This window comes from Alligator mississippiensis, chromosome 5 (genome assembly GCF_030867095.1).
Source record: "Alligator mississippiensis isolate rAllMis1 chromosome 5, rAllMis1, whole genome shotgun sequence".
Taxonomy (NCBI): Eukaryota; Metazoa; Chordata; order Crocodylia; family Alligatoridae; genus Alligator; species Alligator mississippiensis.
This window is the reverse complement of record NC_081828.1, coordinates 134223995-134284942: the sequence shown is the minus strand read 5'-3', so window position 1 is coordinate 134284942 and position 60948 is coordinate 134223995. Positions and strand designations below refer to the sequence as shown.

The following is a 60948-nucleotide window of genomic DNA, read 5'->3' as shown; positions in this document are numbered from 1 at the left end:
TACGTGTGCAGTGGTGTTAGCTGTGGGCACAGCCAGCAGGTTCTGGAGCCCAGAAGCAGAATCTACTGGTGGTGTCCACAGCTGATGATGACGCTCACCCACTGCGACAGAAGTACCTGCCTGGTTCCACGGCTGATGGCAACAGCAGGTTCCAGGTCAGGTCTCTGGGTACGAGCTTCCATCACACCAGGAGGTCAGTGACGTCAGCTGTGGATGCTCCTGGCAGGTTCTGTGTCAGAGCTCTGAAACCTGCCAGTGGTGTCCAGAGCTGCTGCCTGCCTTCCTTGGTAGAAGCCCCCACTCAAGTCCACAGCTGATGCTGTCATATCAAGAGCTGATGCTGCTGGGTGGAAGCAGTCCCTCCCACATGCCCGGCATAATGGAAACAGTCCTACCTACCCACCTGGCATCACATGGTGGTCAGAGCTGGAGCCACTGGCTGCCTGCAAGCCAAATCCAGTGAGTTGGCAGGCACCTGCCCATAGGCCAGATCAAATCTGTTGGTGGGCCAGATTTGGCCCATAGGCCGTATTTTGATCACCTCTGGTTTAGAGACACCTATGTTATGCATTGCTATATCCTCAGAGCATCTCACAGTTATTAAGTGCATCTCCACAGCATTTTTTTGAGGCAGGGAAATCTTATTATTCTGTTTTTATAAAGAGAGATAGAAGACACTTTTTCTGCCACCCTTCTTCCCACCAAGGAATAAAGACTACTTGTAGGCTGTTGATTACAGAATCCAGCCCTCTGCAATGATGTCTTGAATCCTTGTGTTTCACTGCAATCTGGAAATAATACCATGTTCATTTTTACCTCAAATAAGCTGACCTGGATCTGACACTCCTTTGCTTGGAGGTAGCAAATGGTATTTCATAGCCTCTTCTTCTATCTGGCTGCACTTTTGACTGTCAGACTTCATGTTAAATCAGTTGTATGGTTCTCTTTCCAATTCACTGTGAAAAGAATATTCACTGCTTTGACCATGGGATATGCAATTTCATAAAGCTTGAGAGAGAAAACTATCTTGGTGTACCCTGCACTTCAGTAGAAACACAGTCCATTAGAAATCAAATGTTTTGAGGTACATTCTTCCTTTCAGCACAGCAGCCTTAAATGTGTGATGATTATTGAACATATCCACTACATCTTTTTGTCTTAGAAGAATCTCAGATAGCACTAGACCTTTATTTAGTATTTCAATTCACTGAATATTTCAAATCAGAGAGGGAACAGATTAAATATATGAAGGCAGGTGCGGGTTCTCTATACAGCAATTAAAATTCTGGGTAGAGGTGATATCCTTTTATTAAACCAACTAGATATTTGCAAAAAAATGTTGTTATTTGCAAGCTTTCGGGCACACACTCTTCTTCAGGCACAGGAGAATACAAAGATAGTAAAATTTCTATGAATTTTCATTTCCGCCAAGGAGAAATTTTACAATCTCAGTATTCCCCTATGCCTGAAGAAGGGTGTGTGCCCAAAAGCTTGCAAATAAAGAATGTTTTTAGCAAATATCTAGTTGGACCAATACAGCTATAACCTGTACCCCTGGTTCTCTCCACACACACACACACACACACACTTTTAAAAAAAATATTTCAGGGAACAATTTATTGCATGAGAAAGCACAAGATCTACTCCAGTTTCTGAGTGTTAGATACACAATGGATAAACTGGATTTTCCATTTTAACCTCATATATTCTTTTAAGTACCTGCCACATTTATACATGTGAGGAAACACAAGAAAAACACAAATAATAAACAGAAACATTGTTCAGTTTTTTTTTAATTTTAGTGTGCACACCACCACCTTAATGACTCGTTTATGGTTATTTAACATTTACATGGTTGCAAGTGCAAGAAGCTGAGCAGGCTGGATACCTGTTGAAAACCATTGATGGTCCCAACCCTCAAAAATCTGCAGAACGGCAAGCAGTTACAGGTGACGGAGGCAAACTAGTACAATGCATTGGAGATTGAGTGGACAGAAAAAGAAAATGTAAAATGTGAACAGTCCTGGAAAGTGACCACAGCTCTCCATCTGCTTAGTCATTATCAGACTGCACTTTGTTATATTTGATTTGGCCAAGGTGATGATCGTTGAAGACAAACTCAGAGGATGAAGTGATGGGTTTATGGAATTTTGGCTTAGAAATTTTTCCAAAGCATAAGGGCAGGAGCAAAATGAAGGAAAGCCTGAAAATGCATGCCAAAGCAGCCTGCGATTTGAGGCTTATAGGACTGTTGTAATGAATAGGAGTCATGGTTATAAGCAGGAGTCAACTTTGTGATAAGATAGTGAAGTCCAGTGAGGCTGACATGTCCTAAATTTCAAAGCCCTTGACAATAAGTTTGGGAGTTACGATCACTCAGCTGAAAGCAGACCAGAGACTGTCTCCTTGTTCCAAGCATCTTCTTCTTCAGTTGTACCTAGAAAGATATACATTTTTTAAAATCACTTTTTCATAGATTTCAGACATTAGGGCTGGAAGGGACCTCGGAAGATCATCGAGTCCAGACCCCCGCCCAAAGGGCAGGAAGTCAGCAGGGATCATAGGATCCCAGCAAGATAAACATCCAAATTTCTCTTGAAGGAGTTCAAAATAGGTGCTTGAACCACCTCCAATGGCAGGCTGTTCCAGACCTTGGTGGCTCAGACCTTAAAGAAATTCTTCCTTATGTCCAGCCTGAAACGGTCTTGCAGGAGTTTGTAACCATTCGACCTTGTCATCCCTTGCGGGGCTCTGGTGAACAAAGGTTCCTCCAGATCCTGGTGAACTCCCCTGATAAACCATTAGGTAGCCATCAGATCACCCCTGAGCCTGCGCTTTTTCAGGCTAAAGAGCCCCATAGCTCTCAGCCTGTCATCGTAAGGTCTGTTTTCCTGACCTCTGATCACGCATGTGGCTCTTCTCTGCACTCTCTCAAGCTCCTCCGCATCCTTTTTGAATTGTGGAGCTCAAAAGTGGACACAGTACTCCAGCTGCGGCCTCACCAAGGCTGAGTACAATGGGAGAATGATGTCCTGGGATTTGCTTGAGAAGCATCTATGGATGCAAGCCAGCGTTTTGCTCACTTTACTAGCCGCAGCATCACATTGAAGGCTCATGTTCATCTTGTGGTCAATCTTTCACTGCATTTCCTACTCATTCAAACACCATAGCCTGAGTCCTTTGAAACTGAGGCTAGATCCTCAGCAATTGTAAGTTGGCATCATCCCATCTTAGTCAGTCAACTGACATTAATTTATACTAGCTGAAGAGCTGGCCCAGAGCTGCAGAAAATGAACAATGCAAACAGATTTCCTTCACTGCTCAGCATTTGTTGAGAGATCTTTGACAGAACATGAGCAATGGTGTTCGTCTCGGAGCTGAGCTTACAGTTGAGAGAGACTGTTGGTAACTCATGTTCAAGGTTAAACCGGGTAAAGCAAGCAGTGCATATTTTGGAATATCATGTTGATCAAAGACTTAAAAAACATCCTCACGAAAGACAACAACAGTGAATTAACTTTAAACTTTTCATGTCAAAAAGTGGTATTTTCAAAGGAGAAAAATCAGAAGTTGTGCTGCTCACCTTACAGAACACATTGGGTACGTCTACACATCACCCTACATCACCATAGCAATGCCCTAGATTGCTATATGACATGCTACGGCAACACAGCGATCACGTGAGTCTACATGTGACCAGCAGCTACTTGGCCATAGTGGCATGCTCCCCCATTTCAGTGTGCTGCTATGGCAAAGTAGCAGCTAAAACTAACCATGTGCTGCGCATACAGCGCAGTATGGGCAGTTATTGCACCATGCTTTAATGCATGGCGCAGTAACAATGGTGCAGTAACAATGTCACCATAGGGCAACATGTGGATGTGCCCACTGTGTACTTTTCCTTAGTCATTCTCTATGCACTAGCAGTAAAACATGGGCTGCTTTGGGAGGGACGGGGCATTAGCTTTATTAAAGTCAGTCATTCAACTGCCAGTCTTGCAACTAGCACTGAGAGGAAAAAGTCCTTTACCAAAGTGATATAGCCACCAACTCATCTTATATAATTTTGTTTCCACTCTAAAATATGTGATTCAGAATTTTTCCAATGTGTATGTATGGTTATGGATCTGTGATGTCTCTGTGATGCCTTTAAAAAAACAAACAAACAAAACGCCATATGGTGACAGCTTGACAGCTCATGCTTAACTACTTTTCCAGTAGTAGAGCTGGAAGTAGTTTCTCTGGAGGATGGAAAAGGAGGAAAACTATTATCCATTTCCTTTGGTGACACAGTTCACCCTTGCATACTTTAGTATCATCCTGGGCCCGTAAGGTCAAATAGATGCTCCTTTGCACCACATGAACTAGGTGTGAAGTCCAACAAGAAACTCCATTGCTGATGTGTCCACATCTTTTCATTGTCAAAGTAAGTGAAATCTTAGATACACCTAAGTACTGGGGTTGTGTTTGAGAGTGACACATTCTAACCTAACCTGTATTTCCAAATGAAATGTTAGGAGACTTAACTCTCTCTGATAGGGCCTCATTATACCTTACATTGCGAGCTGCACAAATGTTGATGGGTGTTATTGCTAGCTTGAGTTTGGAGCAGTCACACTTCAGGCCAGCAGGGGCCTGGAGGACTGACAGGTAAGAATATCAGCCCTCTGCCCCATTTTGAACTCCCCTTCCGCCTGCCCCAGTCCCCTGGGGCTCCTCTGATTCCCCCCACCCTACCCCTGGGGCTTCCCTTCTGCTGCTCAGGTTTCCCCCCCAACCCCCTCCCTCCCTACTTGGACATGCCCACACCATCTGGCCCAGGGGAGCAGGCAGGGAAGGGTTAACTTGCTTGCTCAGCTGCTGCTGCTGGGCTGCTGCTCTTCTCCAGGCTGAGCCTGCCCAGAGTATAGAGCAATGGAGGTGGCAGTGGCCTGGCCCTTCCCTGTCCCTGGCTCCCCCAGGACAGACATGGGCAGCCACAAGTAAGTGGAGGTGGGCAGGGAGCCAGCAAGCAGCAACCTGCAGGGCTGGGGAGTGGGGATCAGCAGGGCCTGATCCAGGCCACTGTGAGGGGGGAAAGGAAGGGGAGGCAAGAGGGGTGTTTACACTAAGGTGTAACCTAGAGTGGCTACACCTTACTGTAACATGGATCAAAGATAATCCTGCCCTAGAGGGGTGTAACTTTTAGCCGCCTAACAAGTGCTTTAAACTAGTTTCAGGTGTTATTGAGAGAACAATCCATGTGTCAAGAGCTCCAGGAGCTGCCCAAAATTACCAAGTAACAAGGGCCATAGATAATTGAAACCCAGTTCTCAGATTGCTGCAAGCTAGAATGCAGGCCTACAAACAGTTGCACAATTACCGTCCAAATCTCTCAACAAATGCTACACAAGGAAGGAGAGCTTTGTGTATCACTCATTTTCTGCATCCAACAAGTGTGACCCTCCAGAAGAATTTAGTAGAAATAGAGAAGGTACACAGATGGATAAAAGGATGATTAAGGTATAGAGAGGCTTCTTTACAAGAAGGGACTAAATAAACTTGAACCTCAGCTTAGAAAAAAAGGTGACCTATAGGAGACTTAGTTGAAATCTATAAAATAATGAATGGTTCAGAGAAAGTAAACAGAGATTTACTAGTTATATCTGTTACTATACTAGAGCTATGGGACATGAAGTTACAGGTGAAGAATGTAAACTAGCACAATACATTGGAGGCTGAGCAGACAGGAAAAGAAAACACAAAATATGAGCGGTCCTGAAAAATGATAGCTGCTCTCCATCTGCTTAGCCATTATCAGACTGCAGTTAACTATATTTGATTTGGCCAAGGTGATGATTGTTGAGGATAAACTTGGAGGATGAGGAGGTGGTGGGTACAAGTTTAAAACAAACAAAAGGAAGTATTTTTTACAGAGCACATAATTTGCCTTGTGGAACTAATTATCACAAGATGTTAAGAGGGAGGGGATGACCTTTTTGGCAGATGTACCACTAAGCCCCCTGCCCTCCCTCAGTATTGCTCCCATCCCTTTCCCCTGCCTGATCCGCTGCTCTACTGCCCTGTGCTCCCTTCCCTAGCTGCCACTCTGCTTTTCTCCCTGCCCTGTTGCTGTGTTCCCTGATCCTTCCCCATTTAGCCACATGCCACAAAGAGCCTGGTTGCACCATTTATGGCATGCATGCCATAGCTCGGCCACCCTGCAATAAATTGTTCTGCCTCCCCGATATACCATGTGCCACACAGAGGCTACCTGAACTACTTGTGCAGGTTGGCTACCCCTGTTCTAGAGGGTAATGGTTTAACCAGGTTCAAAAGAGGATTGGACAGTTTCATGCAGGATAACTTCAGCAATGGGCATTAAACATGAGCTGATAACCAATTACACCAGGAGGGGTATATCCCATTATTAAGCACCTAAATCGTGTTGTCTCCCAGTAAGTATAAACATTTGGGGCCAAATTCAGATCACTTTTGTACTGCAGTAAGTCCATGGGAGCTCCCTCTTGCCCTTCCTTCTTACTGCTGGAGGCAAGCAGACTATTTTGATGCCTGCACGCAGAGGCATTGGGTGAAGTCCGTATCAGTGACAAGTTAAAGGAATACTGTTTTACTAAATAGACAGCAAATGTTTTTCTTTCCCCAATTCTTTCCTGCCATTTAGAACTTGAGCCAAAAGCTTGGGCATGAGATTGCAGAATTTCACCTAGCCACTAAAAACAAACCCTTTAACTTACAACCAAGTTGTAAATAGAGGCTGTGGGCTTTGAAATAAACTCCTAAATTAGTCCACTTACAAGACTGAAGTGTACACATTTAAAGAGGCCTGGCCTGCTGTGTTTAATTTTTAGGATGACAAAATATAGACTGGAAATGATTCTTCCATGATCTTCCTCTGCTTTCAAAAAGACAGCAGCAAATGTCATTAAACGTGGAGACTGGTTTGGAGTATGGTTAGATAGACAAATAAAATGTGTCTGGATTCTGTGCTATAGAAAGATGAATAAGGCCATGGACATCCTGAATAAAAGATGTGCCATCCCTGATATGGCCTTGTGCGAGCTGCCAAAAGTACTGTTTTAATTGCATCTGGCTTTTATTCATCAGAGAGGTTAAAAATAAAATTCTCTACAGCTTTTCTGCTGTAAACAATATAGTGATCATATTCCCAGACAGAAGAGGTATATTTATCCACACAGTCTGCATCAAATTTGCGACAGCATTCTAGTAAATGGATATCTATCTTGCACAGCTGTTTCCATGACACTAGCCAGCAGAAGGTTGTGTTCTGATGGAGATAATAAAGTAGCCTTTTTTCATGGAGTACCTTGCTATCTGAATGACTCCTAAAGAATTTCTTTCCAAGGCTAATTCTACAGCCTTTTGATGTTGATCCAGAGATGGATATTGAAAACGTATGTTGATCCAATCAAATTATTTTGATTTAAAGAGAAGTCAGAAACTATTTATAACAAAAGATATTTTTCCACTCTGGTCCTGTAAGGTGATATGTTGCCTTCAATTCCTACTGAAATTAATAGAAAGGAAGAGCTCCGTCAGCACCTGGTACAATTTGGCCATTATTTTGTGAGAGTTGAAGTAGAAAGTAGCAAGACACTGAAGTTTTCATATCTGCTGGAAAATAAGCTGTTTTGACATAAATCATCCATATGGGCTAAGCATGGTGTGTTATTTAAAAAAAATAAAGTGTGTCCTTGAGGTTTTATTTTTAATCATGATAATACAGCTTAGGAGAAGCATATGTTTAGAAAGAAAAATCAAGGCATAGGTGTCAAATCTGTTTCTACAATTTCTGCTTAAGCAGTGGCCAGACTTAACAATTTGATGCACTGTAAGTAATGTCTCACAGCAACCCCCAGTTCTGTTGCAGCAGGGCACAGTTCCAGAAACCCTTACTCACAATAATAGTCCCAGTAAAAACAGTGACTAAGGAGTTTGCATGAAGGAGGATTAGCAGAACTGTGCCCTAAAAGTATAGCAAAGCCCAAATAATGTGTGAGAATAGCAAAAATATGTACGCAGAATTTTCACATATTAGTCACTTAAGAAGTTTCAACATTGTCATAATGTCATCCTTTCAGTCAATCGCTCTTTCCTTTTCTGACTTCTAACAGGAGCAGCAACAAAACAGTGACATGATAAATGGAAATAGAAAGAGAGAGAGATGCACAGACACATCATATTTGGAAGAAGATATTGAGTGGCTGCTGCCCAATGAGGATATCTGTATGCTTATTCAACAGCCTTAGAGCTGAAAATGAACATGGCATTATTGACAAAAATATATTTCTGTTGGGGAAAAAAAAATCTCCTGGAGAACATCTTGGGTTCAATTTTAAACTTGGGTAGGAATAACTATTAAAAAGAAGTTGATCTATGTCTCAATTCTCATTAGCAGCTATACACTGCCAGATCTGTATGTTTCTAGCAAGTGGTCACACTTACATCTCTGCATCCCTCTCTTGATGTATATTTGCTTCTATCTCATCTGCTTGCCTATTTTAACATAGATTTCCTAGCAGTTTCTTTACTGAATATACGATGCCTTCATGGTAACTAGGATTTGTGTTCTGTGCTCATCTTTGGCTGAAACTAGGCTGCAAACATCAAAAGTAACATTTATGACTAGGAAATAGGAACCACCAGAAATGCATATCTAGCATCTATCTATCTCAGATACTTGCAGAGCACTTCTGTCAAACTTACCCTGTTTTGCAGGATGGATCCAGACCAAGGGGTTCCTCATTGACTGGATCTAGGTATAATGGGGTGAGCAGCGGTGGCAATGTGAAAGTTAACAAAACTGTCTCTTGTCTCCCTACTGCCAACACATATTCTCAATGGGGGCACTGGAGCCTGGCAGGTTCTATCCCCACTTGGACTGGGAATCTGGGGATCAGGGCATCAGGGAGCCCTGTGGGTGACATCCTGTCCACAGGCTGCATATCTGACACCCCTAATTTACAGCAACTGTTGGTGCATTAGCTGTTTTGCATGGTATTATGTTTCAGCTACCACCTCTGTGATGATTGCTCCTTTTACCCCCCGTTTCTTTTTCTGTGTCTGGTCTGGCATTGCCACCTTACTCTCTTATCTCCTACAAGATATTTTGTCCTGTTATATACGATATATTAAGACCTGTTGTCTTTCCTGCCTAGTGTAGGGGGGCTGGACCGGATGATGTTGCGAGGTCCCTTCCAGCCCCTTACGATCTATGAATCTATGAAACTCCACTCTCTCTCTGTCATGTCCCAGCTGTAGTTGCCATATTTAATTCTTCTCACTACTCCAACCCCATAACTAGGGTATTCAATCCTGCTGCTTCTTCCTGTTTAACGTTTCCAAAATGTATCATTTCTTTCCCATCCTCCCTGGTATGAAATCCTTGGCAATCTCTTGCCATGTCAGTTGATAACCTGGCCTCCTTGCTGCTTATCATTTTTGTCAAATTAAAATTCATCCACTTTTCCTCTTGCTCTAAACATTTCAGCCCTTTCCTCAAACTCCTTCACTCTCTTTCTGATTTTAACATACCTATTTCCTCAGGTTCAAGGTTGCGCTCGATGGTCTCATTCCCTCCTTCTTTACTCCCAACTGTTCTTTCATCTCCTTTTCTCCTAACTGGCCTCTTCTCCCTCATACCAGACCTTATATTTAGAACAGATCCCTACTACTCAATTGCAAAATACTCTCCTCCCTCGCTCCATCATTAATGATAACTAGTTCTGAAATTTTTTGTAGGCTCATCTCATCACTCTTCTTCCCAAACATAGAGGGCCAGCATTAGCCCCAGGAACAGGATGCCAGGAAGTATGTCATACTTTTACAACTCCTTTAAAACAGGGATTTGTCCTGAAAAAAATTAGATGAAAATCCACCCAGGGTTCCACACCCCTCCTGACAGTAAAGCTCTCAAGGAAATCCAAGAAAGTCCAATCCACAGTGTATGTGTGTGCATGCATGCATGCTCATTCTCTCTTTTGGTATTTAATAGTATTGTAGACTGTTTTGCCTATATTGAGCTCTAAGTTGATTTATACCTTTCTTTCTAATCCAACCCTGGCCAAAAATATGTCATCTTATTTTCTGAAAGAAATAACTCTTTGAAGTGAGATTTTTGCATTTTTAAAAATACAGTAAAAGCTCTGTTATCCGGCACCCCCTGGGAATGGACAATGCTGGTTAATCAAATATTCCAGTTAATCAAAAGTGCACCATCTGGTGCACTCCCCAGCGTCAGTATGCCGGGGGACAGGAAGGGGGGCCCTGCGCAGGCTGCTTTGCCCTGGGCCATGGGCTGAAGAAGTGGCAAGAACTCTGCTCGCGGTGGCACCTGAAACCTGGAAGTGGTACTTTCAGTTTTGCTTTTGCCACATCCCTCGGATGCTGGTTAATAGAGATTTCCAGCTAATAAAGTGCCGGTTAACACAGCTTTTGCTGTATATGTAATCTTTGACACAGGGATAAAGATTCTGCCAAGTTGGATTGGCTGCTTTCCAGTTACTGGAGTATGAAACTATAATAAACGTCCATACTATTTGCTCCTATGGGCTGCGTATGACTGTAGCTCAGTGATACGACTTATCTGTATATATTGTAACATTTTTCAGTTAGCCCTGAAGCCTTTTTTGGCATGTGGCAGGCCTCTTAGTGGAGATAGATATGCCACAGCCCATGTGGCAGGCAACAAGCCAGTTTGTTATATGACTAAGTAGGCAAACCAGAATGTGAAATGCCTTGGATCTCACTGTGAATTGTCCTGTGTCCCCCAATAAGCTGGCATACTTTCTTCCATTTTCATAAGCAGTTCTCTTTTATGGGCACTCTCTGAGACATGGGATTAGATAATTGGTATATGGCAGCATAGGTTCATTGAAGGAAAACATGGCATGGTGAGCTAAACCAGCTGAGGTACCATTTATTTGTTTTTTGGTAAAAGCATTTTTTAAAATAGTCTCAAGGGTAGTTTCTCCTCTCTCATTGTGACCAGATTTAGCATATGTTACAAAAAAAAAAGTACATTCTTTTAGCCTGGATCTCACTCAACAGTGCTACTCGACCCATCTACAGCCCCACACAAACATGTCAACACCCTTCAAGGCTACAAGCAGGTAGCATACAAGTGCATGTCATGGCAGTACAATGAAACTAGGAGCAATGGAGAGACCCTTTGCTCCTACCATTTGGGCAGTATGTGCATGTGTTTAAAATGGAATCATCAGCAGGTCGAATGAAGGGTCTTTCTATGCTGCTCCAGACCCTCGAGGCACATTCTCAGTATGTACCATGACATCCTGATAGTATCCTGTGGACTCCCACAGGCCATCACAGGCTTACTATCTCTTATGAGCCAACTACAGCTTTTCTTACATTGGGGAAGTAGTATAGAGAACCAATTGATTTTAACCCCCTATTGTTAAAATCAATTATTGTTAAAATCATAACCCCCATGTATTTTAACCCCCTATCAACAGGAAGCCTTCTTCTCCCCTGCTGTGCAGCATGGCTGGTCAATTAAAGTAATGTAAAGTAAGCTAAAAATGCATTCTGGAAGGCCACCAGTCTAGGAATGAATTTCTTTAAAAAGAGAGTTTACATATTAGAACCAATGATGCTATACATACCATGCTGGTTGCTATGGTAACTACTCTTTCTACTTGAATAGCAAAATCAATAATTGCCTAAATCCTCCTCTGTGTGTTGAGACTTTATGGCTTTTAACTGCACCAGAGACCCATCTTCTTCCTGTGTATCAGAGGGGGGAAAAAAAGTAACAAATCACAAAAATGGGTGATTTGTTAGTTCCACTCATAATACATCCTATCCCAAGATGATGCCTAAATCTCACACACAGTTTTGAATAGCAGTGTCGCTTACTCCGTTTTATTTTATGGAAGGAAATCCCATTCTCTTAGGACTAGCTGCATTGCAGTAAATCATGAACTGACTCTACACCAGTCAGAATTGCTGATATCAGTAAGCTGTTGTAGTCTCTAGTCCAGACCTGGGACTTCCTGATTCTCTTTCCAAGCACTTGAATTTGAAGAGAGTTAAAGCAATTTGAGTTATAGAATTTGGTTACCTAGATTTTTACTTGAAGATGCAACCATTTATCATTCCAGAACATTGTCTTCTGCAGGAAGGTTTTTCATTTCATTTAGGACAAGTTCTCTGCTGGTCTATATAATTCTTTAAATACTACCAAACACCTTGGGCTCAGCTCATCCTTTACTGGGGAAAATATGTAGGTAACTATATTTTAATGTCACCCATTGCTGATGTCACAAAAGACATCATTCAGAATAGGCTGTGAGATTTTTTTCTTGTTGCTTCTTACATGAGAAAGTGGTTGCAGCTAAAGTTTAACCATTTCCATTAGTGAAAGACATTCTGTGTCCCTTTGAACTAAATCCTACAGACTTCAATGAGATCAAACCCACTTTTTAGCATATTTTAAGGACTGAGACGTTGACTGAAAAGAAGAGCTGTAGTACCCATTTTAGGAAGAAACATGAAACACATTTCAGGCTACCCATTCAGGCTGTAAGACAAATCCCTCTTGGAGTGCCTTCAGTAATACTTCCCATCGATCTCACTGCTCTTTCCATTTGCTACCATTTGAAACATCTCCTTTCTCCTTTTGTGATAATATCCACCTACCAATCGCAACAAGATCCGAGTCATGAAACTCAAATGTGTTGAGACCATGATCCTGTTCTACAAAAATATACTATTCCATTTAATTATGCTACATAAGGTATAAAAATTAATAATGAATGGTAATAATCACATCATTTTTCAGAGCACTGGTGGCATTAGGGCATGTCTACATGTCTTTGTACAGTGATGTTGCTACAACGGTATGGGCAGTTACTGTGCCATGCGTGCAGCACATGGTTAGATTTTGCTGCTACATCACCATAGCAGTGAGCTATAATCAGGTAGCACACTGCTATGGCGACGTAGCTGGTGATCATGTGTAGACCCATGTGATCGCTATGTCACCATAGCACACTGAATGGAAATGTAGCTAGGATGGTCCAGGAATTATGTGAGAGGCAATTAGGGTGATTCTTTTTATTGGAACATCTGCATAATTGGGATGGAGTTAGCGAAGCTTTTGAATGCAAGACATTTTTCATCAGGTCAAAAGAGTGAATGTCTTGCATTTGACTGCTTGTCTACCTCCATCCCAACACTGTAGTCAATCCAGTAAAAGATATCAGTCTCAGAACACTGGCTCAAATGCTGCCCTTAGACCTGAAACAGGCAATTTTCTATGAACAGAAAGTATAGGTGGAGGAATCATATTTTCCATTTCTTTTGGACACTACAAAGGGTTTCTATTTGGGAGAAGGGGCAATGAGGGCAGACAGCTGGATGGCCAACTGGGTGGGTTATAAACTGTCTCCCTTCCAGCACTGTGGAGAATCTCCAGGAAATATAATCTGGGCCACGACTGCATTATCTTTCATCCATGGAACTTCAGGAGCCTATTATTTCAGCACACATGTGGAGGGAGGCTGAAGTATTCAGGACTGGGTTCTTCAGTATTCAGTAGGTCAAAACTTACAGGCCAGAAATCAACTCTGATGTCTTTTGTCACACAGGCCTTACTGATGTCTCACGCTATCCGTTAAAAAGAAACTAAGGGTCTCTCTTGTGAATTTAGCCACCACTGAAGCGTTGTTCCTGCTTTCTCTTCCTAATCATCAAGAATCTTGACAGGACTTTACAAACACATCTGGTGATCAGCATGGGGGAGAAGGGGGAGGGCAGATTGGGTTCACAAAGAACAAGATTGAGGGGATAACTTCCCTTCTTCAGTAATTGGATGATGGATCCAAAGATTTTGAAAAACTCCTGTCACTTATAATTTTGGGTTTCCAGGCTTTGAGGTACTATGCATCATAATTTCCTTATTAATCAACATCCTTTTGTTAAAAGCATCTCTCCCTGAAATAGTGGAACCCACAAAATTTAACCCCAGCTTCCTGAAAGACTCTCTCAAGGAACTCCCCTGACATGTTAGCATCAACTCTTGTTTTTCAGGGCTTGGTGGAAGTCCCCCAGCGTGCTTTGAGATTGTTTCTTTACTAAACTTGTCAGCTTCTGGAACAGCAGTGCAGTGAAAAACGCATACGAATGAAGCCCCTGACACAAAGTTTATAAGGTTGACATGAAGCAAGCAATGGCTGGAATGTAAGAATATATCTGCTCCTAGATACCTGGCAGTAATTGAGGCTTCGATGGAGAAATGTGTTACTTTAGCTGCTCACTGCAGAACCTGTTTGCCTGCTTGAAATTCATAGAAATTCCTATTATTGAGTCGGTTTATTGTAGCTGATGAAAATGGTACCATTTCTCTCTTTGACCTGCTTCTGCCATCTGCCTTTTATTTATCCAAAGACCTTCGCTCACTTTTACTTTGATTGTTGACAAACGTATGCTTTCCAAAGTAGGCATTTGTAGCATATGGATGACTCTGTTTTCCACTTGAACCCTAAATAATCAGGGGCAAACAGAGTTACTACAGAGTAATTTGGCTTTGATTTTACTCTCTAGTAATTTTGCTGTGTAGGAATAATTTGGACATGTGACCAGTTTTACACAGTTGGCTATCCTCAGTTTGCCACTTGGGGGTAGAAGAGCTGGTTTGCATTAAGGAAATATCCCTGCTGGGTTAAGACCTTGCAAAAGAAAGACACATGACTGATGGGCCAAATTACACCAATGTAACTTGCACAAGTATATAGCTAATTTTCCTTTCGAAGGGTCTCTTTATGCCAGAGCACAGTGACCTGTATCAATATAATGCTGTGCATTATTTTTCTGCTTCATTTTACTAAGAAGTTAAGTTCATTTGCTCCATAGCAAATGTGTGTTAGAACCCCTAGCTTTTCCCCAAATCTTGTATCTCAGCAAGCTGAGTTGTCTCCTCCAGTACCAAAGACAAGACGATTTTTTAACTTGTTCCACAGAGAATCGCTGTCAAGCTGCCAGCATATTGCTGAAACAGTTAGAAGCTGAAAAGCATATCCTCAAGGCATTTATACAATGGCCAGAAGGAAAGGACTTGAATTAAATACCCTTGCAGAAGTCTTATTTTTTGACTGGCCTATCCTGAATGGGGTTGGATGCTCTACAGTCAAGGAAAGCAGTGCATTGGTTTGGAAAATCAACATTTACCTTAAATACTTTTCACCATAAAATAAATGCTGTTCAGTACACCAGTTACTAGGGAAACAGTAGATATAAAACACTCAGCAACAATGGTAATAATGAACTGGCTAGGTTATAGCATTATACTGTTATAGAAATAAGAGCAAGGCACATATAGAATACTGGATATACTTGAATCCACTGGAATCCAATCCTCCTCTGAAGTACTCACTGGCTGCAATGACTTCATAAGCATATGGTTCATCGCTTACTTGAAAATGCTTTGAATATGTAAAGTAGTTAGAGATACTTGCATACCTGGTCTACTTTACTGTTTAAGATACAAAATGAGCTAGTCAAAGATGATGGAATCCTGTAGTGATGTCTGATAGTTCCCTCATAGCATAACTTGTTTTAGCCACCCCATTAGCCGGTTCCTACTTTATAATTTTTGTACTAATTCCTATCTTCTCCAGTTTTGGTAATTTTTTTCCATGGGGCACTGCATCAAATGTTTCAATGAAGTTTTCAAATAGGTTATACCTACTGCATTTTCCTTAGCTAGAAAATATGTTACCTTATCAAAGAAAGCCAGCTCATTACCTTGGACAAATCCATATTGAAATTTATTGCATATATATATATTTCATGGCTTTAAATTACTGTTTCCTTTAGGATGTATTCTAAAACTTTGTGTGCTGTTGAAGTCAGTCTGTAAATTACTTGAAATAATTTCCACCTGTTCCCACCCATCCCTTCTCTCCCTTAAAATATAGGTAATATATTAGCTATTCTCCAATTACATGATACCAGTCCTGATCTGATAAATTCATTAAACATCCTGTCTACCAGACATGTGATTTCATGTGTTACTTCTGTCTGGCATAGACATCACCTAACTCCCCCATTCTTCAGTCATCCTGACTTTGACAACCAAAGCCAAGTATGCATTTAGCTTTGCATCACACCTAGACTAATTTTAAATCTCTGCCTCCTTTTTACTGTATAGCAACCCCCTTTCTTTATTTCTTGTTCTGTTTAGAAGAAACAGAAAATGAAGAGCCTTGTGGGTTAGAGAAGACTTGCTCTTTGTTATAATTTCCTTTGCAATTCAGCCTGACTATTGGTAATTCTTACTTTATCCCTATACTACCTGACTGCTGTAGCTTCCTTTTAATAATCAACCCCTTTTTCCCATTTCTTGTAGGCACTCTACATACCCATAACCTCCTGTTTCATGAAGTTATTCATTTGGTTTGGTTTAAAGCCATTCCCCCCAAGCTTTTACCATTGCTTAATATGAATGTTGCTGGCACACTTTGCACATGTATCACTGCATTTAAGCAGAACTTACTCACCTGATCTAAGGTTACTTTCTATAACTTCTTCTATGGTCCCCTCAATGAAGTCTAAAATAGGATCACTTCTTGTTGGCTCTGTAACTTTTTTGTCTGCTGTCAGCTGCTGCATTCAGGAATAGGGATTTAAAGATGCAGAATGCATGGAACAATTATCTCCATGCACAGCCCTTCAAGTGCACATAATGATCTTTGCAGACATTCTGAAACAGATGACAGAGAGTTCCATTTCTATTTCCTGGCAATTATATCAGCAGAACATATTTTATAGAGTTGCAGAGATCTTTGTATTTGTTTGTATTCAGCAGTCTAAGCAAAGCATCTCAGGAAAAAAATACAATATTAGGCAGATTCAGCTGGTGCCAGAAACAAGGGGTAGGAAAAATGTCACAATTATTCAGCAAGTCGTGGAGTTATACAGAAAGAGCATAATTAGTTAGATAAATTGAGGTTACTGGAGTTGCGGGTATCCTTATCATGCTTAAACCTAGATTAAATTATGTGACTAGCCCATGTCCCTACCCCTTCCCAAATATAGTATTGAATCTGCCATACTGAGGCAATATGTGGATCAATTACTGATTTATATTCATTTCAATTAAATAATTTGATTGAATTACTCATCCTTCATGTGTTGTTTTACACTGTGGGGACTTTGAAAGTCTTGACCACAGTCCTTGCTCCAAAGCTGATGAAGAGATGTAGATGCACAGAGTTGGATTTTCAAAAATACCTCACTGGTTTTGGAGCACATGTCCTAAGAGAAAGATTTTTACTGGCACTTGTAGTCTTAAAGTCACTGAGATGCTTCCAAATCTCACCCACAACACCCATTAATTTTAGTCCCTGTTGGATTTCTAAATTCCTTTGTGAATTCTAAAGTCCTTAATTTCTTACTTTTTTAGTATGTAAACAATGCATTACACATAGTAAGTATTGTGCATAACGCATTGTGAGTGAGTCTAACAGTAATACAGGCAGTCCTTGGACTTACGACACAATTGGTTCCTGAAAACTGTGTCTTAAATCGAAACGTTGCAACTTAGAACCAATTTTCTCATAAGGAACAATGTTATAAATGGGGGATTGGTTCCTGAACCAAGGCCCGATACCTTATTTTCACTAAACATACCCCAGGATTTTGTACTTGATCAATTATAGATGAGTAATATAGCTACCTTAATGTATTTATATTGTAAATAGCAACCACATGGATTTGGAAGGACTTCTTTGAGGTGACTTTGCTGGACTTTTGAAAGGCTCTTGGTTGGACTTTTTGAAGAGTTCTTGGCTGGCGTCTTCTCAGGAGTCTTCGCTGCAGGTTTTTCTGGAGTCTTGTCTGCTTTCTTAAAGAAAGTGTCCAAGGAAGTTTGGACAGATGCTCTCCAGGGAGATGAGTGACGCAGTAAACTTGTTCACTGGTATGGCATCGCATCAGATCAAGCGTTGTAAAGTCAAAACTGACGTCAGAAAGCTGAAACAGGGTGTCAATTTATAAACATTGTAAGTGCGAAATGTTGCAACATGAAACATTGTAAGTTGAGGACTCCCTGTACTAGCACAGAAGACCAGGGAAAGTCTGAGGCTGTGTTCATGGCTAAGGCTGGAAGGGCTTATACAAGTTCTCATGTTGGGCATCTCAAAAATCATGCTCCAAGTCTCCTTGATCTTTCTCAACAAATAATCTTTTGGTGTACACCACAATTCATTTGTAAAAGGGATATATATGGGACATTTGAAATCATGTCTCGTTTCCTTCTGACATGAAAATTGGGGCTAAGGCCTTAGTTATACATTATTGTTTTCAAGCAATAACCTTCGTTACACACATTTTATATGCATCATCCATATAGGTTTTTACTAGATGTTAGAAACAAGTGACCAGTTCACAACACACCCACCTTTTAGAGAATGTCAGGTGTAGATCTGAAAAAAGGTTGCCTTTGCCCATCTGAAGTTCATACAATTATTTTGTTGCATGTCCCCAAAAAAGATTCAGGGGTGTTGTAAACTATCTACTTTCTAAACTAAGTGGAGTGAATTTTAGGGACTTGTGAAACACTTTTACAATCTCATCCTGAGGCAATAGGCAGGAATAATGTGGCACATAATGAACCTGCCCACTGATAGGGGTAACCTGAGGTTAAGTGTGCTGAGCAGGATGACTCATCCATATAAGAGTTCAGCACCTGATGTCTGCTGCAAGCTGGTGTTTAAACAACGTGCTCATTCACTTTGCCTCACAATGTTCCATCTCCTCCTGATTGTCTGCAGCCCTGTCTTTGCCATGTTCAGCTGGCTGGCAAATTACATCCTGATTAGGCTGACAGCCTCCTCTTTTGTTCTTCCTTGATCTGTTACAAGTTCAGTAAGGCATCAGAAATGTAAAGGAGCCCCCTAGAAAAAGGTTCTTATCTGGGCTATTCAAGGGTAGGGTGCCCATCACAGAGGACAGCCCAGTTGTCCTCTATTAATCCAAGAACTGGACATCTTTATGTCCTCTATTTTTCTCTTAAAGAAAAAAAATAGAGGACGCAAAGGCGTTGGGTTTTGTATCAATAGAGGACAGAGTAGCAGAAAACCGGAATGTCCTCTATGATGACCACCCTATTCAAGGGCCACTTGCAATAGAAATCCAACCTGGGTGAGTGTTATGAAAATAGTTATACCACTATTGTGGTTGTGGAATCTCCATCCTTGGAGGTTTTTAAGACCCAGCTGGAGAAAGCCTTGGCTGGGGTGATCTATTTGGAGATGATCCAGCTTTGAGCAGGGGGTTGGACTAGACAAACTCCTGATATCCCTTCCACCTCTAATTTTCTATGATTTTATGATCTACTATGGTTTATGAAATTAGGGTACACAAAACAGACAGTGTCCTGCTCTGTCCTGTATATGTACATATACATATAATATGCAGTATATATAGGTGGCATAAACAAAACACACACTGTTTTACTTTTCTGAAGATCAGTGGCAATGTAGAGTTTCAGGTGCATACTTCTCCTATCCAGCACCAGTCTGCATATAAGCCACTCCCAAGTTACTACTGTGCTGATTAACACCTTGCATTCTGTTAAATCAAGGCTCTTTTGAAATTACTTCAGAGTACCCATTGAAAAGTGAGGGTTAGAAAAAAAAACAAAAAAACAGTTCATCAGTTCATTACTATACTATGTAGTATTTTCTGAAATTCTCACTTTTGTTCTCCCCTAAAATTCTTCTCCGATTTAATAAGATGTCTCATGATTTCTTTTTTGTACTACAAGTTACATTTTTCTTTCAGAGGTAATTGTTAGTTGTACAATTTCCTAGATTACATATATCTTGTATATGAGGTTTCCAAATATCTTGAAGGATCTCTCTCTGGGTGTAATACATAATCTACATATACATTAGCATATGATTTATCATCCCAGCAGGTTTCAGTTATGCCAGTTGTAAGTACCCATCATTACCATTTCATCTACTTTTCTTAATTCCCTTGTTCCTTTTTATTGGTGTATTAATGTTTTCCCCATCTTTCATCTTCTCTTTCAAAATAACTTCTTTTCTGTAATGATCTGTAGGCTGGAAGCATGTGACAGTATACTGAATTAGGATAAAGACTCTTCCTTTCTCTCATGTCTTTCAAGATTTTCAGATGAGGATGTTGATAACAACTCTTTTCCTCTTTAACTAGTCATGAGTCTGATGTCATGAATGTTTCCACACTGAGACATTTGCTGGTTGTTTTGTAAATTATCTCCTTTTTCAGTAGTAGTTTCTGGCATCCTCGCAAGAATTACTCCCATGTGGAAAAGTGGATTCATTGCTCTTCCATTGTGTAGACCCACATTTGTCTACACAAGCAGAACTAGTAGACAGTTCATATACCTAAACCAGCCTTGATGTTCCTTACCTCTACACTGTTTTCTCCACATGCAACTGTAGCCCTGACATGTGTTTTGAAGGGGATCTGTCCATCTACCCCAGTAGTCCCTTGCCTGGTCTCACTCTTTACATTTTCCTGCCACGTCTTTGATGCTGGCAGGGGGAGGGGGAGTGTTTGTTTTTCTTATGGGAGGAGTCTCCATGGGTCAGTGAATGCTTGAAAAGACAAGCAAATCTATCCATCTGCTGCCCTGGGGTTTCCCTTCTTCAAGCTCCTGTTTCATCAAGGAGACACCATTGTCATATTTTGTAATTGTGTCAGGATTTTGCCCAACTACAGCCTGATCCCTTTTTTTACCCTCTGGCTCTGCCTTCTGACTGGGGCCACTAGGTGCACCCAGCCTTCAGGGCTCCATGGCTCTTTCCTAAAGGCTCTTACCCCTATTTGAGATGTGGTGCACGTTATACCGCCATAGTCCTTGTTGCCCTCATCTCTCAAGGGGTATCTGTAGCTACCTGATATGGGGGGGGGGGGGGATTCACTCAAATGACCCCATCTCTTCTCTGCTGAAGCACTGGACCCCCAGGCCCTAGCTCTGCCCTGCTCAGGTACTGCCGAGACCTCTGCCATCCCTTCAGTCCCAACCCAGACCTCAGATACCAACAAAATCACAAACATCAGCCTGCTGGCACAAAGGAAAAAACAAATTCTTCTAAATCGCTATTGCAGCTTCCCCTACTTTGTTGCTGGAGTCCCTTAATAACATCTCTAAAACTCTCCAGCCTGCCACAGGCACTGAGCAGTTCACCCTCCTGCCACTGCCGATCACTGAAGCTCTCTCTTTTGCAGCCTGCTGCATCTGACTGCTCCTGTTCCTGCCTCCCCTGCTGCCTGCATGCTCTCAGTTACTTGAATGGCTCTTACATCCTGGAACCCCATGCAGCTAATAGACTCATTATCTGCCTACCCCTCAACCCTGAAGTCATGGCAGAAGTCCTCCTAATAGGAGCAGGGCATCCCTGTTGCAGCATCCACCTTGCTTTGGATTTGTGCAAGAGGCACAATGTTGCCAATAACTTCTCAACCACAACTGGAACTCCCTTGTGTATTCCACAGATTTTAAATTTACCATTTCTGTCTAAAATAGTTTACTGGCTCTGTAATGGGTGGCACCCCTCACTTGGAAAGCCACCTTTTTCCAGAGCACATAGGCAGAGACCCCTTACACCCATCCTAGTTGGAATCGACAGCCTCATTTTGTGGAAGGTTAGGAGGGAATTTGGCATTTATGATTTACACAGAAAAGGATTTCTGAGATTATCTGACCAGCCTAGTTTTTGTTTTTCTTCCCAGAGCTCCAATTCAGACCATTTTGCAACTCAGGAGAGGAAAAACAACACTCCTTTGAGCATTTAAATTTACTCTCTCTCCAATCCCATAAAAAGTCTTTGCTGTGAATTCCTGCCTGTCATGAAAAACATACCAATCTTAATTGATTTTCTCTAATTGTGCTATGTCTTCCCACAGAATTATAACTTGTTAGGACTAAGCCAGCAGTTTCAAAGATATTCAGACTTCATTTTGTAATATTTCCTCCATGGTCACCAAGAACCAATCTTGTCCTTTTTATCTGGGTTACAGATTTACATCATCCTTAAGGGACTGTGTCTTGGCAAATCCCTGTAGTTTTCAGTCTCTTCTGCCATCTCAAAGTCTGAATATTTATTGCATATGTGGGTTACAGTGTTGAAAAGCTGCAGGACATTGTCCCCTTTTTATTAGTCTTCTATTTCCTATGTTATACTAGTTTCTACCTTCCTCATTTGCAGCATCCAATGCATGGACTAACAGAAAAGGGTTCCGTCTTCATTTCTCTTAACAGAAAAACTAGACCAAAGAGAATTTATCTCCCCATCATACCCTCAAGACAGTGACCATCCGGAAGCCTTTTTCTATGATCCTCCTAAAATTGATTAAGAGGATATCAAAACCTCGCTGAAACCATCTACAATTTTGGGGATTGTGTGCATCTGAATTGTATTGTATACATCTGATTTTGAGCTTGTTAACACAAAGAGACCATTTCCTTCTCTTCCTCGTTTCATCTGCAATAAACTGAGAATTCTGACAGTATACAACATTTGCATAAACTCCTTCATCTTCAGGTTCATGTGCAACACTGTGGCAGAACTCTGCTGTTGACCTGAAATATTACTGAGTGATGCAATCTGAAATGAAGTCGCTAAAAAGGTTCCAACACTGTGGTATGGGAACTTCAACTGAGATCTGAGGGCAGTAGACATCTCTGGAGCAGTAGGGAGGGGCAGGAGGCAACCCAGGTAGGAACTCCAGGCTCCAACTGGGGCAGTAAGAGGGGGTACAAAGATAGCAGCTACCTTAGTTTCCAGTGACCCACCATGATTTGTAGCTTGGCCACAGCTCCTGTCCTGGGCAGTGGTGGCACCCAGGGTATAAGGCAGGAGCCCTCTTATTCCTTGCATCCTTTTCCCCAGAGCAGAGGTCTAAGAGAAACTTCTGCAAGGAAGCTCTTGGGACTACCAAGTTCACAGAGCAAGCCTTATTTTCTACCTTTCTTCAAATTATTAATATAAAGAGACCTGCTAGGAACTGGGTTATTTTGACACAAGGGGACATGACTTAAGCAGCGCAGCACAAACTTATATCAGCTGAGAATGTGATCCTAATTGAGGGCCAACATATTCTGTTGAAACTCCTCATATACTTTATGTATTACAATACAGAAATGTGTATGTTTTAATGTAAAAGAAAGAGTAGCTACCATATGCAGCCATTGTTTTAACAGTTAAAGTACGCTAGGCCTCTGACATTCTTTTCATCAGTATTGCATAGTATTGCACACTGCTGAATTTAATGGAGTTATACCAAGATCAAAATTCAGTTCATGCTGAATATGTAATACCCCACTAAATACTTCTGCAATAGCAAAGATTTGAGGCCATATCCTAATCTCCCTATTCTTTTTTAATGTGGATCTAACACTGCTGATTTATCAACGCAGCAAGTGATACCAGTATAAAGCAAGAGTAACACCACTGAAGTTAATGGAATTAGTCAAGTGCAAAACTAACGCAAGAATAGAATTGGGTCTCAAATGTTAGTCTCTATGCTGTACATGACCTGCTTCTTCTATATTTTTGTTCTCAGACGCACACTGAGACAAAACACATCCTTTTTCCTGGGTTTGAAAACTTTCATTGCTATATATTGGAAAATACAAGTTCAACTTGTCATCTGCAAATTAAATTCTCGCCCACACAATAGCTACTTCACCAGAGTTTCTGCAGTAGGATGGAGATAGAACTGCTGCTTTAACTCAGTGGCAGAACACCTGTCTGGGGAAGATGCAAACAAAGATCCTAGCCTTGCCTATGACTTAACTTCAAGTTTAATCTCCTCCCTGGTTACTGTGCTGCCCTCTAAAAGAGACAGGTGCAGCAGCCTCTTCATGCAGTACAGCTGGCAGGCCTATACCCTGTTTAAAATGCCAGAGCTTTTATTTAGCAAAACAAACCAGCCCCATTTTAATCCATTTGGCAGCCTGGGGGAGTGGAAGGAATGATTTGCCTGACCCTTTGATTTTACCATCTCTCCAATACTATGAGAAGGCCTTGCTGTGAATTCCTCTTAGTCATGAAGAAATCACTGTTATAGGGAATTCACTCTCTCAGCAGAGGGGTCCTCCTTTCTTTATCCCCACCAATTTACATCTAACACATGAGAAAAGCATTGCAGATTCTTGCAGCACTGCCTTGCTGAAAGCAGAACACAGCGATATGCTTGGTAAAATGACACACATGTAATACTTTAAGAACCAGACCCTGGAAATAATTCTGTATGTACATGTGGCCTTTATTCACTCACCTAATTCTTCTTTTTAAATGATGCATCCTACTTTTTAAGTGATGCAGCTGCAAATTCCATTCTTTGGTTTTCCTCATTTAATGTGAGAGCAGATGGGGAAATACCTATTAAATGCTCAACTGAACAGCAATCATTATCACAGCTGAATTCGCACCTTGCAAGGGTTTCATCCTTTGGAACATATGCCAGGGCTTCAGGGAAATGCATGTTCCTATGAGCCTTTGCTAAGGAAGTGTCAGGCAGCCTGACCAAAAGAGAAAATTTACCAGGGCTCCATTAGGTGGAAAAACACAAAAGACAAAAACTACATGTTCCACAAGCAGAGAGTAAATGTTAATGCCACCTGTTGAGTCACTTCCTCTTAGTCCTTGAATAATTTGGGGAGCATACCTGGAAGATAATAAGCTTTTGGGGCTAGTGATCATCTTTTTGTTGTGCATTTATTGTGGTGTACCTGGGACAATGGGATCCTTCAAGGGCTACGGCTATTCAAATAATTAGTAACAAATATAGCTGTAAAAAGCATTTGAAATCATCACATTGCAAACAGCATCTTATGTACCAGATATCTGATAGAACAAGATTCAGTGGAATAGTCATTGCCCAGAGACAGTACAATCAACCAGCCATCCAATGCACAAAGTCATATTGGACCAAAACATTCTTTAAAGAACAATTTTGAACCTTTTTTTTTTTAAATAGCCAATATATCCTTTTTTCCCCCCCAAGAAAATTATTTCTGATCGAAAGTCATTTAAAATGCACACCCATTAGACATTTCATGTAGTAGGATGATCAGACTGGAGAAGGATTTCACATTTAGGATAACAGAACCCATTGCGTGGGCAAATGTTTTTTGTTTTTTTTTCCTGAAGCTTCAATATCTGATGGAGACAGTGAGAGACATTGAATCATGGGTCTCTTTCTGCATCACAAATCCTATGGTTCTTATGTCTGCAACTCCAAACATAATACTTCAAAAATAGCAATCTTCCAAGCAGAATTAACTGAGGGCTCATTTAAATTATCTTGCATTTGTGATCATCCCTACAGAAGCAAAGCTGTACTATGTATATGTATCCTCTGCAAATGTGGAAGTGTTTCTGGTTTGGTAAGAGGAACAAATATGTTCATTTGTTTGAATAGCTTTGTTTTAGGCACATGCCAATGTAATTACATTTATTTCACCCCTTGTTGACAATTTTCTTCAGTGAACACATTAAGAGCCGTCTTGATTTTTTAAAGCAGGTTTGAAAACCCCAAAGCTGGGCCAACACTGTATTTCTTAGCCACAACAAACAAAATTAGATTCTCTCTGGTCAGTGACTTGGCTGTCACCCAAAGCAATCTTGCATCAGGCCCTTCCAATGCCTTTGTTACCCATAAAAACCTGCATTTGATCCACTGGAAAACAAACACACTCTCTTATTACAATAAAAAGGAATGAAGGAGCTCAAGGCTCAGCCTATATTAAATATGTATAAAAACAAAAAAAAAATTGTAAAAAAGAATAAAAATAACAAAGCAACACTATCTATATGGTCCAGGTATAATATTGGCCTCTACTTTTGTTGACTCCTTGCTTTAATTGCCTCTTAAGTTATACTTCTAAGGGCTTGGATTCTGTTCCCAGCTGTAGCTCCAAGGGATTTCTATGAGAGCTGAGCACCCACATCAGAGAGCAGGATTTCGCCTAGCACGTTGAAATCCAAGTACATTAATTCATTGTACAAGTAGGAAGTATTTGGTGTGGATACTAGAGAGTTTAAAACCATTCAAAATGTTAAAACAATTTAAAAATTTGAATAGTTAACACATTTAAAACTTAAAATTAAAAATAAAACAATTTAAAACATTTTTAAATTTTAAAAAAAGTGTTGGCTGTAGAGTTTAAAACAAATTTTGAGACACGCTGGCATGTGATAAATGATGGGAAAGTACAGCAAAAGTAAGTGGTTATTCAAGACACTTCAGGCTTTTTGCTAGGGTTTTATTTATTTTTGTTGTTTGTTTTTTTGAGGGGGGGCATTGTTTTTTTTGTTTTTCAGGTGTAAGCTTTTCTGATGCAAAAAGATGTGGCTTTCCCGAGTCTTTATGCCTATTCCAATTTCTAAACTTTTTGAACAAATACAGGATGTGCTCCAACTGCAATTTTTTTTTTTTTATTCTGGGCAATTTTAGATTAAACCCTCACAGACTTCCGGGGGGGGGGGGGGGTTGGTCCTTCTTTGTTGCCTTTCTTCTCTCGTAAGTAGACATAAGCTTGGACGGAGACAAATAAATAGCCTACAGATTAGTTCCTAGAATGGTGCCACAATAGTACCTCATAATACATTTGGGGAACTTGAAAATTGACTTTGTTTCTTTATCTAGACAGAGAAGATGTGATTCCCAAAAACCTTCCTGGTTCACCTGTGTAAAGGCCAGATCCTCTCAGCCTTAGTATTAAGTGACTATTGTAGCAGGGTCCCAACCCCGTTACTAGAAGGAGAGTGGGGTGGAGTAACCCAGGCATAGCCCCAGCCCCTTGGCTGGGGCTTTCTTATCCCCTGTCCCCCCCATCTGCCTACCCCATGGCTCCCTGCTAGGGACTGCCCCACAGCCACCTGAGAGAAGCCAGCTGTTTTCCTCCCCAGCACACAGCTGTACCTGATAGGTAGGGAGCCCATGTGCCAGGCAATAGCATGCCACCAAGTCAGCTGGCCACGAGTAAGAATAAGAGGGAAAGGGAAAAAAGCAGCAGGGTGACCAGAGAGGAGAGAGCCAGAGTTGCTGTGGCTGTCCCTGGTTGAACCCCTGAGGAAAGAGGGGGAACCAACAGAGCAGCTGCCTTATGACAAACTGATTGAATTGTGAGATAAGTTCTTTATTTTTAAGTTTGTATTGGGCTCTGAACAAGCCCCAGTAGTAGTCTGGGAATGGCTTCCAGTGCTTGCTGGGGATTTGATTTGTAGCAAAACAGGGAGCATCCAGGAGCAGGGTGCCCGAGCTCTGAGCAGCTCCCCCACTATGCTGGAAGGGCAGCTCAGGTTCCCATACCATGGACTCGGAGCAGGGCTCTGGGCAGCTACAGCAAAAGTGGCCAGGAGCAGAGATGCCTGGTCAGACATGCAGGCGTGCCCCAGGGCAGCCTGAACTTTGCAAGTGGGAGGCAGGTGCATGAGCCTTGACTGAAGGTAGATGAACACATTCAGCATGGTTAAGTAGTTTTTGTCATCTTCTTTTACCCGTCTTGGTAGTTCCAAAGTATGACCAGAATGAGAAATAGAAGACAAAATGCTGAGGCCATATTAATAGGACTGGACTTAAAGTATTGGAATATAGTGAAGGAGCTTCTCTCATAAGAAATTGATCCTACCATTCAATGCCAAGAGGTTTTGACAGGCCTCCATGCGTTTTGACCGTTAGTCTCCACAAAATCTTCAGATCTCTTCAGGTTCACTCACATCACCAACAAATGCCTTTAAGTTTAGAAACTTGTGTGGAAGTGTTGATTATGCATTTTGATTCTGCTTCAGAATTGAAGCAGCACTAGTCAGAAAATTGGAACATTTCCATCAACACTTCTCTTTTATCATAAAAAAATTGAAAAAAAAATGTTTTAATAACTTCTTCCCCTTCTGTTTTCCAACCAGAACTGTCAGATACAGGAGAAAATAGATCCTTTAATAGGGGACAGTAAAATGAATTGCTTCATGGTTTCTTGTTCCTAATGATTTTGATGTGGTTGCATCAATCCAGGGGTTTAAGTCAGGGATGGGCAATTATGTCAGCTGGAGAGCCACTTAATGAGTTTTGGTGATCTGTCAAAGGCTGCATATATAGAATCTTTCAGAACGTGGCATTTTAACTAATTATAGATAAAAAGAAGTCATAAACTAAAATTCAAAACATCTACTATATTTTAATTTTTATTTCAAAAATTAATTTTTGTCCTGACTTATACTACTCAAAACATTTACAGGCACATAAAACTAGAGACACAGAGACAGACGGGCAGGGGAGAAAAAAGTGAGCTGGAGCCCAGATAGGCAGTGGTGCCTTACATGTGTCCATGGCCGCCACTCCTCCTCCGTTCTACCTCCTGCCCAGAGCAGCGTAGCAGAAGGAGGAGGAGGAGGAGGAAGAAGAGTTGCTAGAGGCAGGGGGAGGTGAGTAGTATTCAAGCAGCTGCAGAAGTATTGGGAGCAGCCCCACCAAGAAGCTGTGTGCTGGCTGAGGCCGGCACATCAGTAGGTAGGGGAATGGGTGTGGGCAGGAGTGCAATGTGGGCTAGGCCCCACGCAGAGTGCTGCTGGGAGCCATGGGCCAGACAATCAATTGGCAGGCCAGACTGGCCCATGGATCATATTCTGGCCACCTCTGATATATGGTTTGAGCCTCTGAGCTTAACCCCCAGTACAAGAACAAAAGCTCTGTGGCACTTGATATCACTGTTCCCTTCCTACCCCACCCTATTCTGCAACCTCTTTGTATCTCTCGTATGTTGCAGATTTCAGCGCACACACATCCACCAGCAGAAATCCTACAATCCCCTTCTCTTGAACTCTGTATTACCAAAAAGCCCAAAAGTAGAGTCAAGGTGTCCAAGCTCTGTATAGCTCAAGGGAATGCGAGATGTGTTTTTATACTATGTTCATAGAAGCTCAATAAAAACAGATTTGGTACAAGCTACAAGAAACAGTGTAGGCAGGGAAAAATGGTGGTTTATGTGGTTCGGGACAGCTGAAGGAGGCCTCAGAATCCACCTTAAATGTCATTGTATGCATTCATGGTGGACAAAAAAAAAATCTTCCCTTTTTCAAACATCCTAATTTTCATTAGGACATAAATACTAGCTAATTGACACTTTCCAGGATCATGGAAAAAAGTGATTCAGTCCAATTCCAAAACCCTCAGGAAGAAAAAATAACAAAGCAAGCACTCAGTCAGAGAAGTTCACATATGGGATATGGAATAGAGGGGAAAGAAAGGATAACTCAATCCAGAATACTGACTACCATTCTGTGTGCCAATCTCACCCTCCCCTCCTCAGTCTCCACAGGTCACATAGGTGAGAAAGTATATTGCACTCTTTGAACAAAAGAGAAAGAACCCACTCGGACCCGCAACAGCCGGAGACCCACCTGCCATGCCAGAACCAGCAATGCTGCGAGAACAAAGAAAGCCACAGGAACCACATTTCATCAGCAACTGTTCAGTCTGGATCAGACTGCCCTGCAGATGCATGGGTATTTCTGGCCCACCGTGGGGACAGAGACTGGGGAGGCAGGCTGGGAGAGGAAGCCCAGACATGGGAACTACAAGGAGCTGGAGGAGAGGCTCCAGAAGATGGGGAGGCTAGCTGTCTGCTAGCCTAGATGCTCAGAGGGGCTCCAGGATGCCAGGAAGTGCTGGCCACTGGCTTTGAGTCTGTGGCAAGGAAGGCAGTCATGCCCAGTAAGGTCCCATTTCTTTTTCCTTTGGGTTTTTTTTTTCCCTTTTGTTTTTGTCAGTGTTTGCTGGAGGGCTGCCTGCTAGGCTGGACCCTGACCCTGGGAACAAGGAGGAGAAGAACTGGTGATGGGGCAAGACAAGGGGAAAGACGTGGGCTGAACACTGTTCTCTTGTCCCCAGGCCCATGTTGCCAGTTAGAGCCCAGGAAAGGCCCGCATCCAGGAGGTGCTCGGACCTGGCTGAGAGATACTGGGCCAGCAATGAAGTGCCCTTGGCTGGGTGCTTACATACCACAGGAGAGACAAGCCCAGCCAGGGTTTTTGTTATTCCTTTGGTCCAGAGCAGACCAGGCCAGTGAGGAGGGGAGAGCCTCCACTGCCCTCTGGGCCCTAGTGTACAGCAGAAAAGACTCTGCCTGTAAGCTGCAGAGCCCAAGCACTGAGAAACTTACCTGAGTTTAAGTTGAATGTCTTGTGTTCTTCTTTAGTTCTGCTTTCATTCACAACACTCCAACAGGGGACGGTTTGAGCTCAGGTGGCTATCATACAGGGGAGATGGGCTCAAGGAGACCACGATCCTACAAGTCCAAAAAAAAAGGAGGTTGCCTGGTCAGATCCAAGGGCGAGACCAACGCTTTAACATCTGGGTGGCACATGGTCAGGGTGTAGGGTAGGTAGGAGCCCCAGAAGAAGGACCAATCCCAGCACACCGAAGGCAGGCTGCCATAGAACTGAATACCTCCCAAGTAAAGTTAGAGATAAGGTGGATCTTTCTGACTATGAGGATGGTCAAGAAATGGAACAGGCTACCTAGAGAAACTATGGAATCTCTTTCTGGAAAATTTTCAAGAGCAGGTTAGACAGATACTTGTCTGGGGAGATTTAGTTGCAGATGACCCTGTCTTGAGAAGGGGGCTGGATAAGATGACTATGCAGTCACTTACAGCCCTACTACCTTTGATCCTGTACTGTAAATTTAACTCTAGCATAACACCAATTATACAGTTTAAGAGGAAACATTTACAGGGACCTGTAATAGACCCACAATTGAAACATTTGGCACCAAAAGAGTTTCAAGAAAACAACAGTGTGCAGGCGGGGTCAGACCCCAGGCCCTTTTTGTCGCTCTGCACGCGGGCTGTGGCCGGCAGCCCGGGCAGGCCGGGTCGGAGAGGGCGGGCGCCGAGCTAGAATTAGGCACAGACACTTAACGGTTGATTTTAAGATTGTTTACTTACACCGAGATGGTCGCGGTGCAGGCTGAGAACTTGCTTGAGTTGCGGTTACAACAGAAAACACGAACACACGTGGAGTTTGCTAGGCTCCACGCAGACAGAACACGAACAATCACATGGAGTTTGCTAGGCTCAACGCAGACAGAACTCCGGATGTCCAGGACAAGCGCGCATAAAACTCGTCGATACGTCTTATAGTAGGCTCCGTTCGAAGACGGGAAGAGGTGGGCGGTGGATCAGGCCGCCAAACTCCTCTGAGCAACACACAGGGTTTCTATTACCCTGCCGCGCACACCCAGAGTCCCCACGAGATGGATGCAGAGTCCTCTTCGGCTTGGGTAGAAACTGCTCAAGCCTCTTATATGGCTAGCAGGCCAATCGCTAGCAGCCACGTGTGAATAATTTAGCACTAGCCAATTGCGGGGCACAAATTTGCATATGACAAGCAGGAACTCCTTTGCACCATGCATTTCTGTGTTGCAAAGGAAATGCACCCTGCAAAGACCGCTGCAAAGTGGCGGGAACACTCCTTTGCACGCGGGTTCTCTGCGCAGCAGAACTCCTCCGTGCAATGAAGCTGTAAACCCACGGGGATAATTCGAGTGCCGAAGCACACACAAAAAATCAGACCTTTGGGTCATGACAAACAGCAGAAAATAAAATGATTGCAGATTATGGCCCTTTGGAGCCCTAAAAGAGGTCCTGATAAGACAGGCTTTCCAGCGAATGTATCAAAAGAATGATGCACAAATATGCTGCCAGTGTCAAATTAGGTCTCTTCAGATGCATAGGAAGGGGAAGGTGGAAAAGAGCCAAGTTAAAAAGCAAAATAAAAAATTGGTATGGTGCCGTCTACCCATGTCACAGCCTGTCTGTAAGTTGGTGACCTATAAAGTGCCAGAGATCAGGTGTGCTAAAAGAAGCAAGAGATAGAGAAATGAAAATGCGGCAGGCCATTATTTCATTTTATGGGGAAGTGACAGTTTCTGATGCACACTAAATATGGATGCGTTTTCCCTACAAAGTTATGATGTTACTTCATAACCCAGTTATTAAGATTCGTACCAACACTGAAGGATGGAGACCTTAACACAAACGCTTCACTGCTTATTACAGAGTGCACTTCAGGTACATTATGTTTATGGTATACATAATAAATAATTCAGAGCCTAAGCAGATGTTTGTCTTTAGTACAGGAAATACTATGCATCTGATTGATGTAATTAAGTACCAAGGGCCTTAAACATCCAGGTAGAGAGTAGCTGTTTCAGAGTAAAATGTCTTAATCAGTATCTGAAGCGCAGAGCTTAGGAAGTATGGGTATCAGTGGAAGTAGTGACTGCATGTAAAAAAAAGAAAACTGCAGTGATGCAGCAGTACAAGCACAGACATGCGCTAGATTTCAAAATGCCCACATGATCCATCAATAAATGCAATAGTGGAGAAAGAAAAATATATGTTGAACACACATAGCATGAACATTTTTTTTTAAACCAAACACGTCATCACAAAAGATAAATCATCCTGTATCTCTGGTGAAGGATATTCTAGTAAAAAGACTCTATACCAAAACATAGTAATTTACATATTTGTACCCTCCAAAAATACAACATCCACACTAGACTCACAGACTAATGCAGACATGTACTGTATTAAATGGGGTTGGACATGGAGCTTGACAGTTTTCTAAAAGACACCAGATATCTTTCAGCTAAGCTTTTCAAAAATAATAATTCCCATTTTTATTAGATCTAACACTAATGCAATGCATGTCTGTTTGTGCTTTTAAAAGAATGATGCCCTCTAGTTGCCATTATGTGTTTAAACAGCTCAAGTAGGCCTGATCATAACACTTTTTCATAGCTGCTAGGGATAGTTGTTCCTTTCTAACATTCTAGTACGTGAAGATTTTTCACCATGAAAAAATAATAGGAAAAGATATTCAGGCCATACTTAGGAGACTACACCTTTAAACTGAAAAGGCTGTTGAGGATCAGTGGTACAAGAAAGCTGTTCCAGACTACAGGCTGTATTTTGCCACAGTGAACCCTTTAACAAAGGTCTGCAACCCGTCGGGACAACTACCAAAGCCACGCTTGGGGGTCAGGCCTGCTCCAACAATAAAACACAGCCCAAACAGCCCAATTCGTTAACACAAACACTTCAACTAGTTTAGGCACCCGAGTAACTGCCAACAAGGCTCCAAGTGGGAGACCCTGAGCAGCTGAACCACTAAGTCTAGATTGGAGACTAACATTCCTCAAACCTAATTGTGAAACCCCCAGATGCATTAAATGCCATTAGAGCAGAAGGGAGTCTCTCTCCGAAAACCCTGTTCCCCAAACCCTTCACCAAGACATGGAGAAGCACCAACCTGCATTGCCATTGTCCTCAAGACCTCTAACTTATCTGACCTTACCTTTGCTTGAACACCCAAGCAGCCCCTAATGGAGCAAAAAGCTCCTAGGCTGCCCAAGATTCTGCTGACACAGGCTGATCCCAGCCACACAGCTCAAACAACAAGATTGCACTTAACCAAACTAGGGATGCTTTCTGAAGCCTAAAGACCACACAAACCATTTAAAACACTCCCCCAAAACTCTTAAGGTGCATCTAGTAAACACTGGGCACAAGCACCCCTAAGCCAAGACCCCAGCCTGTACCAACATAATGACACTCTGCACAACTACCACATCATAGGAGGTACCCACCAAGCTTTGCCCCATCTTCAAGCCACACTATAAGGCCAAACAAATCAGAATTATCCCCAACCTGACTAAGCCTGAACTGAAGCAAAGCAGGCCTACATACCTCAACCCTGTGACAACTTATGCAACCCATACCTGTCCCCAGCCAAGTCAGCCCCTCCCCCAGATGCAAGATTAAGTCAAGTTCATTGAGCCCACCTGAAAAATCAGGCCAAACCATAGCCAGAGCACCCAATCAATGAGGATCCAGGCCATACCCAAGCAAGAAAGAGACCACTACCCATCCCAATCTTCAGGTCTTAGCTAAGAGAATTAGCACCCCCAACCTCCAACCCAATTCTGCAAGTCCCCAGGCTGCACACACAACCAGCCTTCCACCCAACAAGCAAGGGCAGCCTAACCAGACATAGAAGCTGCTCCCAGCCAAGGAGAACCCCCAAGGGTTCCCCTAATAACTGAAGCAGGCTCCACCCTTGACATCCCAAAAATCAAGATTGTACCCAACTAAGTCAAACCTCCTCTCTAGAGCTCAGAAGCTAAACCTCCCTCAGTTACCCATCACCAAACAGACACCTGTCCCTGACAGAGATGTGAGTTTTCCAGAAAACTGAGTTGGAAAAGATTTCCAGAAAATTTTCCAGTGTCCCAAGTAGAGCATGATTGATTTAGCGTGTTTATTTGACTTGCATGTAGTAAACAAAACTAAAAAATATCCCCATGTTTTATGTCCCAATAGCCATAAGTATTTGAATTGAAATATTTGATATGGGGAAAAAAATTAAATACAGCACACTTAATTTGGTTTAAATGTTATATTCAAGCAAATTCAAAGTTTGTGGAAACAAATTATTTTTATTAGAGCATTTGTAAAAATGTAAAAACAATGCACAATAGCATGTACTTCCCCTTAAATTTAAACAAACAGTGTAAGAAAAAAACCAAAAAGGTACTGAAAACTGGTGACACTAATTTTAGGTACACCCAAAGAACTGTGCATGAGATGTCGTGTTTTGTTTTTGATTTGGTGTGCACAGCCAATTATGGGAATTCATAACTTGATTTTTGGTTTGTATTATTATGTGAGTGTATTTACCCTCCTGTTTATAAACCAATAAAACATATGTACTCTCTCACATACTTCCTAGGGATAATCACTTGAAAAACATCAAATTACAACTTTGAAACTGCCAGGCTTGCCTAATATTGTATTGGCATCCATTCATTGTTACTAATTAATTTTATGAAACAATAAATTTTTAGACATGGAAAGTTTCCCACAGAAAAATAAAAGCAATGGAAAATTTTTTGGAAAAGTTTCCATTTTGGAATTTTCTGTGGAAAATTTTCCACCCCACATCTCTGGTCCCTAAACACCCAGGATGCAACAAGCAACCCAGCACTTGGTCTGTCACATTTGATAGTCACCCCAAACATACATCATCCTACCCCCATAACTGCAGCCATTGAAACCAACCACCGAACAATCACACTGGCCTGCAACCAAAGAAGCCCAAGGCTACCCGCTTTTAAAGCTTCCCAACTATAATGCCATCAAAACCTCCACTCTTTAGGTCAGCTTCATGAATTTCCCTAAACTTTTATCAAATGCAGTCTCTTAAAAAACCCATACTAAGCCCAAAGGCACAAAAGGGAGCAGAGGGGAAAAAGAAGAGTCCAGGACTAGAATCCAAGACAGGAAATGAGGCAAGACTATGGAGTCAAGAAGGTGAAGTGTGGCAGGAAAAGCAGAGGGGTGGAGAGGGGACCAGGAAAGATAGAAAAAAGGATTCATGAGCCAGGACTGATAGATAATGCCCCCAGAGAAGACCAAAGCAAGAGTAGGTGACAGCAGACCTGGGGCAGAGATTGGATAAAAGCAGGGAGGAACAGACAGAACATGACAAGGGTCAGGCCAGGCCCAAGATACCAGCAAGGGAAATGGGGAGAAGAGGAAAAAGCAGAAAAAGGCAGGGGTGAAAAACTGAGGGGAAAGAAGGCAGAAGGACACAAACACCAGAAGGAGAGTGAGAAACACCTGGGGGGGGGGGGAGGGATTATGGGAATGGGAGCTGCAAATAAAGCAAGAAATGAAGAGAGAAGGAAGGAAGAGACTGACAGCCCAGAAAGTAGGGATGGACAGACAAAGAGGCAGTATGAAACAGGACAGGGAAGCAGGGATACTGTGGGCTTGGTTGAAGGTGGCTGGGGCTGCCTGAGCTGGCTGAAGTAGAGGCAGTCCTCGGACATAAGACAGTTTTCAGGAACCAATTGTGTTACAAGTCGAAACGTTGCAACTCAGAACCAATTTTCTCATAAGAAACAATGTTATAAATAGTGAATTGGTTCTTGAACCAAGGCCCAATACCCTATTTTCACTAAAAATACCCCAGAATTTTGTACTCAATCTATTATAGATGAGTAATATAGCTACATTCATGTATTTAGATTGTAACTAGCAATCCTATTGATTTGGAAGGACTTCTTTGAGGTGACTTTGCTGGACTTTTTGAAGGGCTCTTGGCTGGAGTCTTCTCAGGAGTCTTGGCTGCAGGTTTTTCTGGAGTCTTGTCTGCTTTCTTAAAGAAAGTGTCCAAGGAAGTTTGGATAGACGTTCTCCAGGCAGATGGGTGGCGTGGTGTCATGTCAGATCAAGCATTGTAAAGTCAAAACTGACATCAAAGTTGAAATAGGGTGTCAATCTATAAACGTTGCAAGTCGAGGACTCCCTGTACTAGCACAGAAGACCAGGGAAGGTCTGAGGCTGTGTTCATGGCTAAGGCTGGAAGGGCTTACACAAGCCAAGTTAAGGACACAGGTAGGTCAGGCTCTTGAGGACAGGGGTAGGCCAGGTGGATGCTTATGTCTCACAGTTAAAGGAGCTGTGTCTGAAACAGTTATTGCCACCAATGTGCTCAAGGGCCCTGCCTACCTCAGCCCTTCACTTAGCTGTTGAAGCTCTGCCCTCACCAGCCAACTCAGCCCCACGCCTTCTCCACTCTCCATCACTAACACTTCAGCTAGCTCAGGAAGCTCCAGCAGCCTCAGGAACAGCCATGAACAGAAGGCTACTATCAGCTTTGATGGAGAGGACAGATCAAGACTGGAAGAAAAGGAAGACAAAGGAACAGTGGACTTAGAAAAAGAGATGCAGTGGTGGTGATATTCAAAAGAATGACAGACCAGGAGGGGAAATGCAACAGGAGAAGGGGATGCCAGAGAGCAGGGACATGAGGCAAAAGGGGACTCTGCCAAGTGGAGGATGGAAACAGGACTGAGGCACCAGGACTGCAAGTGAGGTGGGAACAGGAACAAACGAACAGTGGTACGACACATCAGAAGCAAGCAAACAAAGAAGGTCTGGGGGACAAAAAGCAGGATGAAAAAACTGGGCCAGGAAAACCATCTGTGGTGAATCAAACAACCAGTAGGATGGATGGCACAAAGCAGGAGAAGGGGGCAACTAGGGAAAAAGAACAAAGGAACCACAAGGAGAGCTCTGCAGACCAGGGGTCAACAGACCAAAAAAAGGAAACTAGGTAGGTCCATGGGACAACACAATAGAGCAAGAAAGGCTGGAGAAAGGCAACAGAGGACAAGGGAAGAAGAGATCAGGAAGGAAAGCAGGGCAAGACAAGACATGACATGACAAGGCCATACCATAGATGCTTCCCACCCCTGCCCAAATCTGAACACCAAATACAACCAAGCCAGGTCATCACACTATCTGCACCCAAACAATCAAGGCATTCAACCCTTCCTCCAACCACCCCAGGTCTTATTATCCCACCTGAGTATCTGGCAGGACCCTCCTCCTCCCCCCCCCCCCCAAAAAAAACGAAACAAAACCAAAAACAAACAAACTACTCACCTCCTTGAAGATTAAGGCTGCACCCAACCAAGTGAGCCCCCCCACAAACCAAGTCCTTAGGTCACAAGCAACTGAACTGCTACCCCTATCCCCCAGCCTCTCCACTGCACCTTTTCCAAGTCTTCAGACTACAGATAAGTAAGTCTTATTACCAGCCTCAAGCCCAGTCCCAGGCTGCACCCAACCTATCAATCCCCCTCTCCAATCTGAGCCCCCAAAACCAGTCAATCCACCTAGAACCCACACTCTCAACCCAAGCTAACCACACAGACAGGCAAAAGGAGCCAGGGCTCTTCTCTCAAGCCACAAAGCTCACAGCACTGGAGTTACAACCTGGAGTACATAGGTTGCACCCTGTCTTGTCAACCCTCTCCCCAACTACAGCCTAACCAAAAAAGAACTCCCCAAAATATTACACAGGATACAGCCATCTTGAGCACCCACCACCCCAATGAAAACTCTTAACTCTGACCCCGATACTAGGGATCCCAGAGTCTAGCCAGTCTCCCCCTCCAAGGATCCAGTTAAATCAAAGAATCAGCCTCACTTCTCTTTACCTTGGGATGTTAAGGGCTTGTTCAGATTCTTTTGTCCCTTGCTTGAGGAGCCAGGGGCTTCTCCAGCCTCTCTTCTGCCCGTGCTGATCTCTCAAGTTCTCTTACAGCATCTCTTTCTCTGCTCCAATTTTCTCCTGGCTCTCTTGTCTCTCCACCTATGTACCTTAATAGCTTCTCCTAGCTCTCTTGCCCCCACCTCAGTCTCTCAGCAGCTTCTCCTGGCTCTCTTGCCTCTCCACCTTGGTGTCTCAAGGTCTTCTCTTGGCTCTCACTGGTCCCCCTTGGCTGGCAAGGTGCCTCTCCAGCCTCTTCTCTTTTCCCCTTTGCTCTCACAGCAACTTCTCCTGGCACTTGTCCTCATCTTGGTCTTTCAGCAGCTCCTCCTGGCTCTCCTCTCTTCCCACCTTTGTTTCCCAGCAACTTCTCCTAGCTCTCAAGCCCCATACCACAGCTAACTGACTAAGACTTCCACTCCTGAAGCCACCTGACACTACCCCCAAGGCTGCAGTCATGCACCAACCCAAAAAACAGGGTTTCTAACAACTCAAATAAGACAAGCTTCTCCCCACAAATTTTGACACAGGACTACATCCAGCCATCCTCACCTAAGGCTACATTTCACCAAGCAACCAAACCAATTGACATTCTGAAGGCAAGTACTTGGACTGCCTTCAACAACATAGAACCTCCCACCTCTTTCAAGCCATCCCAGCCTACAGCCAACCAAACTAGGGCTGCATTTATGCTCCCAAACCCACACCACCATCATTCAATTGCCACCAACTGTGCCAAGACACCCCTTCTACCTGAACCCCCAACCAAACCCAAGTTAATGGCACTCCCCCAACTCCCAGAAGGAATCCAACCAAACCAGGACTCCGTCACCTGTACACTCAGGCTACATGAACAAAACCACACTTTGTCCCTCCTGGTGAAAACTTGCAGGATGCACCCAAACAAGCTTTGCCTCCGTCTCTATGCCACAACAGAACACCAAACTTGAAATGGTGTTAGCCCCCAAACCTGCCCCAAAGCAAACTGGATCTCCACCCCTTAATACTGTGGCCACAGTATAATAGTTCTGGCCTTGCCCAAACCAGGTCAGCCACTGCCCACCACAGCCCTTGAGGTAGCACCAAACTAAACAAGGACCATGGCTGCCACCAGGGGTATGAACAGCAATAGGTAACATTATTTTAATCTAAATAAGAAATGATAATTAGACATTTTCCCTAAGAAGTGTTTGGTCAAGCTGACTATACACAGTTTAAACTAACAGTGCAATGCCAGTTATACAGTTTAAAAGAGAGAACAAGTACTAGGGAACTTGTGAGAGCAAGTACTACAGACACTTTTGCTAGGCAGTTATATGTGGGGCAAAGAAGTTTACAGGGAAATAATAGTTACTGACTGTAACCCTTCAGATGGCCTACCCAAAGAAAGGCTTATCACAGGAACTAGCTATCAAGTGAAAGATGAGCAAGGATGCTGGCAATGCTAAATTAGGGTTCTTCAGACACACATGACAGACAGGTAGAAAACAACTGAGCCAAGTTAAAAATCAGAAGTCACATGGGTAGACAGTACTTTACCACAGCCTGTCAATCAACTAGTGAAATATAAGCTACTGCCAAACATAAGTTATGCCAAATGAAGCAAATGAGAGAAAGTTATAAATCAGCACAGTGACAGGTTTTGAGGCATCCTGGGTAGGCATGCCTTCTCCCCGCAAAGTAATGATTTGATGAATAAGCAGAACAACACTGAAGGAGACAAATCTTAACACACATCACTGCTCTAATTGCAGAGCATGTCTCAGATATATGATTATGTTTACAGTATATATTTAATAAATAATTCAAATCCTTAAGTAGATGTTTATGGCATTCAGTAAAGGAAAGGCTAGATACCAGATTCACCCAAAGAAGTAGCAGGGGCCTTAACCATCCAGTTAGAAAGCAATTACTTCATAGTAAAATGTACCATATTCACTGAGACACACAGCTTAGGGAGCATGGGTATAATCAGGTAAGTATTTTCTGGAAACAAAAGAAAACTGCAGTGATGCACCAATACATGTACAGGCATGCTTCTCTGGCCTACCATCAAGGATATGGCAAGAAAAGACGCTATACCAAGACATAACAGTTGACATATTTGTCATGTAGTATCCTCCCTACGACCATATTTCTGCTAGGGTAACAGAAAAAAAAAAATGTACTGTGAATAATCAACATTGGATAGAGTCTGGCAGTTTTCTGCAATTGACAGAAATCTTTCAACTAAGTTTTTTAAATAAAAAATAATAATAACCATCACCATTTTCTTATCAGTTCTAAAACCAATGCAACCCCTGTCTGTCTCTCTTTCCACAGTGAATGCTGTCCTCTAGTGGCCGCCATGTCGTATAACTACTTGTATAATTTAATTTTCAGGCCAATTCCCTTTCATAGCTGCTGGAGACAACCATTCCATTTTAACCTTCTATGAATTAAGATTTTTCACAAGGAAAAGAAATGAAGGAAGAGATATTCAGGCCATAGTTAGGTGACTACACATGTAACTGAAGAAGGTGCAGCAGAGCAGCCAAGAGGGACAGCAAACCCAAAGCAGAAGAGGGGCAGGACTAGAGGAGAAGGGAACAGAAAGTGACTGGAGGTAGGATCAGGGTAGGGTGGGAAAGGTCAGTTAAGACAGGGGCACTTCAGAAAAAGGGGGGAAAAGCAGCAAGACTAAGATTGGAGAGTTCTTGGGATCAAAAAAGGGAGCATGTATCAAGTCTAGGGGACAATGCAACTGGATTTAATCAACTAGGGAAAGAAACTCAACCCCAGGCCCTATGTTCCGTCTGCTACCAACCCAAACAAGCTACACTACTGCTCCCAACCCTAACATTAGGGACCCCAGCACCCAGCCACCCCTACCCTACACTAGCTTACGCTCCTTCCAACACTCAAGCCAGGCCTCACCAGGCTGAAGCCTTCAACTGCAACCTAACCAAGCCAGGTCCTGGAATACAACCACGTTGCATTCAGTAGGACAGAGCCCTTTACGTGTCCCAGGATCACCCAATACCCCACCAAAGCCAGATTTTATAATGCAGCAAAAACCAAGCCAGACCATCCTCTCCCTGAAGGCCCAGGCTGTACCTAATCAAGCAAGGGCACCCCATCCATCCCAAACCCCAACCTACAGCCAGACAACTTCTCATCCCTTTTCAAGTCCCCAATCTGCAGGCAACTCACCCACCCAACCTCCTGGCCACTTCCAGCCAGCACAGCTCCCTCCCTCTGCATAATCTGAGTCAAGCAGCACTCAAGACGGTCAGAACCCCCTAAGCCCCTACATTGCTTCTGACCCAGGCAGGCCACACTGTCACAGGCCAAACAAAGCTGCACCCAAACAAGCTAGGGTTCCTCTCTCAAGCCCCAAATCCCACCCTCCTCTGATTTCAGCACCCCCTAGTCTACTGACTAATCCTTCCACTGGAATACCCACTATCCACCCAATCTGACAAGCTCTCTCAACCCCCTCCAAAGCTCCTGTCATACAAGTCAAATGCCACTTGATCTTCAACTTTCCAACCTCCCTAACCAACCAAGACACCTCCCACCAGCCATGACACCAGAGGCACCAGACATCCCAGGTTAAACTCAATCATGCTACCAAATAGATCCTTACTTCCTGAACCTGTAGCCTCCCATGCCACCACACCACACCTGTCACCCTCCATATACACCCAACTAATCTTTGCCCCCTTCTCTGTCATAGCACTAAGATGAACACAAACCAGAGCTCCCCTGCAAACTAGGCAAAGTTTGAGGCTACAGCAAAACAAAGCCAGGGCTCCAATAGACCTACAAACCAAACTGCATCTCTTGTACTAACTGACCAGCAGGCCAGACACAAGCCAAAGGAGGACCTGGACTACACCCAGAAGTGTGAGCCTTTGACCCATTCCAAGGCCCCAGACCTCTTCCTGCAGACATGGACCCCACCGTATCTCCACCCTGCAGACTTCAGGGAAGTCAACCAACATACCTACCTCATACCCTAAGTTAGGAGGACACCCCAATCTGAGCTCCCAATTAAGCTAGGGCTGTTCCCATGTCTCTAGTCTGCTCCTAAACTTGACTAGTCCCACTACCCAAACATCAAGATACAACCCAATTAAAATCAGAGCTCTTCTCCATAGCTCAGAAGCTGCCAGACCTGCTATTAGCCACACCAAACTAAACCACCTCTCCCTGAATACCCAGGATATACCCAGCTCTCATTCTGTCCAATCCCTTCATCATTCCATCCACATCAGGCTTCATGCCCCACCTCTCAGGCTCTCATCCCCTGGACTACAACCAAAGCCTACATTCCTCCCCAATCCAAACCTCCAGGCTACATTCAAACAAGTCAATGCCACTAAAACTTTCCATCCTGTAGGCCATTTAACTAGATTCTCAAAACATTTTACAACATGAAGACTTTGCCTATCAGCAGGCTATACCCAAAGGGACAGGAAAGAATTGGGGAAGAAGAACAGACTAACACCAACATCAACAAAAGACCAGTATTCAAAACACCAAGACAGGACATGGAGCAGGATTAGGGGGTGAGATTTAAGGGGTGGAGGTAGCTGAAATAGGACGGAGGGGACCCACAGGGACTAGGAAATAGAGGAAGAGAGGACATTAGGCAAGACTGACAGATAAAGCACCAAGAAGGGCCCTAAAACAGGACTAGGGGGTGACAGACCATGGGACTACAGATTAACAAGGGTCAGAGTAGGCAAAAACACCAAGGGACAAAGGGCAAGAGAGGACATCAGGCACAGAAAGGAAGTGCAACAAAGGGAGAAAAACCAGGAGGGAAAAGGAGAAAGACGCAATGAGTAGTAGAACAGCATACACAGTGCCTGATAGACCATAGGGGAAACTATAGACAAAACAAGCAAGTGAGGGAGAAAGAGGAAGAGACCAGGATGTTACATCTCAGCTGTGTGTTCTTGGGAACCCTGGCACAGGATGCAGTCTTTCTGACTCAACCCCCCCCCCCCCCCTTCCTCTACATAAATGAAACTGATTAAGATGCAGTGAGAGACACACCTAAGACCTTCCAGATAAGGGTGACGAGAGTGAAACAACTGCCCTAGGTCTCATTTGCATCCAAGATGGAACCAGATGACCATTCATTTACATGAGAGATGGAGAACAGAAAGCCTGAAGCAGAAACTGCAGTGAATTCTGGGACCAGAGAAGCAGGGGAGCACTGCATGATGGGGAATCTGTGCTCCAAATGTTAATCAACCCATGTTCACACACACCCAGCTCAGCATTTATCAGACCAGTTCTAATCTGGATTTACTAAGGACTTTCCCCCCCCAGACACACACACACACCTCTAAGTTTAATAGGCATCTCGGGCCGTACATTCCCCGGTCCCACTATGGGAGGCCTATTTAAACTTGATTAACTAAAACTCGGTTGCTGGGTTAGGGAATGCTGAGGCAAGAGACCGAGTCAGAGGGGGTATGGGCAACATTTGAACAATGGTTAAGGGTTCATCACAGCGTCCAGCCCGTTGGAGCCCTAATCACAGGTGTTGTCATACTTTTCCCGAGACGACTGATGGGAGTCCTCTCCACAAAAGGTTATGAGCACCCCAATAATTATCTTAAGTCTGTTAAAAGAATATAGTAAGATCTGGAAAAGTCATGCTAAGCTGAGGCTTGTGCACAAGTAAAAATCCAAAATCCTGATGCTGCAAGCTATCTATTGTTTCTGAAGAAACCATGAGATATCCCATCAGTATATCTGCCATCCATAGGAATCTCAAGCTGGCTCCCAAGTATTTGGTTACTCTCTAATCTTAAGTGTTTCCTGATTATCAATCAGTTTCTTGAGATGGTCCAAACCAGATAACCCCTTGTCAATAAAAAAGACAATGATTTACACAATTAAGGATGCTTCGAAGCAGCTGAACTGAGGGTATAAAAATCTGTAAAAAGTGTATGCGCTTCAAGAAGAAGAAAGAAGAAGAAAACTCCTGTGCTGACACCATCCCCTGTCATTCTTGGGATGCTGGAAGAACAGATCATCTCCCTTCAAGGACTGTGCCTGTCAGCTTTGCAGCCTGAGTACCTTGGACTGGTGAGATCCCAGCTCTCTCTCTCTTTTCTCTCCAGGCATAAACTTCTGAACCTGAACTGTATCAGTTAAGCTTGAGCTAAGTTTCCCCAAATACTTAGTGAAACCAGGGTAGTATTGTAATTGTTTGTGTTTGTTTTTCTTTTGCATGTCTATTATTATTAGTACCATTATATATTTCATATGCTTAGCAATAAATAACTTTTATAGTCAAACTGGTAGTAATTGGGTATATTTTTCCTTCTCTGCTTATTTTTCCTCCCGTGCTCTGCAGCAACACTTCTTTTACCTAAGCTAAAGATCCCTGTGAAGCCCAAAAATACTGCAGGGTCTGCTCATCAAGAGGCCAAAGATTGGGACGTGCTGAGTTTGAAACACATAAAGGGATCAGCTTGTACAGGCTGATTGTCCCAGTTTGACTCAGACGTGCCCTTATGAACTGAATGCTGGCCCATGAGGGTGTCAGCTGGACACCCAGCCGGATTCAGAGGGATTCTGTTCACCTGTGTGCTTGTGTGTGACTGCAGTTTATTATTGCTCTGATGAACTGATTCTTGGCATATGAGGGTGTCAGCCTGTCCATGCTGATCAACCCAGCCAGGTCAGGAGTGTCATGTTAATCTGTGTGTGTTTGTGCATGTATGACTGATTTGGTGACTGGAGGAACCCAGCCCCATTGAGATTGAGTCCTGCAAGATAGCTCCATTGGGGGTGAGGGCTTGCAGAAGGGAGAGATACATCTCCGTACAGTAACACAAGCAGCACATTGACAGAATCACCAAGACCCTAGAAACTATCCCTAATAAATGAGCACACCCCAAAGTAATGGGCAAATCTGGTAACAAGGAACCCACACAGTAGGGGTCAATACATAAAGAGGCAGCATGAAACAGGATGGGGCATGGGAAACACTGTGGACTGTCTGCAAGGCAGCTGCCATAGGTGCCTAAACATGAGTGTTAAAGAAAGGAGACATTTCAGACTCTGTAGATGGCTGGGGTTGGAAGGGATCCCCCAGCTGAGTTAAGGCCACAGGTAGGCCAGGTGGATGCTTATGTCCCACAGCTACATGGTGAGCGTTTAGAAGGGGGTATCACTGCTACTGTGATCAAAAAACTTGTCTGCCTAAGCTCCCAACTAAGTTGGAGCCCAGTGCCCCACAACCAACACCCCATCCCAAAACCCTCCCCATTCTTTTACACCAATACTTAAGCTAGTCCAGGCATCTCAGGCATAGCCACACACAGGAGACCCCTAGCAGCCTGACCACAATGCCTGGCTGCAAGGGCATAATAGACCAGAGCTGGAAAAACAAACAGAGGACAAAGGAACAACTTGGGAACTAACAAGGAGATGCAGGGCAGGGAAATGGGGGGTCTAGGGGACAACACAACTGTATTCCAGCAACTAATGAAGGGACCTCAACAAATACACCTGGCCCCCAACTGCATGTCTTATGTTCCTGTTTACTCTCAACCCAATTAAGTCACACTTTGGCCCCCCAACCCCAACAGTAGAGAACCCCAGTCTATAGTCACCCCTCTCCCACAATAACTTACACTCCACACACCCAATCTACCTCTGTGACCCTTTCCCCTGCAAGGATGAAGACTTGAACTGCACCTTACCAAGCCAGACCCCACACCACACTTAGCAAGGTAAAACCCTTCACCTGTTCCAGGATGACTCAACCATCCCCACAATGTCAGGTACCTTCACCCACCAAAAACCAGACCAAACCCAGGCCTGAGAGCCCGGCCTGTACACAAGCAAGCAAACCCACCCACCCCAAGCCCAAAAGGCACAGCCTAATGGCCAAACCTTTCATCACTACCCAAATCACCCAGGCTGCAAGTACCACAGCCACAGGCCCAATCTCCCACCCAATTTGCAGTCTTCATGCAACCACAACAGTGCCTGTCCTGCCACAATCTGAGCCCCCAAGCAGCATCCAGTGCAGGTCCCAATACTGCTTCTGACCCAGACAAACCACAGTCCAATTGAAAAAAAAATGGATCCAAACAAGATAGGGTTCTTCTCTCAAGCCCCAAATCTCCATCCCCCAAATCACCTTCTCCTAGTCTACTGACTAACCCCTCTGGTAGGGTACCAACCAGATCCCCTCTCTCCCCGAGAAAGTCACAAACGCACTCAGCCACCACACTACCTCACAAGGGTATCATCATCCAAGGCAAATGCCATCTAACCCTCTAGTCTCCTACCAGCTAAGCAACCAAAACCTCGTTCCTCAACCATGGCACTACAGGCCCCAGATCCACCCCCAATCATGCAAACAGATACATCCCTACTTCCTGAATCAGCCAACCACACCCAACAAGGTGACCTTCCAACTCAGCCAGTTTTCACCCAGCCACCCAAAACCTGTTACCTGTCTGCAAGGCCAATGAGGCTTCCAAACTTCTCTGGCCCTCATTGTCCAACATCCCAGGCTCAAGGCAACCAAAATAGGGGCTGTCATTCTGTACCAAACCATGACAGAACAAACTAGATAGCAGCCAATAAGGACAGACAACCACCATCCAATTGCTACCAACCCAGCCAGCACACCCCTTGCTACCAGAACAAAACCAATTTCCAACTCCCAACCATGTCAGGGGGCAAATGCCCCCAAGCTCAACCCCCAGCACAAGCAAATAATCTAGGGCTCTATGTGCCATTATTCCCTTCACCTTCCTCTCCCTCTCCTGACACACCCAGCCAAATGTTGTCCCCTCCCCACGCCACAGCACTAAGCTGAACAGAAAGTGGAGTTTCCCCAAACTTGGCAAAAAGCAAGACTAAATCAAATGAAAGCCATGGGCTCCACTTAGCCCCCTAACCAAGCTGGATCTCTTATACCTCCTGATCACCAGGCCAAACTCAAACCACAGCAACCTCAGGGCTGAGGATATGGACTACATACACAAGTGTGAGCCTCTCACCCATGCCAAGCCCTCAGAACTCTGCCAAGACATGCCACCCCCACCCTCAACTGCACTTCCCATATCCCCAGGCTGCAGGAAACTCAACCACAACACCAGCATCATACCCAAACTTACAAGGGCAGTCCAATTTGAGCTCCCCAGGAACTGCCAACTAAGCAATGACTGCCCATGCCCCTAGCATGCTTCTGACCCAGCAGGTTCAGACCCCGAACAGCAAGACTGCACTGACAAACCAAGGATCCTCTCTCAAGCCCCAAATCTGGTTCCCCTTTGGTTTACAACCACTTAGCCAACAGACTAATGCTTCTGAATGAGAGCCCAGCATCTACCCAACATAGCACTTACCCCAACCACATACCAAGCATATCAAGCCAACACATGTTATTGCCAAGGCTACAGTCACACCTGTGCCTGCCACCACCTAAACCCCATGACTACTACCATCCCCAACCAACCCAGACCTCTCCTTCCAAGCCTAGCAGTAGAGACTCCTGCTCCTACCTCTTTCCAAGGCAACACATTATTCAGCCATCAAGTCAGGTCCCCACCCCCTCTCAGCTCTTCAACTGCACCTAATGATGCCAGCACCCAATCATCATCCAACAAATCTACACCCAAACAACTCTGGCCCCACCCTGAGGCCTCATTGAAACAATATAGAATCCCATAAGCTCCACCCAACTAAGATGCAATGCCTCAGGCAGCAGCCAGCCAGACCCTGCTCTGTCAAATCTGCTAGTCACCTCAAATACACCCCATGCTAACCCCCTAGCTGCAGCCATCTAAGCCAACCTCTGTTCATCCCCATTGACCTGCAATCAACCGAACCCAAAACCCTCCCCTCCTAGCCACCAGGCTATACTCAACCAAGCTAATGCCATGACACTCTCCATTGCTCTAAGCGAGCCTTCTGCAGTACACCAAGGCTTCTATCAACTACAGCCTCTCCAAAAACCCAGACTGTACCCAAAAGACAAAAAGGAAAAAGAGGGGGGAAAAAAGAGTACAGCAGAAAGGGTGAGAGGATAATGGGATTACAAACTGAAAAAGGAAGCAGGAGACCATTACAATGAGTAGTGAAGAACACCTGGGAGAGGAGAGGAATGGGAACTTTAAATCAAGCAGGAAATAAAGAGACGTGGAGGGGAAAGATCAAGATCCCAGAGAAAAGGGGTTGATAGACTAAGAGGCAGGATGCATCACAATGAGAAAAGGGGGGTGGGGAAGGGGAAGAGGCACTGTAGGCTGGGTCCTTAGGCACCTTGCTGACCCGAGTGCTAATGTTGAAGACTGGAGAAGGTCTCAGGCTTTGTTGATGATTGAGGGTTAAAGGACTCACTTAAGCAAAGCTAGGGGCACAGGTAGGTCAGGGTCTTGGGGACAAAAGAAGGCCAGGTGGATGCTTATGTCTGGCAGCTAAGGGATAGATGTTTGGGGAGGGTATTGATACTACTGTCCTCAAGAGCCTGCCTATCTGTGCCCTTCACTGAGCTCTTAAAGCCCTGCCTTCACCAGCCATCAACTCAGACTAAAACATCCCCACTCTCATCAGTAACTTTCAAGCTAACACAGGCTACTCCAGCAGCCTTAGACACAGCCACAAGAAAGCAGCTCCTATGAGGTTTAATGGACATGAGAGATTGAGGTGGGGTGAAAGGGAGAACACTGGAACCACCAAGTGAGAAAAGAGATGCAGGGATGGTGACACCAAACAGGATAACTGAACAGGAAGGGAAGTGCAAAAGGAGAAGGGGATGACAGAGGTTTGGGACATGAGACAGAATAACAGAAGAGGCTGGAGAAATGCAAGACAGGCCTGGGGGGGAGATATCAGGAAGAGAAGAGACAGGAATGGGGAGGAAGATTAGGGAGATCGGTGAAGGGGACAACAGACGAAGGAGGGGATAAGAGACAGCACAGAGGGATACAACAGACAGAATCCCTTCTACCTGTTCCAACCCCACCCAATGCCCAAATTAATCTGAACATCTATCCAACTCTGAACCAGAGCACCCAATCTGTAAGGGCACAGGCTTCACTCATCCCAACTCCCAGGCTACAGCCAGTAGATGCAGCCACACATCCCTTCCCAAGTTTCCAGACTCCAAGCAACTCAGCCACAGCACCAACCTCCCACCCAACCCCTGGCTGCACCCAACCTATCAAGGGCCCCCAATAAAGCCAAGGCTATAGCCATTCAAAACCACCACTACTGAAGCCCCAGGGATGCTACCAAACAGCCCTGGAGAACATCTAAGCAAACCCTAGCATTAGAGAGCCCAGCATTTAATCAAGAAAGGTTGGGCTCACAAAAATCTTATGCATATCCAATTTAGCCTATGAAGCACATGTGTCCCCTGCCTTCTTCCTGACTTCAGACTACCACAGCTACCTGCCCCTCTCTCTCTCTCTCAGATATTCCAGACACCCCTTAATTTAGGCTATAATCCATCAAGAATTCATACCAGAGGCCTGCAGCCTGAAACCATGAAATACATCAGTGTTTCATCCCATCCCAACCCCTCATGTTGCACTGAGCACATTTGAAATGTAAGCCTGTTCTAAGCTCCAAGATGTAGCCAACCCATCCTTCCCCTCCCACTTGCACACAGCCAAGAAGGACCCACAGGGAACAGCTAAACAAGCTAGGCTCTGACCATGCTAATCTTAACCCAGCAATCCAGACTCCCCTGACTTCCTGAGCATCACCCCAAATACTACTTAGGTATTGCTGACACTCCCGTAATGTAGCCCAATGAAACAGGGCTACAACCCCACATGACACCCCAAGATGCATCCCCCACAGACCAAACCTCTGCTCTGCCACTACCACCCAATCAAGCCACACCCTACTCTCACTACTGTAACACAGAGCCTAATTCAAACCAGAGATGCCCCTACTCCTGCCCAAACAACCATTAAAACCAAAAAAAGCTAGGTCTCCACACCCTATTTTCACCCAACCCATTAAGGCATTGCACCAATTAATTCAACCTTTGCACAACTTAGCCCCAGGCCCCCTTTTCCCATTAGAATGCCTTGCAGGACCTAAGAAAAAAGTAGGCTCTTCCCTGAAGACCAAGTTTAACTGAGGGCCCCTCTTGCAATCCAAACCCCAGGCCTCAGACATCTTAAACCCAACCCACCCCACCTTTTCAAAGAAAAGGAAATGAAAGGTAATAAGGCCTACTTTTCTGCATAACTCTGGACAAAACTTCACATTCCACCAAACTGAAGAAGCCTACTCTGCAACTTCCTCCGCAGTCTGAATCCCCAAAATCCAATGAACTAATCCAGAAGTCTCCAAGGTTCCCAGGCTGTTCCTAAGCAAGAGATGCACCAGCCCCACAACCAAGAAAGAGAGTCACTGAAATACAGCCTAAGCAGAAGCCTTCCTGCATGAGTAATCAAGATGCCCTCAGATCTAGGCTTCCACCCTCCCCCTCCCCCCCCCCCCCCCCAAACTACATCCTAACCAAAACAGGATGCTCTGCAATACTATGCAGGCTGCAGACATCCCAACCAGTCCCCACCTGGGTCCCTGACTTACTTTCACTTCCTATCTTGCCCACCCTTGCTGACCCCAGTTTGCACCCGAATCCCCAAATGGTCACAGACCAGGCCAGCTTTACATGTATAGGTCAAGCTGTTCCAGCTTGACCTGTAAAGCTGTTCCAGCTTTACAACTCACCAGGCTTCACCCCACACACAGCACAGGCCCTCTTACCCATCTCCAGCCCCCAAGACTCCCACTCCTGAAACCAACCTACATGACCCCAAAAGGCTGCAATCATCTAAGACACCCACCAATACAAAACAAGGGTTCCCAATAACCCAAAATACAGGCTTCTCCCCTGGACCACTGGCACAGGAGTGCGTGCAACCACCCCACTTAAGGGTACATTTTATCCAGAAACCAAACTAGATGCCGTTTACATTAACATTCCATTAGCACCTAAGCTGAAGGGTGGCCTTCAACAGCCTAAAACCCACCATCTCTTTCAAACCCCAGCCTACAGACAATCTAACTAGGGGCTGCATTTGTGCTCCCCAAATCCATGCTCTCATCATACCATAGTCACCAACTGTACCAGGACAACCCTTTCCGTCTGAACACCCAACCAAACCTAGCTTGCCGCACTTCCTGAGAATCCCAAGGGGCATACAACTGAGCCATAACTCCATCACCCCCAGGCCTAGAATCAAAGCTGCCCCAACCAAGCTACCCTCTATCCCTCCTGTCCAAAACTTGTAGGATGCAACTGACCAATGTTTGACATCCCCCACCCCATGCCACAACAAAGCCAATCTCAAAATGTTGTTACCTCCAAAACCTGCCCAAATCCAAGACCGCACCAAAGCAGGCCAGCTCCTCACCCCTTCCCATTTGGCTATACTCTTAACAATTATGGCCTACCCCAAACCAGCCACTCCCCACAATAGCCCCCAAGACTGCACTGTATCAAGTGAAGACCGAGGCTGACACTTTGGGTCTAAACAGTAACAGACAACAAATAGTAGTCTAAATTAAGTAATAAATGATCATTTGACATTTTTCCTAGGAAATGTGCGATTTTCATAGACATCAGGGCTAGAAGGGACCTCAAGACACCATCAAGTCCAGCCCCCTGCCCCAGGGGCAGGAAGTCACCTGGGTCAAAGGATCCCAGCAAGATAAGCATCCAAACATTGTGATGAAGCTGAGTGTGCAGAATTTAAACCAACAGTGCAAAGTCAATTATGCAGTTTAAAGAGAAAGCATGTATTACAGGGACCTGTGCTGGGTCCATGACTATTGCAGTTGGGGGAATAAGGTGACAAGGAAGTAAAATGGTAACTGACTATGACCCTTTAGGAGGCTGTAACAGAGCCAAAGGCTCCTGCTACTTCAAAAGCATGCTAAGCCTGCTGGGTAGGACCTGCCGCTGATCAAGGGCTAGCTGCTTGGAGGCAAGTAGACCATGAAGAGCTGGGATAGAAGCCACCATTTGTGGAGGAACTATGCAATAAAAAGCCCAAGAGCAGACCTCCAGGCAGCAGAGATGTAACAACTACAAGAAGCTCTCATGGAGGAAGACAGCCTGCCATCACACCTAAGTGGAAACCCCTGGGCAGTGGTGATGCATAGGGGGTGCACAGAAGTGCATGTGGACCCCCTGAGAGTGCCAGTGCACCCCCTGACTAGCCACACTTGCTGCTTAGGCGACGGGCAGAGGGAACAGGCAGGAGCACCAGTGGCACCCCTGCAAGCGCCAGCCAGGGGGTGGAGCACTGTGGTGCTCCCAGAAGCAGCCGTAGGCACTTCTGGAAGCAGCCACAGTGATTGGCCATGGGAGGACCCCCCCAGGTTGTTTGGATTGGCTGCAGGGGGGACACCCTGGTCACTAACTGGTTGCTGGGGGCATCTGCCCCCCCGACTAAGGCAGCACCAGTCACCCACACCCCTGGGGGTGGCTGGAGATCTACCTGACAGGATGGTGTAGGGTTTCAAAAGCACATAAGGCTAGTGCCAAAGACCAGGCAGTAGAGAGAGAAGGTCTTGAGTAAGATGGCTGCTGCATAGAGACCGACTAGCACACACCCTGTCCCTGAAAGCTGCAAGGAAAGAGGTATGGGGGACTTCTGACTTGCAGGAAGTTATGACCCAGTGTGGGGAGGACATTTTTGTTGTACAGTTGTTGTGCTCCTGTTGGCTTTTATAGAACTAAGAGACCAAAATAAGAAGGCCCTACATTCCTCCTTGGATCCTGAGCTCCCCGACTCTGGTATTAATCATTTTTGGGCCCCCGCTCTGAGCCCTGGGTCTACTTTGGCTCTGTCTGGGCCCCTAGCCCTGACTCCTCCCTGCTCTGGGTGCTGAGCCTACTTTGGCACTCTCTCTCAGCTACCACCTGCTTTTGGACCACTCACTTCATGCTGTGGGCTCCTAGTCTCTGGTGTGCCCAGGGCACCCTCAGAGACCACTCAGACTTCTTCCAACCCTTAATAGCCCCAAACCTAAGCCACTGAATCAAAGTGTAACAAATGAATATGCACACTAGCTGTAACTAACCACATGCTAAATCCAAACATGAACACTAGCTTAGTGTCAGAGAAGCCATATCTCCCTTGTCCTGGGTTAGATCTCCCCAATAGCAAGCCTTCAGCACCTTATTTATATCACTAGGGGAGTCCAGGGATCAGCAGAGCCCCCTCCTGCAGTCCATGACCAGGAGCTCCTCACTCCACAGTTTGCTGGCATAGCTTCCTCAGGGTCCATCTCTCAACCACAAGCAGCTTACCACAGAGCTCTTCCCTGTTCAGCCTCCAAAACCAAACTACCAGCCCTGACTCTAGCCCTGGCCCTTTCCTGTCAGGTGACTCCACAGGGTTGGTTGCAGGTGCCTTCTAATTAGGCTCATTAACTGCTCTCCATGCCAGCCCAGCTGCAGCACTGCCTTGTTTCCCCTGTAGGGCTCTATCTTAGTCTTACTGTGGAGCAACTAGCACTGCAATAGGCTTTTTACTGTTTATTAGGGCTGTGTGAAATTTCATTGCCTGTTTTGTTTCAATGTTGTTTTGAGCCATTTCAACCTCGAAACGGTAAAGTTGAAATGAAACAGGGCAGGTTGAAATGTTTTGAAAAGTTTGAAATGTTTTGAAATTTCGACTATGAAGCTGGGCTTACCTTTAATGGCTTCCCTGCAGGGAAACAGAAAGCAAGGTAAGGGGAGAGAGAGGAAAGAGGGGGAAGGTGGTGGGGGGGGAGGAGTGCTCTCATTATGGACATATGTATCTGGCCAGTGACTGTCATCCTTCTCTGAGGTCCCTTCCAACCCTAGTGCTCTGAAGGAGGGACAGAAAAACTTCATAAAAGGCAGCATTTTTTGAATTGCCCTGCTTTCTGCTTTGGGGTCACTTAGTAAGCTGTCTGTTCTAGCAGCTCACTGTCGGACCACTACAACTAAGAGTACTGATTTTTCTAAAGAATTCCCTGCTGGCTACCCTAGCAAGAGGGATTTCAGAATACCTTCTTCTTGTAGGTGCTTTTATTTTATTATTATATTCATTGATTTATTCTTTTGAATCTTATACTTATATTGGATAGGGTTACTATAGAATTTACTCTATATAGGAATTTACTATATATATTTGTTTTTATATGTTCATTCTTTCCACCACACCAATGCTTTTGAGTTTATCTACACGCACAGATGTATTTCTATTGGGTTCATAAATCTTGTCACTGCATCACACCTATGGTTTTCAATTTATATAGGAACACAAATACATTTATATATTTCTTGAAAAGGAAGACATGAAATACATTGTGAAGCATGGTGGAAAGGCAGGTGGCCACACTGGCCAGCCTTCAGGGAGGGATGGAAGACCGGGTAGAGGAAGAGCTGTAAGTTCCTCCCCACACCAAACTGAGATGTAGCCTCCCTCCAGCTGAAAGGGATGAGGCTGCTACAAGCAGCAAGGGGAGGGTATCAGTGCCACAGCCACTGCCTGCGTCTGAGACTACATTTCGTCCATATGCAGCAGCCATAACCCCACTCACTCCCACCATGATGACAACTACAACCAGCAGCACCAGCACAGCAGCCTACTCCACCCCTGTGTCACTTCCCATGCTGAGACTTCCAGTGCCAGAAGAAGAGGTGGCACTGGATCTAGATCTTAGTGCCCTAGCAAGGGAAATTCTGGGGAAGGAGGGGGAATCAGTTGAGTTTGTGCTCAACACACCTCAAGTTTCCCTTCAAGCCAGGTCTCCTTCCCTAGAAGGCACTTCAGAGGAGGTTTATGTAGAGGTGGAGGCAAGTGGCTCAGCTGAGTCCGCTCTTCCTCTTGCTGTGCCTCTGCCTGCTGAAGAGGGGGAAAGTGCAGCAGCATCCACAGATGCACTAGGACCCCAGAAGCAAGCAGGTAGTGTGGTCTGGGATCATTTTGAGCTGGCAGATGATCCCATGCATGCTATCTGACTGCACTGCCAAGCCAAAACCAGCTAGGTCAAGGGAACAAAACATATGACCACCATGGGGATGCTGATGCATCTCCGCAGGCACCTCCCCCTTGCTCTTGCTCCTCCTCAGCCTGGCACCAGCAGGAGCATGCCCAAAGGGAAGTCCCCCGCTCACTCCAAAGCCCCCGTCCATCCAAAGCAGAGGCAGGTCACCCTGGAACAGTGGGGGCAAGGCAGACAGAAAGTGGGGCGCATTGCAAGACTGAACAAGCTCACCCAGAGCCTGCTGTCGATGGCAGCCCTTCTCCTTCATTGAGTGGCCAGGGTTCAGGTGGCTCCTGGTGCTTGCAGTCCCATCATACCAAGTGTCTGCACGCACCACCTTCAGTAGGAAGGTGGTGCCATCCCTGTATGAAGCATGTACAGAGTACTTAAGGGACGAGCTGCACAAGGCAGGTCAGCAGGTGGCCTTACACTTCACCTCAGACATCTGGAGCAGCCGGGGTGGAGATCATGCCTACCTCTCCCTCGTAGGGCACTGGTGTGACCATTCAGGCCGTTGGTGGGCTCTCCTTCAAGCCAAGGTGCTAGATGAGTTCCACACAGCAGCAGAGATCATGGAGGCCATGAACCGCCTAGTGCAGGCATGGCTCGCTGGGCAGGGCGAGCTCACCTGCGGCTTCATGGTCACCAACAATGGGACCAATATGGTCAAGGCGGTCTGTGATGCCAACTTTGTTGGCATCCGCTGTGTGACACACATGTTCCACCTTGTTGTCAGGGATGCCTTGGAGAGGGACAGGGCTGCCAGTGATGGCACCAGCACCATCAGCAAGCTCATTTCCAAATGCAGGAAGGTGGCAGGCTAATTCCACCAGAGCATCGGGGCGGGGGGCAAGATGCTGCAGGACAAACAGAGCTGAACATCCTGCAGCACAAAATCATGCGGGATGTAGAGACTCATTGGAACTCCATATACCTGATACTCGAGAGGCTGGTGGAACAGCAGAAGGCCATCCATGAGATGGTCCTGCTCGGGGAGATCGGGATCAGCGGCTCCCTGAACAAAGCTGAGTGGGATACCATCTCCCAGATCTTGGTGGTCCTCAAGCCCTTCCTCGAGGCCACCAAGACCCTCGGTGCTGCTGATGCCCTCCTTAGCCAGGTGATCCCTGTGGTGAGGGAACTTCAGAGCCAAATGGAGAGCTTCCAGGGGATCAATGTTCCTGGCTGGGGCAAGCCACTGTCACCAGATGTGCAGGCACTGGTGAGGTGGCTGAAGGAGGGCATCAGGAAATGGGTTGATCCCTTGTGGTCCAGTACAGTCCATGTGCTGGCCACCATGTGTGACCCGAGGGTGAAGGGCACCGTATGTGGCAGTCAAACACTGAATCAGTGGGTGGAGGTGCTGGTAAAGAAAGTCAGGGAGGCAGAGTGGCAGAGGTGGAGAGACATGGAATAGGGGGATCCACTGTCTCATGCTAGTATGCCATATACAAACCAGTCTTGTCCTCCACAACAGGCGCTGCCAATATGGGCTAAGGGCATGGCTTCTATGGCAGGGTCCAGAGCCACCAGAATCCAGGATCAGGCAGGTAGCGCTCACACCTTGGTGGCTGTCTATCTTGCCAAGGATGTGGAGCCGCTGCTGCGCAACCACTTGGCCTACTAGGCAAGCCATAGCCCGGTATGGCCAGATCTAGCCACAGTTGCCTGGCAACACCTGTCCTTTCCACCGACCGGTGTGCCAAGTGAGAGTGTGTTCAGCATTGCTGGGGATGTAGTGACAACCCACCACACCTGCTTGGATGCTGGTTTGGTGGAGCAGCTGGTGTTCCTGAAGGTGAACCTCCCGCTGCTGGGGTTCCCCAAGCTCCACGTGCAGGCGGACTGAATGCCACCCTCCTCACTCTGTCCACACCTATTTCCATTTTTTATTTTTTTTAAAAACAGGTAATGCCCTGCTCTCAGCTTGAGAGGGCACTGACTGCATCACCAGCCAGCAGGAGAAGAACATGTCCCTGCTGAGCTCGTTTCCCTGCCAAGACGAACTTGGAGGTATGGAATGGGGCTATGGGGAAGGAGGCGGCCCCAGGTCCTGGGCATGGCCACTAAAACTGCACCCTGCCAGGGTACAGAGGCCTGGTGGGACTGTTGGCAGCACGGCAGTCCTGTAAATGCCAGGATCCATGATCCTCAGGTGAAAGGCATGTAGGAGGCACCATAACCTCCAGCTAACACACGCACGCACGCAGTCCTGGCTGGCGAAAGCCCAGACCTGTCACGTCTTTGACAAGCCTGATGCTTGCTGGCTGCAGTGGAGTTGTGAGGCTCCCAGTGAGCTCAGCTTAGCTGCCTGCGATGCCAGCTTTTGGGTTGAAAAACCCTTTGTCAGGCCAAGGAAGTACCTGCAGTTGGTCCTGGATGGAAGGAATAGTAAAGAAGCCAGAGGCTGGCCTGGCACGCAATGAAGGCAAGAAAGCCAGTCAGTGAAAATGGAAATGGAGGCGTCAGGGGGTGAGGGACAGGCTGGGGTGGGGGTAGGGGGGAAAGGGGGATGTAGCAGCGCAGGTGAAAGTGCAGAAGTACCTGGGGAGTCAGATGTCTGGCAAATTGCACTGTGCCAGAATTCCACTGTCTAATCTATATTGAGTCCATGAGTTTCTGTACCTAAGAGACTGATGAAGCGAAGTTCATAGACCCAGCTGTGAAAAGTGGTTGGTAATTTGTTCCCTCTCAGGATCAGGCCTGAGAGACTGGAGGCAAAGTGTTTTTTTGGTGAGGAATGTGCCAGTACAGGTAGCCGGGTACTGTTGTTTTTGATAGATTCTGGTGTGCAGTTCGTGGGGATACTGGAGATAGTTGGCAGGTTTTGTGTTTTGAGCAGTAGGAAGTTGGCATCAGTTCTTGTGATGAGGTTAGGTGCTTGTTTGAAATTACAAGCCACTTATCAGAGTGGGACTATGAACTGCACTTCATCAGCCTCCTAGGTAATAGGTACAGAAACTCATGGACTCAGTATAGATTAGACAGTGGAATTCTGACACAGTGCAACCTGCCAGACATCTGACTCCCCAGGTACCTCTGCACTTTTACCTTTGCTGCTACACCCCCCTTTTCCCCCTACCCCCCACCCCAGCCTGTCCCTCACCCCCTGACACCTCCATTTCTATTTTCCCTGACTAGCTTTCTTGCCTGCATTGCGTGCCAGGCCAGCCTCTGGCTTCTTTACTATTCCTTTTATCCAGGACCAGGAGGTCTGGCTTCTTTACTATTCCTTTTATCCAGGACACCAACTGCAGGTACTTCCTCGGCCGTAAGGGTTTTTCAACCTGAAAGCTTCCTAAAAGATATTTATCTAACTATTCCGGTTTTTTTCATAATAAATGTACAAACATAAAAACACAAGATAAGCCATCACACAAACCACGAGTAACATATATCCAACACAACATCTTTACTTCTTGCTGCCAATTCCATTATAACAAGAAAGGCTCTGTGACAGTTCCGTCTGGCTACCTTAGAAGCTGCTGGTGCTATTGCTGTTGAGCCAGCTATGTTATTTTCACCTGCCATCATTTACAGTGGTGGACTGAGCTGAGGCTGTAGGGGAGGAGGCAGCCTCACTGGGGCACATGGCCGTGTTGTACAGAGGCCCAGATGCCAGGAAGGGGGCACCTGAACACACATACAATGTCACAAGCACCCATGTCACGAGTTTTGCCTGTCGACAGCCAGAGGTGCAGGGCCCCAGAACCCTGAGCCTCACTGCACCGATCTTATTGAAACTTGGCAGGCTTTGTTGCCTCAGCAGGGGCAAGCAAGCCTGCAGTTTTGACCCCAAAGTGGCTTTACACATACAAGTGACAGGAGTTTGGCTCTCAAGATTTTGGGGTGCAGTTTCTCTGAACCCCCTACACCTATCTTCTTGAAACTTGACACGCAATGTGCCCTCAGAAGAGGCTACCATTCCTGCAAGTTTCATCTAAATCAGGCTAGAAATGACAAAGTTATAGCCTATTTCGACCTCCCCCATTATATCCTATGGGCAAAACGTCAAAACAGGATTGAAACGGGAAAACGTTTCGATGGAACAAAACAGAACAGCCATTTCGACTCAAAACAAAAGTCAAAATGAAACACTGTTCTGTCGAAATGTTGAAATGCCGGTTGAACCGAAACACTTCCATTTCGCACAGCCCTACTGTTCATGTAAGCATTGCGAGCACTCATAGTTCCCGCTCCCCTTGGCCAGCTCTCCTGCAGATTTCTCCCTCACAGTCTTCTCCCCACCTAGAGCTCTTTTTCCCTTCAAGTGACAGACGGTCCCAGAATCTCCAGTACAACTGAATATAAAAGAAAACAACCATGATGGACCAGTACAAACCCAGGCATTCTCTCTCACAAAGGAACAGGCATCTAGGGCACCTATACATGTACAGCAAGACATGTGCTCCCATCTCCTTCTACGGCAACACCCTAACATGAAACTGTGTCAGGCCTCTCTCATCTCAACCCTTCAACTGCATGCAATAATGCCAGCACCCCAGCCTCCATATAAGCAGGCCTCACCAATTCACCCACACAAACCTGGCCAACCTTGCCCCAGACTGCACCCAACCAATCCAGACCCACCAAACTGCACACAACTAAGACAGGACACACCAGGCAGCCAAGGGAGACTCCCCCCACCCATCCAGTTAAAAGCAACCCACATAGGAAAGCTTTCCACAAGTCCACACCACAACATAACCCATCTAGAGTGCTCTTCCCTAACTCCAAGGTCCATACAACCAAGCAGGGGCTCAAACACCCAAAAGCTAAGACCCTAGCTTGCACCAATGTAATAATCCTCTACACTACCACCACATCACAGGATGAATCCAACAAAGCTTTTTCCCCCATCTGCCTATCACAGGACAAGGACAAAAACTCACCAAACCTACCAAAGCCAAGCCTGGATCAAACCAAGACAGGACCCCAACCCCTTAGCTCCCTGGCTGTACTCACCCAATCCTGGCCCTTCCCTAGCCAAGTCAGCCCTACCCCAGACCCCAAATCAACCCAGGTACCCCCTTCATCCCAACCTGAAAACATGGCCAAACCCATGCCAGAACATCCATGCCCTTGGGATGGAAGATAGATAAGTAAAAACAAACCCCATCCCCAACTTCAAGGTCTCAACCAACAGAAGTAATACCCAACCCTCCAACCCAATTCCTCAAATACTTAAGCTGTAGGCAGATCATCAATAGAAGCAACCTTCCACCCAAACAAGCAGAAGCACAGTAACTGGAGCCCCCAAGCACCACCTAACCAAGCCATGACCCCCAGGGGCCCTCCCCTGCTAACTAAATCTGGCTCTACCCTACACAGTCCAAACATCAACATTAAGCTGAACCAAGTCAGGCTTCCTCTCTACAGCTCAGAACACCTGCACCCCACACAGTGACCCCCTGCCCCCATCTACCAACATAACTTTCTACCTGAACACCCAGAAGGCACTAACTTCCCCAGCATCTGCTTCATCACACCTGTTAGTCACAACAAACTTACACTGCCCTACCTCCTTAGGTCCAGCCATCCAAGCCAACCACTATTCAACATCCCTGGCCTGCAAATGGCTCCCCTCCAAGACCCTCTCCTCCCCTAGCCTTCATGCTTTATTCCACCAGGCTAATGCCACCAAAGCTTCCAACTAAGCTAAGTCAGCTTCCTTCACTCCCTTAAACTTTTATCAGCTACAACCTGTAAAAACACAGACTACATGAAAAGGGACAAAAGGGAAGAAGAGGGG

General features: G+C 45.0%; 1 long non-coding RNA gene across 4 annotated transcripts; it reads right to left on the bottom strand.

The window, feature by feature from the left end:
* Window positions 1-1588: 1588 nt before the first annotated feature.
* Window positions 1589-46025, bottom strand: LOC132250882 (uncharacterized). Of its 4 annotated transcripts, none has more exons than XR_009462558.1 (3): window positions 30206-46025; window positions 16542-18015; window positions 1589-2437 (listed from the first exon to the last, which is right to left on the bottom strand). It is a non-coding gene; the product is annotated as an uncharacterized LOC132250882 (long non-coding RNA). The 4 variants fall into 4 exon arrangements; XR_009462557.1 differs by lacking the exon at window positions 1589-2437 and adding an exon at window positions 10915-11766; XR_009462556.1 differs by lacking the exon at window positions 1589-2437 and having other exon boundaries at window positions 10915-16744; window positions 17720-18015.
* Window positions 46026-60948: the final 14923 nt, after the last annotated feature.